General features: G+C 39.3%; 2 protein-coding genes across 7 annotated transcripts; both read right to left on the bottom strand.

Moving 5' to 3' along the window:
- Window positions 1–11659: 11659 nt before the first annotated feature.
- On the bottom strand, window positions 11660–23588 carry LOC136398574 (large ribosomal subunit protein eL42-like). Its single transcript, XM_066372751.1, has 2 exons — window positions 23453–23588; window positions 11660–12076 (listed from the first exon to the last, which is right to left on the bottom strand). Exons 1-2 carry the CDS (start codon window positions 23586–23588, stop codon window positions 11724–11726), a joined length of 489 nt encoding a protein of 162 aa, XP_066228848.1. The 3' UTR covers window positions 11660–11723.
- Window positions 23589–30233: 6645 nt separating this feature from the next.
- FZD6 (frizzled class receptor 6) lies at window positions 30234–64594 on the bottom strand. 6 transcript variants are annotated; one of them, XM_066379282.1, is made up of 8 exons: window positions 64119–64295; window positions 63187–63233; window positions 62902–63029; window positions 42581–42777; window positions 39306–40323; window positions 35173–35321; window positions 33575–34003; window positions 30234–31712 (listed from the first exon to the last, which is right to left on the bottom strand). In XM_066379282.1, the coding sequence occupies exons 3-8, from the start codon at window positions 62980–62982 to the stop codon at window positions 31544–31546; spliced, it is 2043 nt and encodes a 680-aa protein (XP_066235379.1). In that variant the 5' UTR covers window positions 62983–63029; window positions 63187–63233; window positions 64119–64295; the 3' UTR covers window positions 30234–31543. The 6 variants fall into 6 exon arrangements, with proteins under 6 accessions (XP_066235379.1, XP_066235380.1, XP_066235378.1 ...); XM_066379283.1 differs by having other exon boundaries at window positions 64160–64277; XM_066379281.1 differs by lacking the exon at window positions 64119–64295 and adding an exon at window positions 64517–64594 and having other exon boundaries at window positions 62902–63233.
- Between the last annotated feature and the right edge of the window lie 7495 nt (window positions 64595–72089).

Here is a 72089-nt window from a genome sequence, read left to right as displayed (position 1 = left end):
TGGGCAGACCACACCTCTGGGTCTCAGGGGCCACAACCACTGGACTCATGGGGCCACATCCTACTGAGATTTGTGAAAAAAGTCTGGACAGACTGACACCTGGGGACAGGGGGCAGAGCCACACCCACCACCCTTCCTAGTAACAAACTATAGAAATGATCCCTGAAAGTATAGTCTTACCCACCACCATTCCTGATCCCTGAATTGCCGCAGGTTCTAGACTCTAGCAGAGGTTTTTTCAGCGGCTGAGCCCAACAAGCAGCCAGCACACAGGCTGCAGGAGGTGAGACTCAGGTAAACTTGCCCATTTGAGTGGACTTTCCCCCAGGACCAGTGTGGGTAAAAGCCAGCCTAGGAATGCAGCTCGGTATTTTCACGTACATCTGAGCCCAGCAGAGGCAGCCACAAACTCTGAATTGCTTGTAGCTCCAAGGTTGCTTAGGGCCAGTCACAGGCAGTGTCTCCCACTGGTCTGAGCCAGGTTCCTGCTTGGGAGGCCCAGGGATGCCACATCCAGGGGCCAGCTGTGGAAAGCATTGGCTTAGGATATAACAACCCTTACCAGAAGGTTATCCTAAGCAAAAGCTCCTCACACCAGGCCCAGTTGAGGCTAGTTCCACTCTGTCTGATCAGCACCAGCACAGCGGCTCATGTGCATTGGATAGAGTGGAGCTTCACAGTCAGCCGGCCTGGGTACTGGATATTCTGTCCTGCTAGGCTAGATTCCACAGGTGGAAGGGAGAGAGGCTTGGGGCATGGACATTTAAAGTGTGGGTTCCTGTGAGTCTATTGTTGGATCTGGTCAAGGGGCTTAGCCACCTTCAGGAGGGGCACAGTCAGCCCCAGGAGCGGACTCTCTCAATCTTCTTCCCTGTGACTAGGGTCTCAACAGCTGAAAGAACTTCTGCATAGGGGACTGTCAGTCACATTCAGTCTGAACCTGCTGCTCACCTTGTTGGGGAGAAATAAAATTTGAGTATCCAGCAGTGGCTGAGGGATCAAGCTCTGAAGTATGGACCACATTCCTTATACTGAGCTCCTGACCAGAGACTCCTGAAGTAGGGGGTCCCACAAATGTTGTATTCACAACACCAGCTGCCCTAACCCACCAAGTGTGCAACCTGTAGAAAGGTTGGTTGGGTGAGTTCAATCTGAGCCCACACTACAGTCTTACTACAGAAGACTCTGTGGGAAGACCAGGAAGCTGCAAGAGGAGGAGGAGCAGCTGAAAAGTAGAGACAAATCTTATAGAGCTTGGAGCTTTTATGGAACTCTTGTCATCTCTAAGCAGGAGGAAGCTGATCCTTATACAAAGGTTGGCCCCACCCACAGTACCCAGACACAGAAAACACAGACACAAACAGTGAAAAGTGCAGCAGCTGTAGACCAGTAGCCCACAAAGGGTTACAAACAACAACTAATGCAAACCCAAGAAGAACTAGAGCCAACACTACTGGTACTGGGTGGCAGATAGCACCAACCCTAGACTCAACTACCTATACAAGCAACACACTCAAAGGTGGAGTATAGCAGGCACCAGACACTGTGGAGAATAAGTACTCCCAACAGGACAGATATTGCACAATGTGTAATACACATAATCAAGGTTGACACTTAGAGCCAGTCAGCCTGAAGGGATAAATGTACCCACAAAAAGACCAACTGCATCTAATACTCACATACAACAAGAGGGAAAATAATACCCTCAAGAAGCATTCCTAAAACAAGGAAAACAAGTGGCCTGGAGGACAGTACCACTGAGCCCATCTTTCTCATAAAGACCACACACAAAAATTTCAAAGTCAGACAGTGCTATGTAATACATAGACAAAATGGGCAGACAGAGAAATGTGACCCAAATGAATCAACAAGAGAAATCCCCAGAAAAAGAACTGAATGAGATGGAAGTAACCAAAATACCAGATGTAGAGTTTAAAACACTGATTTTAGGATGCTCAAGTATCTTTGAGCAAGAATGGATGGACATAATGAGCACCTAAATAAAGAGATAGCAATCATCAAAAAGGATATTGAAATCATAAAAAAGAACTAGTCAGAAATGACAAATACAATATCAGAAATGAAAACTTCACTAGAAGGAATTAATAGCAGGCTGGATGAAGCAGAGGATCAGATCAGTGATTTAGAGGACAAGATAAATGAAAGCACAGAAGCAGAGCAGCAAAAAGAAAAGAGGCTCAAAAAGTCCAAAGTCTGAGGAAACTCTAAGATAGCTCTGTGACAACATGAAGAGAAACAACATCTGCATCATAGGGGTTCCTGAAGGAGAAGAGAACGAACAAGGATAGAGAACCTATTTAAATAAATCATAGCTGAAAATTTCCCTAAACTGATGAAGAAAAAAGTCACACAATTTCAAGAAGCATAGAAAGTTCCATTAAAGAGGAACCCAAGGAGGCCTACAGCAAGACACATCATAATTAAAGTGTCAAAGTTAAAAGAAAAAGAAAGAATACTAAAAGCTGCAAGAGAAAAGCAGTTAATTTCCTACAGAGGAGACCCCATAAAGATGACATCTGACTTCTCAATGGAAACACTTGAAGTCAGAAGAGATTGGCAAGAAATACTCAAAGTGATGCAAAGCAAGAACCTACAACCAAGACTTCTTTATCCAGCAAGGCTATCATTTAAAATTGAAGGAGAAATAAAAAGCTTTCCAGACAAAACAACAGCAATAACAACAAAAAACCTGCAAGGAATTCATTACAAACAAACCAGTACTACAAGAAATGTTAAGGGATCTGCTGTAAAAAGAGCAAAAGAAAAAAATTGAGAAAAAGAGGATTGTAGATTTAGAGAATAAAATGGCAATAAACAACTATATATCAATAATAACCTTAAATATAAATGGATTAAATGCTCCAATGAAAAGACAAGGGTAGCTGTGTGGATAAGAAACAGGACCTGTACATATGTTGTCTACAAGAGACACACCTCAGAACAAAAGATACACATAGATTAAAAGTAAAGGGATGAAAAAAAATATTTCACGCAAATGGAAATGAGAAAAATGCTGGGGTAGCAATACTTATATCTGACAAAATAGACTTTAAAACAAAAACTATAGTACGAGATAAAGAATGTTACTACATAATGATAAAGGGAGCAATCCAGCAGGAGGATATAACCATTATAAATCTCTATGTTCCTAATATAGGAGCACCTAAATATATAAAGCAGCTTTTGATGGACATAAAGAGTGAGATCAACAGCAATACTATAATAGTAGGGGATTTTAATACCCCACTAACATCAATAGATAGATCCTCAAGAAAGAAAATTAACAAAGAAACAGTGGCCTTAAATGACACACTAGATCAACTGGATTTAATAGATATCTTCAGAACCTTTCACCACAAAGCAGCAGAATATACTTTCTTTTCAAGTTCTCATGGTACATTCTCTAGGATAGACCACATGTTAGGACACAAAATGAGTCTCTATAAATTTAAGAAGATTGAAATCATATCAAGCATCTTCTCTAATCAAATAGCATGAAACTAGAAATCAACTACAATAGAAAAACTGAAAAACATTCAAACACTTGGAAGCTAAATAGCATGTTATTAAATAATGAATGGGTTAACAACAAGATGAAGGAAGAAATAAAAAATTTCCTTGGACAAGTGAAAATGAGCAGACAACAACTCAAAATTTATGGGACACAGAAAAAGCAGTCCTGAATGGGAAGTTCATAGCATTACAGGCATTCCTTAAGAAGCAAGAAAAAGCTCAAATAAACAACTTGACCCTGCACCTAAAAGAACCAGGAAAAAAAACAGCAAGTAAAGCCCAGAGGAAGTGGAAGGAAGGAAATAATAAAGATCAGAGCAGAAATAAATGACATAGAGGCTAAAAAAAAAAAAAAAATACAGAAAATCAATGAAACCAAGAGCTGGTTTTTCTTTTTTTTTAATTTACTCATTTTAGAGAGGAGAGAGACAGAGAAACAGAGAGAGAGAGGAGAGATAGATGGGGGGAGGAGCTGGAAGCATCAACTCCCATATGTGCCTTGACCAGGCAAGCCCAGGGTTTTGAACCGGTGACCTCAGCATTTCCAAGTTGACGCTTTATCCACTGCGCCACCACAGGTCAGGCAAGAGCTGGCTTTTTGAAGAGGTAAACAAGATTGATGAACCTTTAACCAGACTCATCAAGAAAAAAAGAGAGAGGACTCAAGTAAATAAAATTAGAAATGAAAGTAGAGAAGTAACAACTGACACCTCAGAAATACAAAGGATTGTAAGAAAATACTATGAAAATCTGTATGCCAAAAAATTGGACAACCTAGGCAAAATGGATAAATTCCTAGAAACATATAATCTTCCAAAACTTAATCTGGAAGGATCAGAAAACCTAACCAGACCTATTACAAAAATAAAATAGAAACAGTTATCAAAAACTCCCAGCAAACAAAAGTCCTGGACCAGATGGCTTCACAGGCAAATTTTACCAAATATTCAAAGAAGAACTAACACCTATCCTTCTCAAGCTATTTCAAAAAATTCAAGAGGAGGAAAGACTTCCAAGCTCCTTTTATAAGGCAAGCATAATCCTAATTCCAAAACCAGGCAAAGACACTACAAAGAAAAAAAATTATAGGCCAATATTCCTGATGAATTTAGATGCTAAAATTCTCAACAAAATATTAGCAAAATGGATCCAGCAATACATGAAAAAAATCATACATCACGATCAAGTGGATTTATTCTGGGTAGGGAAGCCTGGTACAATATTCGCAAATCAATCAATGTGATTCATCACATAAACAAAAGGAAGGAGAAAAACCACATGATAATAACAATAGATGCAGAAATAGCATTTGATAAAATGCAGCACCCATTTATGATCAAAACTCTCAGCAAAGTGGGAATACAGGGAACATACATCAACATGATAAAGGCCATCTGTGACAAATCCATGGCCAACATCATATTCAATGGGCAAAAATTAAAAGCAATCCCCTTAAGATCAGGAACAAGTCAGGGGTGTCCCCTTTCACCACTCCTATTCAACATAGTTCTGGAAGGCCTAGCCATAGCAATCAGACAAGAAGAAGAAATACAAGGCATCCAAATTGGAAAAGAAGAAGTAAAACTATCATTATTTGCTAATGATATGATACTGTACATAGAAAACCCTAAAGTCTCAGTCAAAAAACTACTAGACCTTATAAATGAATTCAGCAAGGTGGCAGGATATAAAATTAATATTCAGAAATTAGTGGCATTTTTATACATCAACAATAAGCTTTCTGAAAGAGAAATTAAGAAAACAATCTCTTTCACTATTGTAACAAAAAAATAAAGTACCTAGGAGTATATTTAACCAAGGAGGTAAAGGACTTGTACTTGGAAAATTATAAAACATTGAGAAAAAAAATCAAGGAAGATACAAACAAGTGGAAGCATATACTGTGTTCATGGATAGGAAGAATAAACATCATTATAATGTCTATATTACCCAAAGCAATCTATAAATTCAATGCAATACCAATTAAAATACCAATGGCATACTTCAAAGATACAGAAAAAATTGTTCCAAAAATTTATATGGAACCAACCCCCCCCCCCAAAACCACAAACAGCCTCAGCAATATTGAAAATGAAGAATAAAGTGGGAGGTATCACACTTCCTGATATCAAGTTATACTACAAGGCCATTGTACTCAAAACAGGTTGGTTCAGGCATAAATATCAATGCAACAGAACAGAGAACCGAAAAATAAACCCACACCTTTACGTTAATTGATATTTGACAAAGGAGGTAAGAGCATACAATGGAGTAAAGATAGTCTTTTTAACAAATGGTGTTGGGAAAATTGGACAGGTACATGCAAAAAAAATGAAACTAGACCACCAGCTTACACCATTCACAAAAATAAACTCAAAATGGATAAAAGACTTAAATGTAAGCCATGAAACCATAAACATCTTGGAATAAAACAGAGGCAGTAAGCTCTCCAATATCTCTCATAGCAATATTTTTGCTGATTTTTCTCCACAGGCAAGGGAAATAAAGAACAGGATGAACAAATGGGACTATATCAAACTGAAAAGCTTTTGCACAGCAAAAGACACCATGAACAAAATAAAAAGACAACCCACATAATGGGAGAACATATTCGCCAATACATCTGATAAGGGGTTAATAACCAAAATTCATAAAGAACTTCTAAAACTCAACAAACAATCCAATTAAAATATGGACAAAAGAACTGAATAGATACTTCTACAAAGAGGACATATGAATGGCCAATAGGCATATGAAAAAACGTTCAACGTCACTAATCATCAGAGAAATGCAAATTAAAAACACAATGAGATACCACCTCACACCTGTCAGAATGGTGTTCATTAACAAAACACACAATAAGTGCTGGCGAGGGTGTGGAGAAAAGGGAACCCTCCTGCACTGCTGGTGGGAATGCAGACTTGTGCAGCCACTGTGGAGAACTGTATGGGGTTTCCTCAAGAAATTAAAAATGGAACTGTCTTATGACCCAGCTATCCCACTTTTAGAAATATATCCTAAGAATACCAAATCACTCACTCAAAAGAAGATATGCACCCCCCATGTTTATTGCAGCATTGTTTACAATAGCCAAGATCTGGGAACAGCTCAAGTGTCCATCAGTGGAAAGTGGATTAAAAAGCTGTGGTACATATACACAATGGAATACTACACTGCTGTGAAAATGAAGGAAATCTTACCTTTTGAGATGGCATGGATGGACCTGGAGATTACTATGCTAAGTGAAATAAGCCAGGCAGAGAAAGAAAAATATCATATGATCTCACATATATGTGGAATCTAATGAACAAAGTGAACTGAGGAAATGAATAGAGGCAGAGGCAGGGTCACAGGGAGCAGAGGGACAGCTGTCAGAGGGAAGGGGGATGAGGGGACGAGATCAGAGAAGGTAAAGGGATTAGTGAGATTATGTATATACATAACACAGAGATATACATAACAGGACAGAAAATCCTAGAGGGAAGGGGGAGAGAGTTGGGGGAGGGGAGCAAAGGGGGTATAAAAAGGGACACAGGGGTGGGGGGTGAGGGAGTTATATTCAGTGGGACACTTGAATCCATGTAAACACAATAAATTAAAAATTAATTTAAAAAAAAGACCTTGTAAAGAAAAAAAAATAATAAATACATTCACTTCACAGTTACACCTAAGTTTGGAACTTCTTGGCCATTTGGGAGCTGTTGATCAAATCGGGTGGTCCCTGAGAATACCTAGCTATGACTGCTAGGACAAAGCTCCCTATAAACAGCCACCTTCCTTCTGAGATCCGTGGGCCCCTATACCTCGCCCAGAATCAGGAGGCAGAGCCAGCTGCCCCACTGTAAGTGGTGAGGGTGAGTGCACCGGGGACACTAGAGAGGAGCAGGGGTCTGCCTTCTGCAGATAGCCACACATGCCTTAGACCAGGGGTCAGGAACCTATGGCTCTCAAGCCAGATGTGGCTCTTTTGATGGCTGTATCTGGCTCGCAGACAAATCTTTAATAATAAAAAAAAACTTTAAAAATATAAAACATTCTCATGTATTACAATCCATTCATTTCCTACTGCTCAGGTTCATGGCTGCGGGTGGCTGGAGCCAATCACAGCTCTCTTCCGGGACAACACCAAATTTTTATTGGATAATGCATAACGTACACGGGTCGTTGTATGGCTCTCATGGAATTACATTTTAAAATATGTGGCGTTCATGGCTCTCTCAGCCAAAAAGTTTCCCGACTCCTGCCTTAGACTCTCCCTGAACATGAAACCTCAGACTCCTTGCATGTACTTTAGACCAGTTTCTCAACCTGAAGTTGATGAACATGGAAGCAAATTGTATTGACAAATTACCCACTGCTGGGGGCACTTCAGGTGGCAATATTCTGTGTGTGTTCCAGGGGAGGTGGTAGGGCTGGTGAATAGGAAGAATTTGCCATCCTGAGTATTCTGATAATATTGGCCTACCAGAAGCCTCTCTTCCTTCCCTATATAACACCCTGGGGCAGGGGTCCCCAAACTACGGCCCGAGGGCCGCATGCGGCCCCCCGAGGCCATTTATCCGGCCCTTGCCACACTTCCAGAAGGGGCACCTCTTTCATTGGTGGTGAGAGGAGCATAGTTCCCATTGAAATACTGGTCAGTTTGTTGATTTAAATTTACTTGTTCTTTATTTTAAATATTGTATTTGTTCCCGTTTTGTTTTTTTACTTTAAAATAAGATATGTGCAGTGTGCATAGGAATTTGTTCATAGTTTTTTTTATAGTCTGGCCCTCCAATGGTCTGAGGGACAGTGAACTGGCCCCCTGTGTAAAAAGTTTGGGGACCCCTGCCCTGGGGGATGCTGGGATCAAACCAACAGGTGTAGGCTTTATTTGTGGGGATGGAAGTAGACTCTGGGGAAGGGACTGAAGAGAAAGTAGTAGGCACAGAGGTTCTCAGAACACATGCGGTGACTCTCAACTAAAGAGAAATGGTTTGGGGGACGGAGAAGCACAAGACGGAAGGAACAAAGGGAGTTTGAACTGGTGGTCTTTCTGGATCTCAGTGTTGCAGGCTGCCCCTCCCTGCAGGTGTGTGGTTTATATCAGTGAAGCAATAACTACATTTAGCCCAGACCTACTCAGATATGGCTGGACCTGTAGGGAATCACCCATCTAATCTTGGATCCTCTATGACCTGGATTAAGGAACTTTAGTTTAAAAGCCCTGAGTGTGAATGGTAATAAATAGGTTTCTTGGATGCAAACACCAAGAAGCTGTGTGAGTGAGTGACCTTTGTGCAGACACAAAGGAATGCATGTGAACAGGCTTTAGGAAAATTAGCCTAGATGTTATTGATTGCCTCTCCCTTTGTGCTTGTTTATCCCCTTATCACCTGATCTCCCTCCCCTGTAATCCTTTCTGCTTCTGATCAATTAAAGCTCTGGGAGCAGGCAACTCAGGAGGTCAGTCTCTTTTGACTGCCTCTCCCTCTTCTCTTGACAATAGTTTGTGTCTTGAGCAAGTTTTTCCATGTGACACTGGTAGTTCCCAGCAGCATGGAGAACTACATGGACCCACTGAGTCATCACTAGCTAGATATGTGCTTAGTAGATTTTTTTTTTAATTATTGGCCTCATCAGTGGTGGCGCAGGGAGTAACATGTGGACCTGAAATGCTGAGGTCGCCAGTTCGAAACCCCAGGCTTACCTGGTCAAGGCACTTATGAAAGTTGATGCTTCCTGCTCCTCCTCCCTGCCCCTTCTCTCTCTTTCTCTCTCTCTCTCATCTTTCAAAAATGATTAAATAGAATAAAATTTAAAAAACTGTTACCAGAACAATTCAAGGTTCAAGTCACCTATCACCGCAGAGCCAATCACAGAGATGAGATCTGAGTGGTATTAAGATTGTCTTTAATCAAATCGCCAGCAACCTAAGAAGGCAGGGGGCTCGCTGCATCCCGCCTTAACAGTTTCTGCTGACTGGTGAGTTTATACATCTTTTGGGAGACTAGTAAATTATTCTAGTTAGTCATGTAGCAGTGCCCGGGAGATGGGAATCTGGTTTGTAGGGATGCCTACCTAAAATGTCCTTCAGATGCTAGCACTGGTGTCCTTGATGTTATCTCTGGAATGGCTGGGGTCTGGAGCTTCTGGGAGTCGTCTGTGCTTCTGAGAACCATCCTCAAAAGAGATTTCTTACATCTGCAAAAGCAACTTTCTGCATTTCTTAGGCAACAAAGTAAAGATTAAAGTTTGTGAAATAAGCTTCTAGCAATCTACAGTGCCTTAACTACTTACAGGAAATTCTGTGACTGAGCCCTTACAAGAAATTACTGTAATTTAACCCCTTAAAAAATGAGTTCTTTACTCATGGACATGGATAAGAGAGCAATGGTTACCAGGGGAGGGGAAAGAAGGAAAGGGAGGGGGTGGGGGCAGAGGAGGGGCATAAAGAAAACCAAATAAAAGGTGACAGAGGACAATTTGACTTTGTGTGATGGGTATACAACATAATCAAATGTCAAAATGATCTGGAGATGTTTTCTCTGAATCTATGTACTCTAATTGATCAATGTCACCCCATTAAAATTAATTGTCTAAATAAAACTTAAAAAAAATGAGTTCTTTATATACATCATGTGATATATTAATAGCTTCTCCTTATAAAAATTTAAACATTACATATCAGACGAAAGTCTGCTTTGTTCATCACCTACAATGTTGATTCCCACCACAGAGATAAGCCATTTCACCACATTTTCCAGAGCCTTTTCCTATGCATTTACATATATCTATATGCAACTATAGAAAATAAACAGCATGCTTCTGTGGGGTGGGAGGTTGTTGACACACATGCTATTGTTCTGTAAATATAGTTTTACAACTTGCTCTTTTGTTCCTAACAATGCCTTGTCCATACCACGTCAGTATATTTTAGATTTCGTTCCTTTGAACTGCTAATTGTTTAGATGTTCTTGCCTCTTGCACGCGTGAGTTCAGTGTCCTCCTTCGCTCTGCACATTTTTGAGTGGAGAGAACAGGTGGTTATATTGTTCTTGGTCTCTTCCAGGTGTCCCGAGCAGCCAGCCTCTGTCCTGCCTCCGACGTGCCTGAGCAGCCTCCTCCTGGTTTGGATAGGTGGTACGCCCCTTTCCTGATCATTGCTTTCGTAAAGAAAATGTTTGGACTGCTCTGTGTGTTCAGGCTTGCAAAGCCCTGTCCAGAGTCTGGGGTCTAGCGACAAAGAGGCAGTGATGCCTATCAGCGGAGGAAACACAGTCCTCCTGTTTTGTTTTACTGTACTTTTTATTTGCCCACAGCCTGCCAACCAGGCCAGCTCTGGGAACACAGAGCACCATTCTTCTTCATTCGGAGCCGCACTAGTAGAGGTGGCCAGACAGGGCTTTGCCAGCGGTCAACTTTGTTTACAGACAGGCTCTGCAGGGTTTTTTAATGAAAGGTTTCAGGGAGCCACTGGACTGGCCATTCGAAGACCAACACCACGAGGGGCTCATACTTTGCTGGCAAACTATTTCAGATAGTCTTGAGGCTACGTACTCAGATTTGTATCTCTCTTGATAGTGAAACTAATTAGATGCCAGAATGAACCCCAAAGGAAATAAACCCACGAACTAGACAGTTTTGCTTTAGTTAGCCATCTGGAAAGCAACAGGGAGAAGATACTGATATTTTACTTTCTTTTGAGTTTTAGGAAAATCTTTTTCTTGACTTCTGTTGATTTTGTTCCTCTTTTCTCAATGCTGTTTAAATGTAACTGTATTCCTATAAACAGGCATTAAACACAGGGTTCAATAGAGTCTTTGTACTTACTTATGTTAAAACCCAGGGTGAATGAAACCAAATAAGTAGAAAATAAAGTGTTTAATGTAAATGACGATGAATGATAGCATGCATTTGGAAAATCATTTATTTGTTAAACTTTTTCTAAGAAGTTTCTATTAAAAGTTAAGTAGATTTGCCCTCTCTCCATCCCTCCTCTTGTGATGGAAAACTAGAAAACCTATTCTTAGAAGTTTTTCCCGATTTTCCATTTTTCCTCCTAAAGATGGAAAATAAAAACGAAAGATTTGGCTGCTAAAATTTGTTCCTTTTAGCAAACATTTTCTTATTTATTTATTTATTTATTTATTTTAATTTTTTTATATTCTCAAGATTTTATTGCCACATGATAAAACAAAATATGACGCTTAGAACTGGATCACTTGGCCCTTTCGCTTCTTATCTCCTCCCAGTTCAAAATCTTTGCATCTCTTAATAGCCAGCATTCTCTTGGACCTGCAGTTGGGCTCAACACATTCAAGCCTCAGCACAATCTTCTTTGTAGTTTTAGCCTTTTTGCGGAAAATGGGCTTCGTCTGCCCCCCGTATCCACTCTGCTTCCTGTCATAACGCCGCTTTCCCTGTGCATACAGAGAATCCTTGCCCTTCTTGTACTGTGTTACTTTGTGGGGTTGATGCTTGACACACTTCTTACAGAAAGTCCAGCGGGTTTTAGGAACGTTCACTATGTTTGCGAGAGCGCTAGCAGCACGAAAAGGAACTCATTTATTTATTTTTTATTTTTTAATGTTTATTTTATTAATTTTATTTTTATTTATTTATTTTTTTTTCATTTTTCTGAAGCTGGAAACGGGGAGAGACAGTCAGACAGACTCCCGCATGCGCCCGACCGGGATCCACCCGGCACGCCCACCAGGGGGCGACGCTCTGCCCACCAGGGGGCGATGCTCTGCCCATCCTGGGCATCGCCATGTTGCGACCAGAGCCACTCTAGCGCCTGAGGCAGAGGCCACAGAGCCATCCCCAGCGCCCGGGCCATCTTTGCTCCAATGGAGCCTTGGCTGCGGGAGGGGAAGAGAGAGACAGAGAGGAAAGCGCGGCAGAGGGGTGGAGAAGCAAATGGGCGCTTCTCCTGTGTGCCCTGGCCGGGAATCGAACCCGGGTCCTCCGCACGCTAGGCCGACGCTCTACCGCTGAGCCAACCGGCCAGGGCCATTTTATTAATTTTAGAGAGAGGAAGGGAGAGAGTGAGAGAGAAGCAGAAACATTGATCGGCTCCTGTATGTGCCCTCACCGGGAATCAAACTGGTGACCTCTGCGCTTCGGGACTACGCTCTAACAAGCCAAGCTGTCTGGCCAGGGTCTTCTCACTTATTTTTATTTCTTATTAGTATTTACCACTTCTAGTCCTTCCTTCTTTTCATTTTCGCCTACTTTTCTTCTCAGTCTTTTGTTTCTACTCCTCCAGTAATGGCCATAACAAACTTGACTGTCACTTTGTACTACTGTTTTTAGCTCTGAGTTCCAATGTCTTTGGATAATTTGGATTAGCCTTTTAATCTTTTCTTCTCCATTCTCTTTGTTGACACACTGCTATCATGAGTTAATGAAATTTGATTCTTTTGCACATGATGGATCACTGTGGCTTCTGTTAAAACCTTCAGCCTCTGTAATTTTAAGTCTGATTTGTGCTGTGGGCAGTGAGGCATTAACGATTATGCTTTCAGCGCAGAAAAGAAACAGCAGGGCTTCTTGTGGTTATTAAAAATTATATCTTTCATTTTTTGAGAGTAGCTGTGCCTGCCTTGGCAATATTAAAACTCTCCAGCAGTGGTTACTGGAAGCACCCGCCAGTGGTACACTTCTGAGAAGGAGAGTAAGGAAGCACTAAAACTGACTTTCATGATGGGTGGCAATTACAAGGTGTTTTTGGTCTAGTTTTTTGAGGAAAATCTAGGGAAGATTTCTTTGGCACCATGAATAGCATAGCAGTAATGGATCCCAATAGATGTACTCAGTCTTTTTGAAAGACAGTATTCCATAAAATTCTGTTGAGGGTTTGTGGCCAACTTCCAAATTGAAATGCTGCTTTGTCACGTTTTTTCTGCTGTTGAGTTTAGCTGCACAGTGGTGATGCCAGCCTTGTTATTATAGATGTAAATATGTTATGTAATTTAGGTCAAATTTCTTGGTTAAAAATTGCTATTTAAATATAAATGTCACTGCCTCTGAAATAGCAGATTCTTTTTGCATCGAAGATTCTGGTCCCATGAAATAGAAGAATGCTGTTTTCTTTTGAATTTGATGGTATTTTTAAAGTTTGTTATTAAAAACAAATACTTTTAGCCTGACCAGGTGGTGGCGGTGTGTATAGAGCATTGTACTGGGACACAGAGGACCCAGGTTCAAAACCCCAAAGTCGCTGGCTTGAGCGCGGGGTCATCCAGCTTGAGTGTAGGGTCGCTGGCTTGAACATGGGATCATAGACCTGACCCCATGGTTGCTAGCTTGAGCCCAAAGGTTGCTGGCTTGAAGCCCAAGGTCATTGGCTTCATCAAGGGGTCACTGGTTCTGCTGTAGCCCACATATAAGAGGGTAATCAATGCACAACTAAGGTGCCTCAATGAAAAATTGATGCTTCTCATCTCTCTCCCTTCCTGTCTGTCTGTCCCTATCTATCCCTCTCTCTGACGCTCTGTTCCTGCAAAAAAATAAAAAAATAAAATTCAAGCTTACTAATTACAAATATTATGGCCATGGTTGAGATGCAAATTTTTATTCTAAGTAAATAACAAATCAAATCAATCAATATATTAAATGATACAGCATGATCAATTTGAGTTATTAAAAGAATTAAAAATGGCCTGACCAAGCGGTGGCATAATGGATAGAGCATCGGACTGGTATGCTGAGGACCCAGGTTCAAGAGCCCGAGGTCACCAGCTTGAGCATGGGCTCATCTGGTTTGAGCAAAAGCTCACCAGCTTGGACCCAAGGTCACTGGCTCGAGCAAGGAGTTACTCAGTTCTGCTGAAGGCCCGCATTCAAGGCACATATGAGAAAGCAATCAATGAACAACTAAGGTGTTGCAATGTGCAACGAAAAACTAATAATTGATGCTTCTCATCTGTCCATTCTTGTCTGTCTGTCCTTATCTAGTTCTCTCTCTGACTCTCTGTCTCTGTAAAAAAAAAAAAGAAAAAAAGAAAAATTAAAAATGACATTAGGTTAGAAAATTTATTTATTACATCACATTTGTAGATGAAAACATTGCTGACCAGTTGCTCACTAAGCTCATTTCTTCTCCTTCCCTGGCACATACCCAGACTACATTTCTCAGCCTCCCTTGCAGTTAGGTATGGATCTATGCTTGAACTGGGGCAGATGGAATGTAGCTGGAAATGATGTGTGCCACTTCTCTCTCTGACCCATAAAATTTTTCTTATGCAATTGTTTACTGTCTCTTCTTCCACCTGCTGGCTGACTGCAGAGAATCCTGCAGAAGAATCTCAAGTCCTAACAATGGCAGAGTCACAAAATGGATGTGGTGGGTCCTTGAAATAATCACTTGAAAGTCTACCTCAAGAACACTTACACCTCAAGTGACCATGAGGACTGTTTGTTATAGCAATTAGCCTACCGTGGCAAATACCAATAGCAAAAAGTTGATAAAATTCAGCAATGGTTGCTAACTTTAAAAAATTATAAATTGCAATAGGATTCTTTATTAACTTGTTAAATGTCTAGCTCATATCAAATGTCAAAATTGTTCTTAATGATGATGTACTATAAGCATTTTCATTAAAATAAAGAAACAGGAGGATGCAAGATGGTGATAGGATAAGTGGCTGTTACACTCACCTCCTCCCAGGACCAAACTGTAATAACAACCAAAGTATAGAACAATCATCCTGAATAACCAGCTGATCAGAAGTCTAATAACCAAGAAGAAGCCACATTGAGACTGGTAGAAAAGACAGAGATGCAGAAAAGTTGCCCTGCTCCCACTGGTAGTGGCTGAGATTCTGGAGGGATATTTCAGCTGGAAAGGTCCTCCTGAGGAGCTGGAGTCTCAATCCCATGCCAGGCTCCCCAGCCCGAGCACCAGAACCAGGAAAAGGAACCCATAAAACATCTGGTTGTGAAAATCAGTGGAGATTCTGTCTTCCAAGGAGAGATGGGAGTCTGCTAGAGAGACAGGTGCCCTCTTAAAAAGCTAATACACAAATTTTGTTCACAGCCTTTCACTCTGGGCTCTGGTGGAGGGAGGGTAGGGCAGACTAGAGTTGTGTAAGGAGAGATGGGTTTGTGGGACTTGTGAGAAAGCTGGAGAGACAGCTGCCTGGAATGCTTTGTTGAGCCAACTTTCCCACAATGAAGGTACCATCTTTCTTGTGTGGTACACTCCCCTTCTTATGGCATCAGCCTGGGGGAGCACAATAGCCCCACCCCTTGGACTCCCTGTTGCCTCAGCCCGCAGAGTTTATGCCCTGCTGAAGAGTGAGCTGCCTGGGCTGGGATGTAGAGGTCTGGGAAAACTCAGGAGTCAGTGACTGAGTGGTATGGCTTTGGAATGGGGCAATTCACCCCACTTTCCATGAACCTGTCTGATGCCTTCTTCCCACAAGAGATCCACTAGCCCCACCCTCCCATCTCCCAGTGCCCCCAGCCTGCTGAGCTCAGCCTCCCAGATGAACCTTGGGCAGATTGAGTTGTATGGTTCTACAACTCCCTTCACGTTGCCAAATCTTGGTCTGTTTGGGCCTGATAAACTCTACTGGCCTCACCCTGACCACTCCCTGAGACCCTGCTCCAACACAAAGGTCTATTGGCACCCAGAAGGGATTGGATAGACTTGGTATTCCCTGAGACATTTGCTGAGTAGCCTCAGACCCAGCACTGGCACTGAGTTTGAACCTGTATCAATCTGGTGAACACCACTTACCTGGTAACTCACTGAGAACCTACCTCATGCAACTTGAGTACCTCCAGTGACTAATTCAGTGACTGAGCCTAACAGGCCACTGGCAGGCAGAGGTAGGCAAAAGCAGAGGTTTCCTTGGGACATTTGCTGACCTGTCCTGGAACCTGGTGCTGGTAAAAGCTGACCTTAATATACAGCTTGGTCATTTCTGCACACCCAGGCCCAGCAGAGGTAGGCAAACTGTGGGTTGTTTTGTAGTTCCAAACAGGTTGCCCGGGGCCAGTCACAGGCAGTGTCTGACATCTGCTTGCACCAGATTTCCCCCTCCCCCAAGAGGCCCCAGAACCAACATATTCAGTGGCCAGCTCCAGACAACATCAGAGCAGGACCAATTAGCTCACAGGTAGCATATAAAAATGGAAATTTCTGCAGGTTCTAGACCCTACTGAGGCAAATTCTGATTCTGTGGTCAGCACCTGCATAGTAACTTGTACAGTGTGGTATGGACTGACCCTCACAGTCAGCCATTCTGAGGGTCAACCCCATTCACGAATGGGCCAAAAGAAGTTAAGACTCAGTTACAATGGGAGGGCCTACATAACCCACACAAAGAACATTCCTGGAGCACCCAGTTCAGATGATCAAGGAAGTTGCATTACTGGGTCCACAGGACACCACTACATTAAGCCACACTACCAAAACTTGAAGTCATAGAAGATCTGTCTACCCAATACACAGAAACAAACACAAAAAGGCAACCAAAATAGGGAGACAAAGAAACATGACTCAAGTGAAAGAACAGGATAACTAAATGAAGGCAAGCAATTTACCAGATAAAGAATTCAAAAAAATGGTTATATGGCTTGACCAGGCAGTGGTGCAGTGGATAGAGTGTCAAACTGGGATGTGGGGGACCCAGGTTCAAGACCCTGAGGTTGCCAGCTTGAGCGTGGGCTCCTCTGGTTTCAGCAAAGCTCACCAGCTTGGACCCAAGGTCACTGGCTCGAGCAAGGGGTTACTCACTCTGCTGAAGGCCCACGGTCACGGCACATATGAGAGGGCAGTCAATGAACAACGAAGGTGTTGCAACAAAAAACTGATGATTGATGCTTCTTATCTCTCTCCGTTCCTGTCTGTCTGTCCCTATCTATCCCTCTCTCTGTCTCTGTAAAAAAAAAAAAAAAAAAGGTTATATGGATACTTAAAGAACTTAGTGAGATCTTCAACAAAAAGATAGCAAGCATAAAAAAGGACACAGAAACCATAAAAAGGAACCAGTCAGAAGTAAAGAATACAATGTCTGAAAGAATACACTAGAAGGAATAAAAAGTAGTTTGGATAAAGCAGAGGACTGAATAATGATTTGGAAGACAAAGTAGCTGAAAACACCCAATCAGAGCAGCAAAAAGAAAAAAGAACTAAAAATAAACAAATAAAATAGTTTAAGGGTCTTTAGGCAAATGAAACATAAAAATATTCACAATATAGGGGTAGCAGAAGGAGAAAGACAGCCACGATTAGAGAAGCTATTTGAAGAGATAATGACTAAAAAATTCCTTAACCTGGTGAAAGAAAATGATACACAACTTCAGAAAGTGCAGAGATTTCCGAACAAGATGAACCCAAAGAAGCCCACATCAAGACATATCACAGTTAAAATGGCAAAGGTTAAAGACAAAGCAAGAATCTTAAAAGCAAAAAGAAAAAGATAGTTTGTTACCTACAAGGGAGCTCTCAGAACACTGTCAGCTGATTTCTCAGCAGAAATATTTCAGGCCCAAATATTAAAGTACTATAATATTTAAATTGATGAAAAGTAAGACCTACAACAAAGACTACTTGACCCAGCTACTATCATTTAAATTAATCCTTTAAAAAAATTTATTTTTATTTTTATTTTTTTACAGTGACAGAGAGAGAGTCAGAGAGAGGGATAGATAGGGACAGACAGGAATGGAGAGAGATGAGAAGCATCAATCTTTAGTTTTTCGTTGCAATACCTTAGTTGTTCATTGATTGCTTTCTCATATGTGCCTTGATCATGGGGCTGCAGCAGACTGAGTAACCCCTTGCTCGAGCCAGCAACCTTGGGTCCAAGCTGGTGAGCTTTGCTCAAACCAGATGAGCCCACGCTCAAGCTGGTGACCTTGAGGTCTCAAACCTGGGTCCTCCGCATCCCAGTCTGATGCTCTATCCACTGCACCACCACCCAGTCAGGCCTATCATTTAAATTAGAAGAGAAATAAAGAGCTTCTCAGATAAGAAAAAGCTGAAAGAGTTCATTACTACCAAACCAGTATTGCAAGAATGTTAAAGGAATTTCTTTTTTGAAAGAAGAATAGCAGCAGCAGACACAGAGGAATATAATTAAAAGAATAAAATGTCATTAAATATATACCTATCAACAATAACTCTAAATGTAAATGACTTAAATGCTGCAATCAAAAGACATAGGGTACCTGAGTAGATAGGAAAACAAAGTCCATATATGTACTGACCGAAAGAGACCCACTTCAGGATAAAAGATACACACAGACTAAAAGTAAAGAGATGCAAAAAGATACCTCATGCATGGAAAGGGAAAAAAAACCTAGGATAGCAATACTTATATCTGACAAAATAAACTTCAGAATGAAGGCCATAACACGAGACAAAGAAAGTCATTACATATCACTAAAGAAATCAATCCAATACGAGGATATAACCCTTGTAAATATTTAGCATCTAACATAGGAGCACCTAAATATGTAAAGAAAATCTTCATGGACATAAAGGGAGAGTTTGATAGTAGTACAGTTATAATAGGGGATTTTAACACCCATTGACATCGATGGATAGATCTCCCAAACAGAAAATCAACAAGAAAACAGCAGCTTTACTAACCCACTAGATCAGATGGATTTAATTGATATTTCAGAGCATTTCACCCCAAAGCAGCAGAATATACCTTCTTTTCCAGTGTACATGGAACATTTTCTAGGATAGACCACATTAGGACACAAAACATGTCTCAATAAATTTAAGATTGAAATCATATCAAGTATCTTCTCTGACTGTAATAGTAATGAAATGAAACTAGAAATCAATCACAAGAATAAAACTAAAAAGCACACAAAGACGTGGAGGCTAAATAACATGTTACTAAACAATGAATGAGTTAACAATGAGATCAAGGAAGAAATCAAGATACTTTGAGACAAATGAAAATGAGAACATAACAACCTAAAATCTATGGGACACAGCATAAGCTGTCTTAAGGAAATTCATAACATTACAGGGCTACCTCAAGAAACAAGAAAAATCTCTAATAAACAATACATTACACTTGAACTAGAAAACAAAAAACAAAGCCCAAAGTGAGTAGAATAAGGGAGTAATAAAGATAAGAGCAGAAATAAATAGAATCTAACAAAGGTCAATACAAAGAGCTGGCTCTTTGAAAAGATAAACAAGATTGACAAATCCTTAATGAGACTCATCAAAAAACAAAAAAGAGGAAAAAAAGAGAAAACCAAAATTTTAAATAAAATGAAAAATGAAAAAGGATAAATAACAACTCACTCTACAGGAATACAAAGACTGTAAGAATGAACAACTGCATGCAAACAAATTGGATAATCTGAATGAAATGCAGTAATTCCTGGAAACAGACAATCTGCCAAATGGAATCAAGAAGAATAAAAAATCTGGATAGACAGATAATAAGTAATGAAATGAAGCAATAATAAAAAAACTCCCAGTAAAAAAAAGAACTGGAGATGGCTTCACAGGTGATTTTTACCAAACATTCAAAGAACTAACACCTATCGTTCTCAAACTATTTTTAAAAATTCAAGAGGAGGGAAGACTCCCAATTTCATTTTACAAGGCCAGTATTATCTTAATTACAAACCAGATAAAGATACTAACTACAAAGAGAGAAAATTGTAGGCCAACGTCCTTGATAAACATAGCTGCTAAAATACTCAACAGAATATTAGCAAACCAGATCCAGTAACACAATAAATAGGTCATGCACCATGATCAAATAAGATTTATTTTGGGGTGCAAGGTTGGCACAATATCTGCAAATCAATAAACATGATACAACACAAAAACAAAATGGAGGATAAAAATCACATGATCATATCAATAGATGCACAAAAAGCATTTGATAAAATCTAGTACCCATTTATGATAAAAAGTCTCAGCAAAGTGAGATTAGACAGAACATGCCCTCAATGTAATAATAAGACCATATATGACAAACCCACAGCCAGTATCATACTCAATAAGCAAAAACTAAGTGTTTGCCTTAAGATTGGAATTAAGACAGGGATGAACACTTTCACTACTCTCATTCAACATAGTAGTGGAAGTTGTAGCTATAGCAATCAGAATAGAAGAGGAAATAAAAGACAACCAAATTGGAAAGGAAAAAGTACAACTGTCATTGTTTGCAGGTGAGATGCTACTGTATACAGAGAACCTTAGTCTATCAAAAAACTACTAGAACTGATAAATGAGTTCAGTAAGTAGCATGATACAAAATAAATATCCAGAAAGCAGTTGCATTTTTATACACCAATAATGAACTAGTAGAAACTAAAAAAACAATCCCATTCACAATCACTTCAAAAAAAATACTTAAAAACAAATTTAATCAAATATGTAAAAGACCTGGACTCAGAAAATTATAAGGCACAGAAGAAAAAAACTGAAGATGATACAAATAAGTGTAAGCATATACAGTGTTCATGGATAGGCAGAATTAACATCATTAAAATGTCCATACTACCCACAGCAATCTATAGATTCAATACAATTCCTATCAAGATACCAATGGCATATTTACAGAACTAGAAAAAATATTCCAAAGGTTACATGGAACTTTATAAGACCCTGAATAGCCATAATAATCTTGAGAAGGAAGAACATAGTTGGAGGAAGTACTTGATATGAAAGTATACCACACAGTTGGAGGTACTTGATACGAAAGTATATACCACAAGGTCATAGTAACCAAAACAGCATGATATGGACATAAAAACAAACATATAGATCAATAGACTAGAATAGAATGTTCAGAAATTAATCTATACCTTTATAGTCAATATTTGACAAAGGAAGCAAAACATACAATACAGAAAAGATAGCACTTTCAATAAATGGTGTTGGGAAAATGGACAGATATATAGAAAAAATATGAAACTAGAGCACCTTCTTACAGCATACACAAGATGTATTAAAGACTTAAATTTTAGACTCGAAACCATAAACATCCTAGATACAAATATAGGCAGTAAAATTTTGGAAATTTCTTGTAGCAGTATCTTTTCTGATGTTATCACTTCAGGCAAGGGAAACAAACAAAAAAATAAACCAATGGGACTACATCAAACTATAAAGTTTTGCATAGCAAAGGAAACCAATGACAAAATAAAAAGACCACTCACTGAAAGGGAGAACATAGTCACCAATGATATATGTGGTAAGAGGTTAATATCCAAAACTTATAAGGAACTTACAAAACCCAACACCCCAAAAACAAAGAATCCAATTAAAAAAATGGGCAAAGGATCTAAATAGACACTTTTAAAGGACATACAGGTGGCAAATAGACATAAAAATATCACTAATCATCACAGAAATGCAAGTTAAAACCACAATGAGCTATCAGCTCACACTTGTCAGAATGGCACTCATCAATAAATCAACAAATAGCAACTCTTGGCAAGGATGTGGTGAAAAGGGAACCCTCATGCAGTGTTGGTGGGAATGCAGACAGGTGCAGCCACTGTGGAAAACAATGTAGAGTTACCTCAAAGAATTAAAAATTAAAATGATTTATGAGCCAGCAATCCGAAACACTGATTTGAAAGACTATATGCATCCCTATGTTCACTGCAGCATTATTTACAATAGCCAAGATTTGGAAGCAGCCCAAGTGCCCATCAGTAGATGAATGGATAAAAAAAAGTTCTGTACATTTACACAATGAATACTACCTAAGCTGTAAAGAAGAAAATCTTACATTTTGTGACACTATGGATGGACCTGGAGATTGTTATGCTAAGTGAAACAAAATAGAGAAAAACAAATACCATATGATTTCACTTTTATATGGAATTTAATGAACAAAATAAACAAAATAGAATGATACTCATAGATACAGAGAACAGACTGATGGCTGTTAGAGGGTAGAGGACTGGGGGGGGGGTTGGGTGAGAAAGGTAAAGGGGTTAAGCAAAAAATTTTTACAAGCACAGACAACAGTATGGGGATTACCAGAGGGAAAGAGGGGTGAGGGGAGGTAGAGGAGAGTACAGAGGGGTAAACTGTGACTGAAGGAGGCTTGACGTGGGTGACGAACCCTCAATACAATATACAGATGCTGTATTATAGAATTGTACACCTGAAACCTATATAATTTTAATAACCAATGTCATCCCAATAAATTCAACAAAAATTAAAGAAGAAAAGGAGTAAGACAAAGATGTCTGCTGCTATCACTATTAATGATTGCTGGCTCCAAGTTCTAGCTAACAAATAAGAAAATACACTTTCATTATTTGAGATTTGAAGCTCATCCACCTAGAAAATCCAGGGGGTGTGGGGGAATGGGTGAAAAGGTGAAGGGATTAAGAAATACAGATTAGTAGCTATGCAATAGTCATGGGGGTGTCAAGTACAGCACAGGGAATACGGTCAATGATAATGTAAGAACTATAAAGGATGCCAGATGGGTCCTGTAAGGTTGGTGGATAATGAGGGATGGTCATGTGGGGAACCTAGGCCCGAGAACTTTGGCTAGGACTGCCCACAGCCAAGCGTGCCAAAAGAAACTTCCTAGGAGTCCTTGGGAAAAAAGCGACTGACTGTCAGCCAGTGAGATTTCTCTACATCATATTAGCCCGACTTCCCTAGAGGGACCCCTTTTTTAAATTTACCCACGCGGTCTCTCCATGTGCAATTTTCCTGACCTCCATCTTCCAGGCCAGTGAATCTTGTCCAAGGAATGCTCTGTACTGAATAATGCTTTTACTATTCCACACTTGGTGGCTACGCCCCTTCCTTCCTTCTTGGGGGGGAAAAATACCTTACATTTTGGTGCCAAAAACCCGGGAGGAGTTAGAAGTCTGCAAGGACTGCTCCTCTCCCCTTCCCTCCGAGAAAGAACCAGGATCTCCAACCTTCCACCCACTTTGGCTCAGAGTGTGGTAAGTTCCCCACCTTCAGCCTCCCCCCACCTCAGTTCTTTCCTCCGAGAATCCCTGTCCAAAACCGCAGCTGTGTCAGGGACTTCTTTTCTGACCGAGTGCGTGTGCTTTCGGAGACGTCCAGAGCACATCCACTTTACCTTTTCCATCCGTGGCCAGACCTTGAGATTTAGGATGCTAATACTCAAATCTGACCACTCCGAGAACTGAGGGTGACCATGGGGGCAAAGGGATCCAAACCTGACTCTAAAACACCCCTGGGGTGCCTAATCCGGAATCTCTCAAACATTGATCGTTCCCTGAAAAAGAAGAAACTAATCTTCTTCTGTTGCCTAGCCTGGCCACAATACCCGCTGGATAACCAGACCAGGTGGCCTCAGGAAGGGACTTTCGATTTTAACATCCTTACTGATTTACGGAATTATTGCCAGGAGGCTGGAAAGTGGTCAGAAGTCCCTTATATTCAGGGGTTTTGGCATCTGTGTTCTCGTCCTAAACTCTGTGCCGGTTGCTCTACAACGCACGTCCTTTTGGCCAGAGAAACCTCAGCTAAACCCTCCGCTCCAGATCTCTCCTCCTTTGCCGACTCCCCCCGAGGAATTCTCTTCCCCTCCTGCAAGACTCCCTCGGCTCCCTCGGTCCCATCGGACTCCTCCCCCCTCTTCGCTAGATCCTGCTTCCCCATCTGCAAATGCTGCTCTCTCTCTCTCCTCTCCAGTCAGCGCTCACACCCGATCTCACTCCAGGCCACAAGAGGAAGCCAACCTCCTATGCCCTCTCTGCGAGGTGGCCAGAGCAGAAGGAGTTGTTCGGGTTCATGTGCCTTTCTCCCTCTCTGATCTGTCTGCAATCGAAAAGAGCTTGGGCTCTTACTCTTCTAATCCTACCAACTATACCAAGGAATTCCAATATCTCACTCAGGCATATGACCTCACTTGGCATGATCTCTATGTTATTATGTCTTCTACCCTTACCCCCGATGAACGGGACCGAATCCGGATGGCGGCGGGAGCTCATGCAGATAAGGTCCACGCCTCAAACCCTCAAATACTGGTGGGCCCAGAGGCAGTCCCTGACACGGACCCCAACTGGAATTACCAGGCGGAACAAACAGGTAGGAGACGACAAGACCAAATGATAGAATGTCTTGTAGCTGGCATGCAGGATGCAGCACAAAAGGTAGTTAACTATGACAAGTTAAGGGAAATTACTCAAGGACCTGAGGAAAATCCGGCTCTCTTCTTAAATCGCCTCACTGACGCTATGGTCCTCCACACTCGTTTAGACCCTGCCTCCAATGCCGGGGCCACTGTATTAGCCACCCACTTTATTTCTCAATTGGCTCCGGACATTCGGAGGAAACTTAAAAAGGCAGAAGAGGGCCCCCAGCCCCCTATCCGAGACCTGATAAACATGGCATTTAAGGTTTTTAACAGGCGAGAGGAACAGGCCGAGGCTGAACGCCAGGCCCGCATGCAGCAGAAGGTGACACTCCAAACCCAGGCTCTTGTGGCAGCCCTGAGGCCGGAAGAGCAACAAGGGCAAGGCACAGAGGGTGCTCGACCTAGGTCCGGGCCACCAAGAGGATCCCCACCAGGAGCTTGCTTTAAGTGTGGCAAGGAGGGTCATTGGTCCCGGCAGTGCCCCTGCCCGAGGCCGCCCACTAAGCCCTGCCCTAAGTGCAAGCAGCCCGGTCACTGGCGGGGTGATTGTCCACTTTAGGCAGCAGGCTCATCCTCGATGTCTCGACGTGGAGGACAGGACATTCAGATGGGAGGCCAAGCCAGCCAGGCGGGGCCATCATTTGAATTCCTAGGCCTCGCAGACGACTGATGCAGCCCGGACTCGGAGACCCCCATTACTCTCTCTGAGCCAAGGGTGATGCTACAGGTAGCGGGTAAGTCCATCTCATTTCTTGTGGACACAGGGGATACCTTCTCTGTTTTGCCTTCATACTCTGGACTTCTAGTTCCCTCACAGGTCTCGGTTATGGGAGTGGATGGGACCCCTACTTCTCCTCTTCGCACACCACCTCTGACATGCAGTTTGGACGGAATCCCCTTTTCACACTCATTCTTAGTCATGCCATTGTGCCCTGTACCCCTTCTGGGTCGGGACATTCTACACAGTCTTGGAGCCACTATCCAGCTGACAACATCTTCCCACCTATTCCTACCACTCCTGACTAAAGACTCTCCCATTACCACAGAACACCCTAACCTGGTCACACCTCCTATTCCACCGGATGTTGTCAACCCTCAGGTCTGGGACACTTCTACCCCTGTGGTAGCAACCCACCACCCACCTGTACACATCTGCTTAAAGAATCCCTCCCAATTCCCATCTAGACCCCAATTCCCTATTTCAGCAAGTCACCGCCAGGGCCTTAAACCAATAATTACCCGCCTCTTAAACCAAGGCTTACTCATCCCCACGGACTCTCCCTGCAATACCCCCGTCCTTCCTGTTCGAAAACCTTCAGGAGCCTATCGCCTCGTACAAGACTTACACCTAATCAATGAGGCGGTAGTTCCCCTCCATCCAGTAATCCCTAATCCTACACATTACTGTCACACATTCCCTCAGACACTTCACGGTCCTAGATCTCAAGGATGCCTTCTTTACCATTCCTCAGTCTACACCCTGACTCTTACTTTCTGTTTGCCTTTACTTGGACTGATCCGGACACTAATGCAGCCCAGCAGCTTACATGGACTGTCCTGCCCCAGGGGTTCAGAGATAGCCCACACCTGTTTGGACAGGCGCTGGCTTGGGATCTAGCTGCATGTGATCTCGAGACTGGTACTCTCTTACAATATGTAGATGACCTACTTCTCTGCAGTCCCACCCTGTCTGCCTCAAGAAGACACACAGCTACCCTTCTTAACTTTCTTTCCATGAAGGGATATTGTGTCTCCCCTACTAAGGTTCAACTTCACTCTCAGTCTGTAGTCTATCTGGGCATCGCCTTGACTCCCACCACCCGAGGTCTCACCCTAGATCGAACTCAGACCATCCGCAGTCTCCAACCACCTACCACCGCTGATGAGATTCTTTCTTTCCTTGGTCTAATAGGCTTTTTTAGACACTGGATTCCCAATTTTGCTCTCTTAGCCAAACCCCTCTACGAGGCTGCAAAAGAGACTCCTACGGGACCTCTCACATCCCCCAACACCGTCAGAAGGGCTTTCTGTACCCTTCGAGATGCCCTCATCTCCTCTCCCCCTCTCGCTTTACCTGACCCCAGACGCCCCTTCCATCTTTTCACTGATGAAAAGCACGGTAATGCTGTTGGCGTGTTAACTCAACCTGTGGGGCCTACATACCACCCCGTGGCATATCTCTCTAAACAACTGGACACCACCGTCAAAGGCTGGCAGCCCTGCCTCCGGGCACTGGGCGCAGCAGCTGAACTCACCAAGGAGGCTACTAAGCTCACCCTTTCCCAACCCATGACTGTCTTCTCCTCCCACAGGCTCACTGACCTCCTTTCACACAAATCTCTTTCTCTATTAAGTCCTTCCTGCCTACAAGAATTTCACCTCCTGTTCATCGTAAACCCTTCAGTCACTCTTTTACCCTCTCCCAGACTCAACCCAGCCACTCTACTGCCAGCTCCAGCGACACTTCCGGAACCCACCCACTCCTGTACGGAACTAATAGATTTCCTCAACAGGCCTCGAGATGGATTATCAGATTCTCCTTTAAAAGATACAGATCTAATACTCTTTGTAGATGGGAGCTCTGTACAGGGACCTGACAGACGATGACGGGCAGCCTACGCGGTGGTCACCACCTCCTCCACCCTAGAAGCTCAACAGCTGCCAGAGGGCACCACCTCCCAGAAGGCAGAGCTGATTACCCTCACGCGGGCACTCACTCTGGCCCAGGGAAAATGCGTAACTATATATACTGACTCTAAATATGCTTTTCTTATCACCCACAGCCACTCTGTCCTCTGGAAGGAAAGGGGCTTCCTCACTACCAGGGGCTCCCACATAATCAATGCTACCCTCATTTCTAAACTTTTGCAGGCATTACAGCTTCCCGCTGAGGTGGCTGTGGTACATCGTAGGGGCCATCAAACCTCTCAGGACCCGGTGGCCTTGGGAAATGCTCAGGCTGACGCCGCAGCTCGAAACCTCACCCTGGGAGCCTCCCCCTCTCCTCTCATGTTTCTCTCCACCTCCTTGAAACCTTCCTACACTCCTGAGGAAGAACAGGCCCTCCTCAGAAAGGGTGGGGACATATGCAACCAGGGATGGATATTTCTCAGAGATAGAATTGCCTTACCAAAAGGACAGGCTGAAACTCTCCTTTCTGATATCCACTATTCCTTACACATAGGGCCAAAAGCTATCGGTTCTTACAACCACTCTTTTTCTTCCCAGGCCTCCAGCAGACTATCGAAAAGGTACACGCAGCATGCACTATCTGTTACAAAGCTTCTACACAAGGGGGACTCCACCCCCGCTTCCCTACTCATCAGTTGAGGGGGCACGTGTCAGGCCAGGATTGGCAGATTGACTTCACTCATCTGGCCCCTCACAAAAACTCCGTTATCTCTTAACTTTTGTTGACACCTTTTCAGGATGGATAGAAGCCTTTCCAACTTCTCAAGAGACAGCAGACACCATTGCCTCCATTCTCGTTGAAAACATCATCCGGCGATTTGGACTGTCGACTACCATCCAGTCAAACAACGACCCGGCCTTCACTGCCCAAATAGTCCAGCAGGTTTCCCTCTCTCTCAACATCACCTGGAAACTCCATATACCCTATCACCCTCAATCATCGGGTAAGGTGGAAAGGGCCCATGGCATCCTGAAGAGTCAGCTAACTAAATTCTCCATTGAGACCAGGCTCTCCTGGCCAAACCTCCTCCCCTGGCACTCACCAGAATCAGGGCAACCCCGCAAAACCCCACTGGACTTAGCCCCTTTGAGCTGGTTTACGGTAGACCATTCCTAATCACAGCTTACCTGTGAACCCCCCTCCTCTTGCCACGTACCTCCCCTTTCTGTCTTTACTTCGCCATCTTCTCAGGGAACACGTGGACCGGACCCTTCCTCCCATAGGGGGTCCAGATGAAACACAGCCAGCGGTCCCCCTCCAACCAGGAGACAGTGTTCTAAGGGAGCTCCAGCCGGGCTCCCTGCAGCCCAGATGGACGGGACCCCATACAGTAATACTGACTACTCCTACTGCAGCTAAGCTTCTAGGGCAAACACCTTGGTATCATGTCTCTCGCCTCAAACTTGCTCCCATACAGGATTGCTGGGAGTCAGAACCACTGGGCCTTGCTCGTCTGCGGCTCACCAAAAAATTGGGCCATGCAGACCCTCCTGTTGCTCCTGTCCCTCCCACCAGGAGCCTGCCACCAGAGTGAGCTGAAGCAGGAGCAGTGCTGTTCAGTAAGACTGCCTGATAAAAGAAGCTTCAATCTGAACTGTCTGCAAGAAAAAATTAAGCAAAAATCTCTCCTCTTACAACCTGCTTAACTCCTAATAGCAGCCACCTATTCTTTTTTTTTTTTTTTTTTTTTCCATTTTTCTGAAGCTGGAAACAGGGAGAGACAGTCAGACAGACTCCCGCATGCGCCCGACTGGGATCCACCCGGCACGCCCACCAGGGGCGGTGCTCTGCCCCTCAGGGGGCAGATGCTCTGTCCATCCTGGGCGTCACCATATTGCGACCAGAGCCACTCTAGCGCCTGAGGCAGAGGCCACAGAGCCATGCCCAGCGCCTGGGCCATCTTTGCTCCAATGGAGCCTTGGCTGCGGGAGGGGAAGAGAGAGACAGAGAGGAAAGTGCGGCGGAGGGGTGGAGAAGCAAATGGGCGCTTCTCCTGTGTGCCCTGGCCGGGAATCGAACCCGGGTCCTCCGCACGCTAGGCCGACGCTCTACCGCTGAGCCAACCGGCCAGGGCCGCAGCCACCTATTCTTACCTGGGCTGCCCCTATCCTACCTAAATCTTCTTCTAATTATCAGCCTATAACTCATATTTGCCTCTCTTTTTTTAAAAAAAATTCTTACAGAACCGCACCAGCGAAGTTTCTCAATTCATGGCCAAACGGATGTTCCTCCTGACACCCCTCAAAACCACCACCCTCCGATCTCCCCCTCCCCACGACGCCCCTATTCAGCAGGAAGTAGCCAGACGAATAACGGCGCCCCTTGTTAACAAAAAAAGATCGGAATGTAAGGTTGGTGGATAATGAGGGATGGTCACGTGGGGAACCTAGGCCCGAAAACTTTGGCTAGGACCACCCACAGCCAAGCGCACCAAAAGAAACTTCCTAGGAGTCCTTGGGAAAAAAGCGACTGACTGTCAGCCAGTGAGATTTCTCTACGTCATATTAGCCCGACTTCCCTAGAGGGACCCCCTTTTTTAAATTTACCCACGAGGTCTCTCCATGTGCGATTTTCCTGACCTCCATCTTCCAGGCCAGTGAATCTAATCCAAGCAACGCTCTGTACTGAATAATGCTTTTACTATTCCACACTTGGTGGCTACACCCCTTCCTTCCTTCTTGGCAGGGAAAAATACCTTACAGGTACTAGATTTTTGGGGATGATCACCTCGTAAGATATATAAATGTGTAATCACTATGTTGTACACTTAAAACTAATATAATACTGTATATGAACTGTAAATGAAAAATAAAAGATTAAAAATAAAAGTAAAATAAAATAAAAAGCTTCTGGCTTACTAGTCATTGAGACACTGATCTGAAAAGTTATACTACTTCCTGGGCGAAGACCACAGTACATAAACAGAACACTCCACAATCTCTTATATAAAGAAAATTTTATTACTGAAAAGATCACATAAAGCAAAGCTTTTGTATACAAAGTTAACAAATGTGGGAAAGTTAATATTTACAACATTTTCCATACAGTACATGATAATTTTCTTTTTATGCTTTAACAGAATGCTAGAGAAAAAACTAAAAGCATCAGAAAACTTGGTCAAGGAATAATATTTAACAAGAAACAAAATTAAGAAAATTCTTTAGTATTTTAAGGTATGTTATTTGAAAGACATTTTATCAGGACTACAACTTTTTTCAATTTGATTGGCACTAATATTGCTACCAGCCTTTTCAATATTCAGCAAAATCCTATTTAGCTGCAGAAATGAATTTTACATAATATCTGAGAAAGATACTGCACCAAGTACAAAGAATCTGTAGTATTTATTCTAAATGCTAAAAAACAAAAGTATAAGCACTGTAAGTGGTCACAATAATATAATCTTGGGTGATCATGAAACATTAAAGAAAATCAATTGCACTTGGCTTAATTTATAAAAGAGTAACATTTCATCTACTAATCCTTCAGGACATTTTATTTTTAAAATGAAAAAGGATCAGCACGCAACTTAATACAGTAACATTAGACACTCTTCTTAAAAAGCACCTTATTTCAGTTGCTTAATACAGCTGTGAAATTCCTAAAATAACGAGGCTTGATAAAATTCACACATTGAAGATGATAAGGTAGAGTTAGTGGATTTTTTAGATGAATTCCCATTTTAACACTTTCTGATGTGCTATTTCTTATACTACAAAAGAATATTGTTCTTCAACTTTCTTAGAAATTCAGTGTAAAAGCTACCAAAGTAGTGTATCAGAATAACATAATAAAATATCTAAAATTTTCAAAGATTTCTAAAAAAGTTCAAATACATATAAACTTATTTTCAATTATATATACATAAAAAGATACAAGAATAAGTTTTAAATACCTCAGCAAAGAAAAAATATATCATAAAAATGAAATAGCATTGTACACCTTAAAATATTTTTAAAAAGAGTAGAATCTTTATAAAAAACAAAAACGGAAGATTCCTCAAACTCCTCCTTCCACATAATTAAAAAAACATTATTAACCTGCACATTTCTGTTTTTCAGTATGTTGTTATTAACCTCTGTATGAAATGAATCATCTTATTCTCAGCATCTATTGTTTCTAGTGTAACAGCAGGCAATGTAGCTTTAAGTACAAAAGACTACAATACAACAGTGTTCTTGTGAGACAGTGAGCTGGTCTCGTCCAGTGTAACACGTATTCACTTCTAGGTAGTGGAATAACCTGGTTTTCAAGTATCTGAGTGCCCGCCAGCGCCCTGCTCTTTTCTCGCTCCTGCAGCAGAGTGGACGAGCAGGGATGTGGAGCCTTTCGGGCTGCTTGGCTCTGAAGAACTGGGGACCTGCAAGCTGCTGCTCGGAGCCAGGCCCATTTCAGTAACATCACCTTTTGGAGTCGCCCTAGGTAAGAGAATGAACGTGGACATACATAAATACCACGCACAAATGTGATGCCAGATGTCTTTATCACAGTTACCCACTTTTCATGAGTTTTATTTTCAACCAGTGTCCACTTTTATCAGGGGACAATTACCGTATTTATGTATAAATACCGTATTTATGTATAAATGCACCTATTTTGGACAAATTTGGGATCTAAAAACTGGGTACGTCTTATCCAGTGGTTGTAGAAGTGTGGCATTTCAAATGCCATAGATGGAATTGAGGACGAGGCAATATATAAAGACAGTGATCAGACACAGATGAGGACAAGCTAATTAATGGATGGGAGTTTTGACAGTGATGAGGAGTTGTATAAATTTTATGATGAATAAAACTTGAATTCAATAACTTTATGAAATATATCCCCCCCCCCCAAATTTCAGGCTCCAAAATTAAGGTGCATCTTATACATGGGAGCATCTTCATGGGAAATATGGTAACTAAAACTCCTTATGTCTACTCTAACACCTCAAAATACAAATACTTTATTCTCAAATAATTTTTGCTAACTGTCAAGCATCTCCCATGCATGGGATGGGCATGGTGTCCCATGAGATATACAATTAGTAAGACAGGATCCCTACCTACAGGTTAGCAAACATTTTATTGACTTCCCATCATGGACCAGACACTATGTAAGTGATTGGGAATACAAAGATAAACAAGACCATAAATAAGAGCTCAGCTCTGCCTTTAGGAGTTTACAAACCTGGTGGAGGGTAAAAGCATGTATCTAATTACAATTCAGGTCTGCAAAAGCTGTTAGAGTAACACAGAGAAGATGCATTTGGCCTAGATTGGGAGGGTCCGGTAAGACGACCTTGAGACCTTCAAGTAGTTGTCAGCATTCTGGTTAATTTTATGTTTACCTGTGTTTTGGATCACCCACGACTATATGGAAACACTCATTAAAGATAATGTCAATAGCCTTTTGTACTCATAAAATAAAAATATCTTATAATCCTCATTGTCTAAACTGACAAATACCTTTTAGACACTATCGTAATGCAGTATTACTTAAAACTTAGCCTGAAGACGGTGGTGGAGTAAGTGGAAGTTACACTCACCTTCTCTCAGGACCAAACTGGGATTACAACTAAAATATAGATCAACCTTAATAAAACTTAGCCTGCATTGCCGATGAATTTTTTTTTGTAGCAAGGGGGAAGGTGGGGGTGGACAGACAGGAAAGGAGAGAGATTAGAAGCATCAATTCATAGTGGCAGCACCTTAGTTGTTCATTGATTGCTTTCTCGTACGTGCCTTGACCAGGGGGCTCCAGTCAAGCCAGCAACCTTGGGCTCAAGCCAGTGACCTTTGGGCTCAAACCAGCAACCTTTGGGCTCAAGCCAGTGACCCTGAGGTCATGTCTATGATCCCACGCTCAAGCCAGTGACCCTGTGCTCAAGCTGGTGAGACCGTGCTCAAGCTAGATGAGCTGGCGCTCAGGCTGGTGACCTTGGGGTTTTGAACCTGGATCCTCAGCATCTCAAACCAATGCTCTATACACCGCACCACTGCCTGGTCAGGCTATTTCTGGTGAATCTTAAACATTTACCTACATAAATATGCAACTCTTAAAAATTAACATAGAAATGAACGTTACTGTTCTACTTGAACAACGTACATGAAGGCTCTTCTCAAAGCTAAGTATATTTTTGGCTGAACTTCAACTCCTTAAACCCAAACTTCCTTGGGTCAGGTATATAAACATGTCATCTCGTAGAATGCTTTCTTTGCAAACCTGTTATGCTTTAACAAAAAATGTACACTACGCTATTCAGAACAGTCATGATTTAAGATAACAAATCAAAGCTCACCTTCCTTCACTCCGCACACTCTCAGACACACTGCTCTTCTCGTTCCCATTGCCTGCCCGGCCTTTGCCGTCGGCCTGCTCGCAACAGAGTTTAGAGCTGGATGCCGCTGGGGAGGCAGGTTCCCCACAGTCCTGTTCTTTTGATTTGGGAGTGCTCACTCCTTCTTCTCTCACTTCCCTCACTGACGTTTCTGGAGAGGTTTGAATTTCTGTCACAGTTTCTTGTCCTAAGTAATCATGGTTAGTGATTGCTACTGCAGAAGTGCCATGATTTGCTGAAGCTCCTGTGCTGGTTCCCATGGATTTGGAAATGACCTTCAGCTTATGTGAACTTGGCTTGTAGTGCTTCTTTTTGTGTTTCACTTTAGAATTGTGCTTTAAAAAAAATTCACAGGACTCCTGTAGTACTCTTCTACTTTCACTGACTGGACTGGAAGAAAACCCAGAGAGAGGATTTGCTTATAAATGTTAAGTGTTATAGTAGAAGCCATAAAGCATATCACATAGCTCTGTGAAAAATTCCTATTACAGTTAAAAATTAGATGAGATTTATTTTATTTACAAAATCTGGGATCATAAACACTATGAGATATAAGTAGATTGCCATGAACTGGAATCTTTTATATATTACTAGCTGCTTTTGTCAGCAAAAATAGTGACTGGTAAGGAACAGACAAAATAAAAAAATGAGGGCAAGAAACTGCAAACCAGCCGAAAGTAGAGGACTAATTGTATGCATATCATATGTAAGTACACACAGTATATAAGTAACCAGAAGAGAAAAGACACAGAATACGGTAAGTGGTCTTTGCTTAAATTCAACTGTTTTCTTCCTAACATTAAAGTTAGCAAGTTATCCTGAAGATAGTGTGAATATATAAATATGGAATAGGCATAAATAATAGTGCAAAATTTAAAGTCCAGTTAAATGCAATTCTTCAGCTTTTAAAAATTTATTTATGACAAAGTATACAGTTCTGAAATTTTTACCACAAAAAGTTCATTAAAAAACTCTATAGACACTTTTGATAGTACATAGTAGATAATGTATGTAAATAACTGAAGGGAACTATTTACTTATAAAAGTAAATATACTATATTGTTACAGAATATTCCTTAAGTTTGAATGTTTAACAGCCATTTTAGGCAAGGTAAATAAGTGACATTTTAAGTCAATACTGTGTGTAATAAAATTTAAAGGTAACTAATGCTCATAAAACATCACTTTTGGATCATACTTTATAGATTTCTATACATATATTTGATTCCATTTAATCTTTTATCATTGATAAAAAGGATAAAATTATTAAAAGTGCTATACCCAAAATAAGTCCATGAAAGCAGTAATAATATTGGTTATATTATAAGCCAAGAAAAGACATTGCAAGTTTTATAAGTCTTTGGTTCATATTTCAATAGAATAGTGTATGTCAAAGACTAGTATAATAAATGCCAAAGTAAAGCATCTCTCTCCATGAAAACTTCAAAATTTGGAACAGTTGATATAAAAAGTTCCAGGAAAATGATGAGTTAAAATAGTTGCTTGGTATTTGAGCTATTTATTTTTAAACAATGTCAGATAATTCAATAGGTTCTTACTCTCTCTTGCGATTTCGCTTAAAAAACCCCGCCCATTCTGTGCATGTCTTTTTGCTTCCAACCCAGAAGACAGCAGAGATGCCAACAATTAATGTCATCAGATATTTTATCATAAACAAAGCCAATTCTGGCCGAGTTTCTGTTTTTGCCTGTAAAAAAATAGCGAATAAAAATTTCAGTGACAGATTTAAAATGGAGATACACATACAGTCAATGTAAAACTTGAAAAATATAAATCTTCACTTTGTTTTATTATAAAAGACTTGATATTATTTAACATTATTTAATGAATAGCACTTTAAGTGTAAGACATTCTTTACCTAAGTTCTGAACAAATAACCTTTATGTGTGCCAAAATATATAGCTAGGAAGGAAAAAAATATTTAAATATATTCAGGAAGAATGTCCTTCCTAATAATCTAGGCTTGATTTTCTGACCTTTTATCCCCTAGAAGTATAACTGCCAAATATTTGCCTCAAAATATTTACCTTTTTTCTTCACTTTAATCTACCACAAAAAAGGAACACATTTAAACTCACTTTAACAATATACTCTTTTAGTCTTTATACATTATTGATGTTTATGTTATAAAAACTTGATTTGTTAAAGCAAAATAAATATGTGAATATGTGGAAATTTCATTAAAATTACTTCATACTTTTTTCAAGAATATACTTTCAAATATTTTTTAAATTGTACTTAAGTATCAAAATACTATATACTTAGTATTATATCTTGCTTTTTTTCACTCACTAGTATTTCTTGAAGACCTCTATATCCATACAAATAGAGTTCTCTATCTATCTATATTATTTTTTTTAGTGAGAGACAGAGACAGAGAGAGGGATACACAGACAGGAAGGGAGAGATGAGAAGCATCAATTCTTCATTGTGGCACCTTAACTGTTTATTGATTGCTTTCTCATCTGTGCCTTGACCTGGGAGCTACAGCCAAGCTAGTGACCATTTCCTCAAGCCAGCGACCTTGGATTCAAGCCAGTGACCATGGGGTCATAACTATGATCCCACGCTCAAGCCAGCAACCCTGTGCTCAAGCTGGTGAGCCTGAGCTCAAACTGGTCACCTTGGGTTTCAAACCTGGGTCATCTGCGTCCCAGGCTGATGCTCTATCTACTGTGCCACTGCCTGGTCAGGCTCTTGATTTATTTTTGAAGGCTGTTCCATTATGTGGATGAATCAAAATTTATTCAAGCACCCTTATTAATGGATATTTATTTAGGTTATTTTCAACCAACTGCCATTGCAAATCATATTGCAGTGACTATCTTTGTTGTATATATACAATCACTTGCATTTGTGAGATTTGTCAATAAATTTCCAGAAAGGCAGGATCAAAGAGTATATGCATTTAATTTAATTTAACTATTGTTATTATTATTATTTGAGAGAGATAGAGGTAGAGAGACAGACAGGGAGAGAGATGAGAAGCATCCACTTATAGTTACATCACTTAGCTGTTCACTGACTGTTTCTCATATGTGCCTTGACTGGGGGGCTCCAGCTGAGCCAGTGACCCTTTGGTCAAGCCCCCAACCTTGGGATCATGTCAATAATCCCATGTTCAAGCCAGCAACCTCAGGGTTTTTTTTTTTGTTTTTTGTTTTGGTAACCTCAGGGTTTTGAACCTGGGTTCTCAGCATCCCAGGTCATGTTCTATCCACTGTGCCACTACTGGTCAGGTGAATATGTGCATTTTTTTTTTTGTATTTTTCAGAAGTTGGAAATGGGGAGGCAGTCAGACAGACTCCCACATGCGCCCGACCAGGATCCACCCGGCAGGCCCACCAGGGGGCGATGCTCTGCCCATCTGGGGCGTTGCTCTGTTGCAACCAGAGCCATTCTAGCGCCTGAGGCAGAGGCCACGGAGCCATCCTCAGCACCAGGGCCAAACTTTCTCCAATGGAGCCTTGGCTGTGGGACGGGAAGAGAGAGACAGAGAGGAAGGAGGGGGGAGGGGTGAAGAAACAGATGGACGCTTCTCCTGTGTGCCCTGGCTGGGAATGGAACCCGGGACTCCTGCACGCCAGGCTGACGCTCTACCAGAATATGTGCATTTTAAATGACACTGTCAAACTTCTTTCAAAAGAAGGTTGAATTAATTAAATAGCAAAGTCTGAGTATATGTTTTGCCACAGTTTTGTCAACACAGTGGCTATAAAACCTTCAGATGTTTGCCTTGTCATAAGTAGGCATATAATTTTATTATAATTGATTTGCATTTCTCTTTTAATATTTTTTTAAAGTGACAGGAGACAGACTTCTGTATACACACCAACTGGGATCCACCTCGCAACCCCCATCTGGAACTGATGCGCAAATCAACTGAGTTATCCTCAGCACCCAGGGCCAACGCTTGGACTAACCAAGCTATCTTCAGTGCCTGGGGTAATGCTCAAGCCAATCAAGCCACTGGCTGTGAGAGAGAGGGAGAGAGAGAGAAGGGGAGAGGGAAGGGAAGGGAAGTAGATGGTTGCTTTTCATGAGTGCCCTGACCAAGAACCCACACTGGGATGTCTGCACACTGAGCTGATGTTCTTCTATCCACTGAGCCAACCAGTTAGGGCAACATTTTTCACATGTGAACAGGGTTCCTTTTCTGTGAACCCTCTTCATATTTTTCTTTCATTTTCGTATCAAGTTGTTGGTTTTTTCTTATTGCTCTGTAGAAACTCTTTATAAATAAAGGAAATTAACCCTACAAGTATGATGTGATGAGTGAATAAATTTTCTAAGCTGGCTTTCTGACTTTGATTATAGTGTTGTTGTTTTTATGCCATGCAGAACCTTAATTTTTTTTTTTTTTGCCTGACCTGTGGTGGCACAGTGGATGGAGTGTTGACCTGGAATTCTGAGGTTGCCAGTTCAAAGCCCTGGACCTGCCCAGTCAAGGTACATACATGGAGCAACTACTATGAGTTGATGCTTTCTGCTTCTCCCCACTCTTTCTCTCTAAAAATCAATACATAAAATCTAAAAAAAAAAAAAAAAAAATTCTTATTTTGTAAAATTTAGTAATCTATTCTTTCATAGTTCCTAACTTTTATAACATACTTATAAAGTCCTTCTCCACTTTAAGTTTAGAATTTTCTCATTTTATCTTCTAATACTTTATAGTTCTTTCTTTATATGAAACATAACTTTTAAAAATCATAGATCTTAAATTTTTTTGGCAGTATGTAATAGTTGTATTTTCCTCCTAGTTTGCCCAAAATACTAAAGAATATAGGAAACATTTAATACATTACAGTCACTTTAAGACAAAGCTCCCTTAAAGTGAGATATATTATAAAAACAGACTATTGATAACAGACCAGGAACAGTATATAAGGCAAGTAAAACTATTATTCCCACACATCAATATATAAAATAGATTCCATTATGTTAAAATGTAACTTTCTAAATTATTATGTAAAACAATCCAGCACACATTGCTTGATTTAATACATTATGATAGTAATAACAATCAATATAATTTATATAATACCATATATAAATACAAAGAAAAATGTATAAAATCTTTTTAAAACAAGAAATTTTCTATCAAATAACCTCAATTAAAATGCTTTAAAAAAGCTTCTATTTTCACAAATTTACTTTTTTAATCTTAAAACACCACCTTTATACTAATCATAAACATCGGGAACATATGAAACATATTTTGTTTCAATTGTACTTTTTTCAGTTAAAAAATGGCAGGATGATTTAGGCAAAAATTAATTTCTTTCTTTATAAGCAAATACACTGCAAAAAATTACAATCTGATCAAATTAAATATATCCAAATAAACTTTTCCCTTATTAACTGAAGAATTCTCTTTTTCTCCTTATGCCAAGACCTGTTCTTCTAATTCTTTTCTGCATTACTATTAATCTCCCTTTCCAACTCCATGTAATTTTTAAAATAGCTAAAGGATGCACTTTACTATTGTAACAAACTAAAAAACCTTGACACTTATCCCAGTTTCAACTGATGCATAAGGAATCAATCCTATATCTACTGGAATTCTCACCTGAAATACTAATTTATGTCCATAACTAATTCAAGAATATTTCCAGGAAACATTTTCATTGTTAAAATTAAATCATGAAACATTACAAGTGACAATTTTTACCTGATAAGGACAAGGGATATGGTAGTGACGACAGTGGTCAGAGACCCAAGTTATCTCCCAGGTAATCCTGTTAACTTGCTCATAGATGTAACATCCAAGAAGTGTCACTAATGGCACGAGATACAGGCCACTGAAGACTCCAATTCGAATCATAAATTTCTTTAGTTTCTCTTGGTTACGGCCATCGTGTTGTATAACTTGTCGAACGTGATTTAAGGAAATAATGCCAGCTAAAAGAAGAGACAGCCCAACAAACACACAGAGGCACAGTGGCAAGAGTACGAAGTAGCGAGAAGCATCCAGGTCATACAGTCCGACAAAACAAACTCCACTAATGTTGTCTCCCTCAACCTTGTTCATAGCCAGAAGCATGACAGTCAGAAAACCAGGTATCCCCCATGCAACAGCATGGAACCACACTGCTTTTTGTTCAATGGCTTCACAACTCCATTTTCTTCCTGCAGCTAAGAACCAAGTGATAGTAAGAATCACCCACCACACAGTGCCAGCCATTGTGAAAAAATACAAAAACATAAACAAAACGGTGCAAGCCTTATTTTGCGAGCCTAAAACAACTGTATCACCAACGTCTAGCTTCTCATCTGCTTTATTGCAGGCTGTGCTATTGCCTAGCAAGAATCCAATGAAATATATAAGAGATACAATGCTGTAACAGACAGAGTAATATATAATTGGTCTCTCTGGGTATCTGAATCTTTTAACATCAATTAAAAAAGTAAGGAATGTGAACAGAGTTGCACAAAGACAAAATATTGAAACTATTCCGATAAAACTTTTTGCAAACTCCAGCTCATCACTTTTAAAATACATGTTGGGGCATGGAGGTGCACATTGGTCAATTCCCAGAAACTTATAGCCTTGTCCCCCAGAAGTTTTAAGATGCCTTGGACACCAAATTCCAATGTCTCTTTGGATTTGTTCGGTTTTCTTCTGAGGACCAAGAAACTCTGTGTGTGGATCAAGAGTTACAGGAACAGTCTCATCACAATACTGTAATCTGTAAAGATGATAAAAATTCAATATACAAAGTCAACATTTTAATTATTGAGTCACTATTTTAATGCTATGCTTTCCAACTATAAAATATTCCCTTATGCATTCATAACTGATGGGAAGACATACAGACCTATATAGATTACAGGATAGAGTTGGGTAGAAAGTTTTGAAGTTGACTAAAAATTTGTGGTTGTTAATGAGGTTCTAATACACTAATATATTGTATATTAAATACAAGACAAATGAACATAGAAATTCCCTTACTTGGAAAACAATCAATAATTTAAAAATAATGTCTGCTCTCATGACTAAATATTTAAGAAAAAATTATCTTGCTTGGTAATCTCTAGAAAAAAAGTACTGGCTTGTCTGTTTATAAGTATATAATATTTAAGTCTTGGGGAAATTAACTTTTATTATTTAATGCCCACAAGCAAAGGAGATAAACCACATAAAAGTAAGGTGAGGACTGAAATACCCTGGATTGGTAGGGAAAAGTTCAATAGACCTCTAAGTTATTAAAAAGCGGAAAAAGAACTCTGAGGGGGAGGCTGAGGGCCAGCTTAGTTTGCATCATCATCCTCTTTTGGTTTGGCTATTTGCCTCCCATGTTTACAGGCATACCTGAGTATCTGTTTGTACAGAACTTTATCACTAAGTTGAATTTCAATACACCAGTATTATTTTGAAATATCTGTATGATTTTAAAAATAGTGGGGGTTTTAACAAGAAAACATTTAAAATATACTTTAGATAAGAATAGAAAATAATAAAAGGTATGCCCATAAAAAGAACACTTAGTATCTACTAGCTTTTTCAAAACTTAACATTCTGTCAGTTTTGCTTATATCATTTAAAATAAAGCACTATAACATTACAGATAAAGTTGGGACCCCTTTCTGGTTCTATTCTTCTTTCTTTCCCCAGAAATATTCATTGCCACAACTTTGCTTTTTATTCTCATGTATTTTTCAGTCTTCTTACTATGTTATTTTCTAACTAGAATGTTACATAGTTGGTCCACAGGTATTGAACTTTATATAAATGACATATATAGTACATGATGTTTATATTCATACTATAACTTTCTTTTTTTACTTACTGTAATTTTTAGGTTTATCCATATTGACAGATGTGGGTCAAATGCCTTCATTTTATCAACTGTATGGTAGTATGCTAAGTATATTGCAATTTACTAATCATTTCTACAACAAACTTTAAGACATTTTCCCATTTGAAAAAATTAGGAATAATGCTACAATCAATGTTTTTGTACGATTCCATGTAAAAGTCTATGAAAGGAGATTTCCTACGATGGAGGGCATAAGCATCTTTATTATGTACAGCTGACCCCGGAACAACATGGGTTTGAACTGCACAGGTCCCTTATACACAGGTATTTTTCAATAAATAGTTTAAATGTATTTTCTCTTCCTTATGATTTTCTTAATAACATCTTTTATTTGCTGTATTGTAAGACTATAGTATATAATACATACAACATACAGAATATCTGTTAACTGAGTGTTTATATCATATTATAGGTAGGTTTCTGGTCAACAGTAGGCTGTTAGTAATTAAGTTTTCGGGGAGTCAAAAGTTATGTATGGATTTCTGACTGCATGGGAGCTCAGCATTCCTAACCCTTACATTGTTCAGGGATCAGTTTTATTACTCAATTATTCTTGGAAATTATTATGAATCTACCAGAAATATATGAGTTCCAAGAAGTTTCTTCAGTTTACAGATAAATAAAAAGATAGCCAGGTTCCTTTCCAGATTTAATACATGAGCTCTCATTTTATCAATAGAATATTTCAAAGTATAAGCTCCCAAGCATAAGAGACAAAAGTAATTAATCAAGATTGATGTGCAAAAAGGTCAGTGAATTGATAATAAGGTTAACTTACCCCCAGAGTTAAGGTCAAAGGCACCATTACATGTACTTATAGAACTACACACCTTTCTCCTCTCCTCTGCTATATCTAGCAAAACTGTAAATTTGCATGTCTTTGTATAATTATTTAATTACTCTCCATTCCTTCCACCCCATTGTAAGTTCCCTGAGAATAAGAACTAAGTCTTTTTTTGCTCACCACTGTGTCTGCAACAATTATAACCACAATGCTTATCATATATTAAGGTATAATAAACATTTGTTGGGTCAAATAATGAAAGCCTGTCACTAACATTCTGAAAAGCTAATACTAATATTAAAATATTATCATTAGTAGTTTTCAGTTGAAAATATAATTTACCTGTCACATTTTAGTTCCTCAGGCCACTGGATCCCAAAAGTGTCAATTAATTTTTTGCAATCAGAATATACTTTCTCACAAAATTTACGACAAGGTGGAACCACATGAATTTTCTCTGTGCAGGTTGGTACAAAAGCTTTGCAAAGGAAAGTCTCAACATTTGGTGAACATTCCAGATTTGCAAGAGGTAGAAAGGGCTATTAAGAAAAACAGCAAGATAAAATCAGAAAACATTTTAATAACAAATGGAAGAAATTAATTCATTTACTGTGTAAAGTATATACATTTTCACTTATACTCCAAAATAATCTTTAAATATCACTCTCATCAGCTGACTTATCAACAGAAACATTTCAGGCCAGAAAGGACTGTCATGGAGTATTCAAAGTGATGAAAAGCAAGGACCTACAACCAAGACTATACTATCCAGCAAGGCTACCGTTTGAAATTGAAGAAGAAATAAAAAGCACCCAAGACAAAAAACGCTAAAGGAGTCTGTTATCACCAAATTAGTATTACAAGAAATGTTAAAGGGAAAAATAAAAGAAATAAGTAAAAAGATAAAGATGAAGAAGAAGAAAAGAAAAAGAAGAAGGAGGAGGAAGGAGAAGAATGAGAAGGAAAAGAAGGAGAAGGAGGAGGAAGAGGAAGAGAAGAAGAAGAGGAGGAGGAAGAGGAGGAGGAGAAAGGAAGGAAGGAAGGAAGGAAGGAAGGAAGGAAGGAAGGGAGGGAGGGAGGGAGGGAGGGAGGGAGGAAGGAAGGAAGGAAGGAAGGAAGGAAGGAAGGAAGGAAGGAGAGGAGGAAGAGGAGAATAGGGAGAAAGAGGAAGGAAGGAGGAAGAAGAGGAAGAGGAGAACAACAAGAAGATAAAAACAGAGGAAAATAGTTAAAAGAATAAAATGGAAATAAATACATACCTATCAATAATCACTTTAAATGTAAATGATTTAAATGCTCCAGTCAAAAGATACAGAGTAGCAGAGTAGATTAAAAAAAAACAAAAAACAAAAAACAAGACCCATATATATATGCTGTCTACCAGAGACTCACCTCAGAATGACAGTTACATACAGATTAAAGTCAAGGGATGATAAATATATTTTATGCTAATAAAAAATAAAAGCCAGGGTAGCAATACTTATATCTGACAAAATAAACTTCAAAACAAAGGACACTGCATAATGATAAAAGAAGCAATCCAATAGGAGGATATAAACATTGTAAAAATTTATTCATCCAACATTGGAGCAACTAAATATGTGAAGCAAATCTTCATGGACATAAAGGGAGAGTTTGAGAGTAATACAATCATAGTAGGGGATTTTAACACCCCATTGACATAACGGATAGATCTTCCAGACAGAAAATCAACAAGAAAATGGTGGCCTTAATTAACACACTAGATCGGATGGATTTAATTGATATTTCAGAGGATTTCACCCCAAAGCAGCAGAATATACATTCTTTTCAAGTGTACATAGAACATTTTCTAGGGTAGACCACATGTTAAAACATAAAACAAGTCTCAATAAATTTAAGAAGACTGAAATCATATCAAGCGTCCTCTTTGACTATAATGATATAAAACTAGAAATTAATCACAAGAAAATAAACTGAAAACACACAAAGACATGAAAGCTAAATAACATGACTAAATAGTGCATGGGTTAACAATGAGATCAAGGAAGAAAATAAAAGATTATCCTGAAACAAACAAAAATGAGAACACAACAACCCCAAATCTATGGGACACAGTGAAAGCAGTCCTATGAAAGTAATTCATAGCATTACAGGCTTGCCTGATGAAGCAAAAAGAAATTTCAAATAAATAACCTAACTATACAGTTAAAGAAATTTGAAAGGAATATAAAAAAGAAAAAGAAACAAAGCCCAAAGTAAGTAGAAGAAAGGAAATAATAAAGATCAGAGCAGAAATAAATGAAATAAAGTCTAGAAAAAACAATACTAAAGATCAATGAAACCAAGAGCTGGTTCTTTGAAAAGATAAATGAGACCGACAAATCTTTAATGAGACTCATCAAGAAAAAAAGAGAAAGGACCCAAATGAATAAAATCAGAAATAAAAGAGGATAAGTAACAACTGACACCAAAGAAATACAAAGGATTGTAAGAAAATACATACATATGAACAATACATACCAATGAATTGGGCAATCTGGACAAAATGTAAAATTATAAAACATAAAATCTGCCAAAATAGAATCAAGAAGAATCAGAGAATCTAAGATAGATTACAACTAATGAAATTGAGGCACTAATAAAAAAAAACTCCCAACAAACAAAAGTCCTGAACTTGACGGCTTCACAGGTGAATTTTACCAAACATTCAAAGACTATTCCAAACTATTCTGAAAAATTCTAGAGGAGGGAAGACTTCCAAGCATCTCTTTATGAGACCAGCATTACCTAATTCCAAAATCAGATAAAGACACTACAAAGACAGAATATTATAGGCCAATATCCCTGATGGACATATCCTCAACAAAACTTAAGAAACCAGATAACAGCAACACATTAAAAAGCTCATACACCACGATCAAGTGGGATTTCTTCTGGGGATGCAAGGTTGGTACACAATATCCACAAATCAATAAATGTGATATGCCACATGAAAGATAAAAATCACATGACCATATCAATAGATGAACAAAAAGCATTTGATAAACTCTAACACCCATTTATGATAAAAACTCTCAGCAAAGTGGGAGTAAATGGAACATACCCCCTCAATGTAATAAAGACCATATATGACGAACCCACAATCAACATCATACTCAATGGGCAAAAACTACAAGCATTTCCTTACTATTGGGAACAAGACAGGGATGTATGCTTTCACTATTCTTATTCAATATAGTCCTGGAAGTCCTAGTCACAGCAATCAGACAAGAAGAAATAAATGGCAACTTAATTGAAAAGGAAGAAGTAAAACTGTCATTATTTATAGATGACATCATACTGTATACAGAGAAGGCTAAAAATTTCATAATAGCTACTAGAACTAATAAATGAATTCAGTCAAGTAGCAGGATACAAAAATAAATATCCAGAACTCAGTTGCATTTTTATATAGCAATAATGAACTATCAGAAAGGAAAACTAGTAAAATAATCCCAGTCACAAGTGCTTCAGAAAAAATACCTAGGAATTGAACCTAGGATGTAAAAGATTTGTATTCAGAAAACTGTAAGACACTAAAGAAGATACAAATAAGTGGAAGCATATATCAAATTCATGGATAGAAAGCATTAACATCATTAAAATGTCCATACTACCTACAGCAATATATATATATTCAATAAAATACCTATCAAGATATTAATGGCATGTTTCACAGAACTAGAACAAATATTCCAAAAGTTTATATGGAACCAGAAAAGGCCCTGAATAGCTAAAATAAGCTTGAAAAAGAGAACAAAGTGGGAGAAATCAGTCTACCTGACATCAAACTATACTACAAAGCCATAGTGATTAAAACAGCATGGTATTGGCATAAAAACAGACATATTCTGTAGATCAATGAAACAGAATAGAGTCCAGAAATTAACCCACACCTTTATAGTCAATTAATATTTGATGAAGAAAGCAAAAACATACAATGAGGTAAAGATAGTCTATTCAATAAAGTGTTGGGAAAATTGGATATATGCAAAAAAATGAAACTAGAGCACCTTCTTACAGCATACACAAGAATAAACTCAAAGTGTATTAAAGACTTAAATGTTAAACCATAAAATCCTAGAAAATTTGGCAGTAAAATCTTAGAAATTACTTGTAGCAATATTTTTTCTGATATGGAACCAGGAAACAAAGGGAAAAATGAACCAATGGGATTACATCAAACTAAAAAGTTTTTGCACAGCAAAGGAAAGCATCAACAAAATGAAAAGATCACCCAGTGAATGGGAGAATATATTCACCAGTGATACATCTGATAAGGGCTAAATATCCAAAAATTTTAAGGAACTTATAAAACTCAACACCAAAAATATAAATATAATCCAATTAAAGAATGAACGAAATATCTGAATAGATGCTTTTCCAAAAAGGACATGGAAGATAGCCAACAGATATATGAAAAGATGCTGAACATCACTAATCATGAGAGAAATATAATTAAAACCACGACTTATCACTTCATACCTGTCAGAATGGCTGTCATTAATAAATCAACAAACAACTGTTGGTGAGAATGTACAGAAAAAGGAACCGTCATGCACTGGTGGTGGGAATGAGACTGCTGCAGCCACTGTGGAAAGCAGTATGCAGTTACCTCTAAAAATTAAAAATGGAACTGCCTTATGATCCAGCGATTCCATTTCTGGGAATAGATCCAAAGAAAACCAAAACACTACTTCAAAAGAATATATGCACCCTTGTGTTCAGTGCAGCATTATTTACAGTAGCCAAGATTTGGAAGCAGCCCAAGTGTCTATCAGTAGATGAGTGAATGAAAAAACTGTGGAACATTTACATAATAGAATACTACTCAGCAATAAAAAGAAGGAAATCTTACCTTTTGTGACAGCATGCATAGACCTAGAGAGTATTATGCTAAGTAAAATCGGTCAGAGAGAGACACTTTATAATTTCACTTATGTGTGAAATCTAACGAACAAAATAAACTAACAAACAAAACAGAGATAGACTCATAAATACAGAGAACAGACTGACAATTGCCAGACAGGAGGGTTATTGGAAGGCTGGGTGAAAAAGGTGAAGGGATTAAGCAAAAGAAAAACAAAAGCCTCGTAGACACAGACCATAGCGTGGTAATTACTGGCAGCGGCGTAGGGAGGAAGGAGAAGAGGGTGAAAGGTGGATAAATGGTGATGCAAGGAGACTTGACTTGGGGTGGTCTCTCAATATACAGGCCTACAATACACAAATGATGTATTATTATAGAATTGTTCACCTGAAACCTATCAATTACCATAATATAAAAGAATAAACAGATACTGTGTATATGAAGTTCTGAACTGATGACTAAATAACTAAGCATATTAGTTGGAGTACAGTAAGTCCTCAATTAATGTTGTCTAGGTCTGTGAAATGATGTAAAATCAATTTTTACCACATGCTAATTGATATAAACAAGAATCAGGTGACTACAGCATCTCATCAATGTTATAACAAAATGATGTTGAATGAAATATGTTATTCAAAAAATTAATATTTCTTGCTACATAGCGTGCATTCAAAGTAGCTTCCTTTGGGGGGAAGACTGCAGCGGTGAGAAGGGCAAAGGGTGGGCAGGCACTGCTGTTCTTCTGTTAAAAACCTTTAATATTGAGGGGTTTGTTCAGCTTTATCCAGGTAAAAATGATATCCAATAAACTGAACATGTATAAAGTGTAGAAGCTGATGGGTTCTGAAGCATTATCACAACCAAGGTCATAAATAAATCCGTCGTCACCAAGAGCTTCTTCTTGCCCTTTTATCTCTCCCTTTTATCTCTCCTCTTACATCCCCCCTACCCCAGGAACCTCCTACCCTTGGCAATCACTGGCTTTTCTGTCATTATGGAGTGGTATTTCCTAGAATTTTAGCATAAATAGAATCACACAGTATGTAATTCTTTTTTTGTCTGGAATTCTTTCATATAGCATCATTATTTTGAGATTCATTCATGTTGATCCATGTATCAAGAGTTCATTCTTTTTGGCTGCTGAGTACTATCCATTATTTGGCTAAACCATAACTTGTTTATCCATTCACCTATTGATGGACAATTTAAAGTGGCCATGGGACATTTGAGTGTGGATAGCTACTAGTAGGCAGTTAAAAATAAAGAGAGCTATGCAGGTGAAAGATTTAGGTTAAGGATATATACTGCTCATAAAAATTAGGGGATATTTCAAAATGAATATGAAGCGATAAAAAAAGCATTTGGTTTTATTAAACAAGAACATCAGAAAAGCAAATAACATGTAAAAGAAAGTTGTTCAATTATGCAAATGAATGCAAAACCAACTTTTATTTCATTGGTGAAAATGTACTATACAAAAGGCTGAAAGTACTAGAGTATCTGCATGTTCCCTGATCCCCTAATTTTTGTGAGAAGATTTGAAAGTCATCATTTTAAAAACGGTCATTAAAAGAATTAAATTACCTGAAGAGAACATATATAGAGAAAGAGAAGATGTAAATTATGATTCAAGATAAATGCAGTGAGCTTAATGCTAACATCTCCTTCCTCTCCAAATACCACTGAAATGAAAAAGTTTATAGAAAAAACAAAAATCTACAGCTACAGAAAAAAAAAACCACAACAGGTCTTAACAATGAACTATAAACTTGAAATTTTTTTTGAAAGATTAAAAAGAAAGAATAAGGACTTCCACATTTAGCAATTTAACCTACTATTCTCCTGCCATAAAACATTCAGATTTTGAATAAACTGCCACAAATTTACTTTAAAATGCATTGCTGAACACTGTATGAAACTAATAAAATATATAAAGTAAAAAGCAATAAAACTACAAGGAGGAATGGATAAATCCATTATCGGAATGAGGAATGTCAATGCATATTTCTTACTAAATGTAAGGTCAAACAGACCAAAAAAAAAAAAAACCCCCATAAAAAAACAAAAAACAAACCATGAGATGTGACGACACTAAAATTAGTAAGTCTGATTTAAAGGAAACATACAGAACTCACATCTAACTATTGGAGGTCACCAACTTTACAGGACATTGACCCAGTGGAGAGTTCACCTTGTTCTGATGGGGCAAAGTGACTGAGCAAAGACCCGGCTGCCACAGTTGGTATACGCTCTTCTCCTTTACTTGAACGATGTTGAGACCTGACCCTTTGCCTCCCAATAGCTTGTTGGAGAGCAGAGAGCAGAGTACCTTCTCAATTTTCTCTCTCCTGAGTGGGGGTGGGGGGATTCCCAGGCTGTGTGAGCATCCTCCCCCGGGACAGAGGTGGAGAAGAGGAGGCTTGGGCAACTGGTAGTATTTACTTCTTTGTTTGCTGTCCCAAATAAGCCTAGTTCCTAAATTTTTTGAGTGTCTAGTAATTAGAACCTATGGTAGAAAGAATTAAAACACACTGTGCTTAATATCCTTTTAACTCAGAAGCGTTTGCAATAGCTATGATAAACTGATGGTCAGCACTTAAGAACTATTACTGTCCAGCTTAAGGGCAGTCAAATATAAGGAACACGTGTAGTTTTTCTGTATTAAAATAATTTTCTTACAGGGCAAACATGGCAAGTCACATCCTTTGTCTAATTCTTCCAAAGTGCTGACATTGGTTGATTCAATGTTATAATATTCACCTAGACTGCAGAGAATAAATCAGATGTTGAAAGATAAATAACTTCCGAGTCTAGGCAGGTAAATTCAAGGGGTACAAGACAACAGGGAGCAAGCAGTTGGGAAGCAGCTGCTACTCAATCAACTCTATCAGATGTTATTTGGGAATGTGGGCCCAGAACTGTCAGATGTATCAATTTTCAAAGAAAACAAAATCTGTATTTCTATGTGAAATCTCCAAAATTCTTAATTTTGTCACTTTAATTTCGTTTTTTCCAAATCACAACATTTATATTTTATTTCGTCATCCTGTGAAATGCCCAGATAAACTTATACCAGGGAAAAATCTGTGGGTAACGAGACTTATTTCATTCTTTATCCTAAGCAACTGAATTTTTTTTTTAAGACAGGAAGCTCAAGACATGTTGTCAAACAGAAATCTTATCACTAATGTAAAGATTTTAAATACTCTTAAACAAAATGTCTTCAGGTCAGATCCACTGTGGGCCATGAACTTGCAAGGTCTGTAGCAAACTAATAGACATGAAGAATTTTAGACTTGGGAAGGATCTGGGGGGATTTTAAAGTCTATCATTTTCAGAGAGAGAGGTAGAGAGTTGCCAAGGGATATTTATTTTATTTTATTGAATTTATTGGGGTGGCACTGGTTAACATAATTATAGGTTTCGGGTACCCAATTCTACAACACATCTTTGTATTCTATACTGTGTGTTCACCAGGGATATTCTCTTTAAAAAGAGGTTAAAAGAGTCTGATATATTTAATAAATGAAAGCACAGCTGCTCCGGCTGAAGAGGAAGCCCTTGCTCTCACACACCTCTTGTTGCTCTCCTTCCCTACCAGTGACCTCAAAGCACCTCTGGAGATCAGGGTTTGAAACTGATGACCTCGTTTAAACCCTCCAATTACAGTGAGAAAAGGCAATTCAATTTCTTACTGAAATTCCTAAATCTAGTCTGAATTAGAATTTAAGTGCCCTGATCTAATGCTACTTTTACCACTTCCATAACTACTGATAATAAATCAGAGCTTTGGGTTTTTTTTAGCACTTACCATCAGCTAGGCACTGTGCCTTTTCATACCAACTCTTTGTACAACAATCCTGTGAGACAGGTGTTCTTAGCCTCATCTTGCAGACGAGGAAACTGAGACTCTAACAGGTAAAGAGTCACATGTATAGTAAGTGGCAATCAGGATGTGAACCTGGGTCCTTATAACTCCAGAGTATGTCCTCTTTAACCCTGACACAATGCTGTCACCCATCATTCCCTGAAAATTACCCTTCCCCAAAGCACAAGACAGTTATGATGCCAACAAGAATGAATGGGGGTAAAGATACCATAAGAGGCTTGGGAATCTTCTATATGAAACAAAACTCTTCATTTTGAAAAAACAACAAATATTCATAATAGGACACATACTCAAAGACTCTAAAACCAGAAGTTATATTTAGAACATTCCAAGATGATGTATGTACCTCCTGGAGTGGGTAATTTCGGAACAAATAATTTTAGAACAGATAGCACTTTAAATAATGGGTAGTCAGTACATTATTGAGTACATCGCAACTGGTTAAAAACATACACCAAACGAGCCTATTTCCCTAAGCTTTTGAAGTAAAAATATCTTGATTGGAATCTTCATGCCCTTCCACAAAATGTCCTGAGTATCATTCTCAGGAGCCAAACTTTGAGATAAAAAGTCTACTCACTTGGCTCATTGTGGTATTTATGTCCTTAATCTTATATTCAGAATTCAATCAGATTGTTCAACTAGTACTTAGCAGAATAAGTACTGTGCAAACCCATAAACTGAACAGAGTGTAAATTCCTAGTCTCTTCATGAAGTCTGTTCTCCTTCCCCCCTTAGTGACACCTTCTTCAACTCTCAGTAACCCAGTGCCTTCATGGCCTTATTCGTGAATTTTTCCTTTTCAAATTCCATTCCCAAAGAAGGCTCAGGAACTCACCCAGTTAACTAACAACATAAGATATCAATAATGCTTTTGAGATTCTACCATTCAATAATTATTAAAATAGTCCTGTTGATTACAGTTCTAATGCTCAGAGAAATAAAAAGTAGGCTCCTTTAAAGACCTGTGGTAGTTAACCATTAGTACTAGGAGGGATGAAGAGGAACAGGACAATTAAGAAGACATTCTGACCTAGCCAGCACCAAACTATGATAAATAGACAATGAGAACCAAAATAAGTGGAACATTTTATATAATTCTCTATCAGAAATAATGCCAGCATTGTAATTCTGGTTCTAGCTCTGTCATTAAGTACCGGTGCCACTACTGGCAGATAATTTTCTGTCTTTGAGTCTCAGAGCATCCATTAGTAAAATGAGATACCCCAACAGATGTTCTCTAAGAACACTTTATGGCTCAAAAAGTTTATGAAGAAGATAACAAAGACTTGAGTAGCAAGGCTGGACATGTTTCAAAACAACTATAGATACTACAATGAAATTTTCTCCTTGATAAGTAACTCTGTCTTGTACTGCACTCTAGAGTGAACATCCATCATTTCTGTCCACCCAGCAGTCATTTTTGGGAAATCCAAAGTAGGTGGGATGCTACAGAAGCTAAAGGAGGGATAATGCAGGGAAGCAATCTGATAATGAAAGCAGCTTGGCCATTTGGATGCTCCAGGCATTGTAATATTTGAGGAGATGGTTGTACAAAAGAACAGATATAGTCAGATTACTTGAGGCAACTGCAATGGGGTCAATAATGCCCAGTGTAAAAATAAATGTCCAGGGACAATGGAATTGACATTGGGGACAGACTGATCCTATAACATGATCTTTGTGTCCTGGTTCCTTTTGCTCTTTCCTATATTCTGAACCTGGTTCTTCAGGCTACTCCCAATGATTTGACAAGCTATCCCATATCTATTCATTTGGGAATTCTAAAACTGGTTTTCTAGCCTAACTGGGGCTGAAAGCAGTGAATATTCTGTCAGTGCTGCTTAGAGACGAACTCTGGCAGCCCATAAAACAACTGACTGTTATCTTTGTAATCCTTTAGATTCCAGGAACGTCTGAGATTGACATGCCCAGGGAAAGCAAGGCTCAGTGGCTGCTGCCAGAAAAACAGAAAGCAGTATGAAGAGCACGAGCTTTCAAGGATCGTGGGCTGAGGTGAGTGCTCTAGTGGCACTGTCTGGCTCAGGAAGAGTGACAAACTGGCATTCCAAAAATCTTGGCTCAAGGTGTGGAGTGAAACATAAGGATTAAAATGACTTAATGCTTAAGAAGTTAAAAAAACCAAACGCAGCTTGATCCTGCAGATTGCCAAATTGTACCATAAGAAATCTAGCGATATTTTGATAAGGAAACAGTGGGATCCCAAGATCTGAAGTGGGGATACATGACAAGACTGTAGAATCCTCTCACAGTGCTCTGAACCCAAAGCTGTCAGAGCAGACACATATCCCATGTCTTACTGAGGCAAACATTCCTTATCTGAAAGATTTCCTTTGTAAGAAAAAAATAAATAGCCTCATACCCGATCCCCACCACTCTTCAACGTCTCAGCTTATAAGTACAGTTCTATCCCAGCATGCCCTGGAAGGGTCAAATCAAAATAAAATCTGGAACAAGGATTATATACATTACTTGTAAAACACTATTCATTGGTGTTGTATCAGAGGATGATGGATTAAGGAAGAAAGATCACAATTTTAGATGGGGTTTAGTTACAGTGACTTGGGTATATTAATTCTAGATCCAATGCACTAGCTTCAGGAATCAGGCTTTTTGGAAGTTAGATGATAAATGGGCTTTTGAGAGGGGCTGGTTGGGATCTCAAAACCATCCCACTGTAATTTCCCACGTCCCTTTGTGTCAATACCGAGTTTAGCAAGAGCACAATCACTACTGTGGATAAACACTGTGGTAGAAGGGGCCACACAAAAACCATGGGCGGTTTCCCTTTATCATGACAGAAAAGCAAAAACACCATTGCAGACCAAGGGACCTTTACAGATTAGTAACACCATCAAAACCATATTCAGGAGTAGTGACTCTTAGCACCTGCCCATTTTAATTCTCTAGTACAACTGGGTAAGTTATTAATAGATTGTCTTAATCCACCTTAATCAGATGGGTAAGGTGTTTTTTCAGATGTGATCTCTTTACTATAGTAAGTCAGTACAATCCTCATACGTCATATGCAGCTCTAAACTGACCAATGCTTTTTTTTCTCTAAAAGCCATTTCCTTTCATCTGCAGGGACAGCAGCACCTTTTTACCAACTTGCCCTAGAGCAGTGGCTCTTACAGGGTGAATCAGCAGCAGCAGACCCTGGGAACTTGCTGGAAATGCAAATGCTCCAGCCCACGCCAGATTCAGGAATCTGGGGGCAAGGCAATGATGTGCGCCTAACAAACCCTTCCTGTGATTCCGATGCACTTCAGAGTTGAGAAGCAAAGCCTTCTAGGAACAGCAGCTCTTCAGCTCTGGGCTTGTTTCATTGTCAGAGGCTCTAACCATGTCACTGTTTGACAGGACATTATACTGGCCCATTATATTTAGGACATAAAGCTGATGAGGTCATAGATACGTGCCAGTGAGAAGATTAACTTCCACCCTGGTTTTGCTAATATACATACTTCCTTGTACAGACTGGACCCAACTATGGATATCTAGAGTAATCAACCCAAGCTACCTCTCATGAATGGGGTGTTATTTTACTCAACCACTATGATACCAGGTGTATTCAAATAGCATTCCATCTTCAAGTAGCCTGAGCAGAATTAAAGGCATGGGAAAGAAGTGTGAGCACATTACTCACATGCTCAAAATGCCTATTTCTGCCATACTATCACCTTTTCCTTAAAACATACCAACTAGTTCTCCACGCTATCATGACATGGTAATAGAAGGAACCATAATATGGAGCTAGGGTTTGTGGCACTGTAAGATCCTATAGAGAAACTCTGGGTTAGAATTTTTATGGAGAGGGATCAAAAGAAGAAAGATATTTTGATGTTTTAATAATATATAAAGCTAAGCCTAAGCAGACTGGTTCTGCAGCAGTGTCCTGGCTATGCCTTGCCTCCTTCAGTGCTGAAGGCACAAGATACATAAACATTTGTCACTTTTCTGAGGCATGAATCAGTACTCCACTGGTATATGAAAGCACGCTACTTTATCAGAGAACAAGATCAAGTGAATGCAAAGCATTTAACTCTTACTTCAGAGTTGATGCTTTCTACTCATGGTGGCATATTCAGTAACTCTCACAGAAGCATTAAAAACTTTATTTCTTACTCTAAAATGACACCAAAAAGAGAAACTTCTAGTGATGACTATTAAAATAGAACGTTTGGTGAAAAGAAGTGACGAGCCTTAGCTGGACAACAGACTTGTTAATGGTCTAAAGGGGTCCATAAGAGTTCACACTCACAGAACATATACTGTAAAGAAATTACTAGGCTCTTAAAGTAAATCCTTTGAGAATATTAACAGGCTACCATATAATAAAGTGGTAAAAACTCTGCCACTTATTTTCATGAATGTGACCACTCTCAGGCAAGTCAGCTTCTTTAACAATGCAAAGTGGAGCCTGGAATACAAGAGAAGAATAGAAAGCAAAAATTTCCATTATTTCCATGTGGAAAAGCTACTGTTTTTAAATTATTTCTTACCAGAGAGCATTATAAATTTTTTATTATTTATCTAAAAGAGCTTTTCTTTGGAAATTAGACAAATATACACAGTAATTGGTTGGCATTACAAAAAAAAAGTATCTGTCTACCTAAGTGTCAGTTTTTTAATTTAAAATCTGTAACTTGAAACACTAACTCTGGAGAAGCTACACATTCAATAAACATTAATGAATACATGAAAAATATACAAACTAGGGTAAGAAGGCCTCATTATCTACGTGCCACAATCCGAAGGAAAGGAAATAAACACAACAGTCGCTCCACGGCCTGAGAGAGCCACGTCCCTTTGTGGTCAGGCTCTTCTGAGGGTGTAACTAATAATGCCCTGGACCCAGAATATCAGGGAATGGCTCTGTAGCAACCTGGTGCCTGTCAGCAGAGCCTCTCGGAATATTGTTCATTGTTCAGATACAGGTCTAATCTTGATTCTGCAGACTCAGAAATGGTCACTGTACTTTTCCTACTACTCCAACACAACATTACAAAGAAAGTATGCTTGTAGATTCTACAAAAAAAACCCAGCAGCCATTGCGCACACCACGGACTGAGAACACTTCAGTATCTATTTCATTTTAAATGACAATAGCTTACTTTCACAATAGTTACAGCTACCTCAGAAAGCCTTCCCTGAAAACTAAAGAGGTCACACTAAACATTCTCCTATCTGGGGGGGGGGGGGGGGGGGGTATACGAGTAGTAAAGGAGGAAAGGAAGGGGCCCACTAGACTCTTCTACAAGCAGAAAAATGAAAATGTTTAAAAACCACTGCCCAAAAGAAATAGATTTTTTTTTCTTAAGTTTGTTTATACAGTGTTTCTCCATCCCTTTATTTTTAATTGAATAGAGACATTTCGGTAGTGCATATGAACAGGTGGAAAGGAAAGGGCTTGTGTTTTTTTTCCCTTTGGCTCATTTCCCTTTAGACTTTTCAAAAGTGGAATGACCACATGCTGTTCCAAACATAATACATGACTCTGCTTTTGCCTAGACCTCAATGAAGGCAATTCAAAAAGAAAAATAAATATTCCTGTTTCCATTTTCCCCAAATCAGCCTCAGTTCTTTTTGGATAAAATCAGTCTCTCAAGGGACAGGAGCCTAACAATTTGAGAAACAATGCTCTAGATATGAAACAAAAAGGAACACAATGGAAAATCAGCAGCCCTTTGTTTTTCCACCTGGAGAATCAGACTGTACAACATTCTTTTTAAGAAGCCAAGTTACTCTTCAGAATTGTAAATTAACTCTAATACAAATGAATTTAGCTTCAGTTAATAAAATAAGGAAATAACCAAAGTCCCTGATTTCAAGTAAGTTTTGAAACAAAACTAAAAAACCAGGATATTCCAGTCAGATCCTTTTATCACAAATTTGACTTTTAAAAATTTCTGTGTAAAGTAAGTACCACATTACTCAGGTAACATTAATAAGAATATACAATAATCGTTATTTATACATGCTATACATGTATCATCCTTAAGAATACTTTCAAGTACTTTAAACCAGGGTTTAGCAAACTACAGAATGTGGGCCAAAAAAAGGTCCACCGCCTGTTTTTGTAAATAAAGTTTTATTGAAAGACAACTACACTCATTTGTTTACATATTGTCTACGGCTTCTTTTTGCTGCAATTGCAGTGTGACAGAGACTGCATGGTTTGCAAAGTCAAAACATTTATTTTTGCATTTTTATGGAAAAAGTTTGCATTCCCTGCTCTAAGACAGTGGGTTTCAAAATTTAACATTCCTAAGAAGCACCTGAACAGCTTGTAAAAATACAGTTTCCTGGGCTTTATCTTCATAGATCATGATTCAGTAGGTTGTGATGGGGTCCATGAGCTCGCATTTCTAACACGTTCACATGCTACTTTTTCTATGAACTAAACTTTGAGAACCACTGTTCTAAGTCATTTCATATAACCACAGACCCACCATGACCATAAATGTTATAAGGTCTATAAAACAGGGCAGCCATCATACAAAATGAAAACGAAGGCATAAAAGAAGACTAAGATTACAGCTTGGTATATTAGCATAAGAACAGGCATACAGATCAATGGAACAGAACAGAGAACCCAGAAATAAACCTACATCTTTATGATCAATTGATATCTGACAAAGGAGGTAAGAGTATACAATAGAGTAAACACAGTTTCTTTAATAAATGGTGTTGGGAAAATTGGACAGGTACATGCAAAAAAAATGAAACTAGACTATAAACTTACACCATTCACAAAAACACACTCAAAGTGGATAAAGGACATAAATGTAAGTCGCAAAACCATAAAAATCTTGGAAGAAAACAAAGGCAGTAAACTCTCCATTATCTCATGTAGAAATATTTTTGCCAATATATCTCCACAGACAAGAGAAATAAAGGACAAAATAAACAAATGAGACTATATCAAATTAAAAAGCTTCTGCAGAGAAAAAGACACCATTAACAAAATAAAAAGACAACCTACACAATGAGAGAACATACTTGCTGGTATGTCTGATCAGGGGTTAATAACCAAAATTTCTAAATAATTTCTAAATCTCAACACCAGGAAGGTAAAAAATGGGCAAAAGAACTGAATAGACACTTCTCCAAAGAGGACATACAGATGGCCAATAGGCATATGAAAAAATGCTCAACATCACTAATTATTAGAGAAATGCAAATTAAAACCACAATGAGATACCACCTCTCTCACCTGTCAGAATGGCTACCATTAATAAATCAACACACAACAAGTGCTGGTGAGGGTATAGAGAAAAGGGAACCCTCCTGCACTGCTGGTGGGAATGCAGACTGGTGCAACCACTGCGGGAAACAGTATGTTGTTTCCTCAAAAAATTAATTTTGAAACTGCCTTTTGACCCAACTATCCTCCTTTCAGGAATATATTCTAAGAATCCCTAAACACTAATTCAAAAGAAGATATGTATCCCTATGTTTACTGCAACACTGTTTACAATAGGAAACAGCCCAAGTGTCCAACAGTGGACGAGTGGATATAAAAAGCAGTGGTACATATACACAATGGAATACTATGCAGCCATGAAAAAGAAGGAAATCTTACCTTTTATGATGGCATGAATAGACCTAGAGATTATGCTAAATGAAATAAGCCAGGCAGAGAAAGACAAATATCATATGATCTCATTCATATGAGAATCTAATGAACATGGTATACTGAGGAAGAGAACAGAGACAGAGGTGGGGTCATGAGGAGCAGAGGGACAGCTGTCAGAGGCAAGGGGGGTGAGGGGAAGGGATCAAAGAAGGTAAAGGGATTAGTGAAATTATATATACATAACACACAGACAGAGATAACAGGACAGCAAATCCCAGAGCAAAGGGGGGGGGGGAGAGTTGGGGGGAAGGAATTGGGGGAAGGGAGGGAAAGGGGTGTAATGGGGGTACATTGTTGGGGGTGAGGGTGTTATATTGAATGGGACACTTGAATCCATTTTAACACAATAAATGTAAAAACTTAATAAAAAAAAAAGGAAGACAAAAAAAAAAAAAAGAAATGAGATTGATCTTGAATTATATGAAATTCCTGGAAGCTAAGAAAGTACATCAGACAATTCTTCAGCCCCTGATCCTAACACTGATTCATAGTGAACAACAGAAATTCAACAGGGATCAGCAGGAACCAAAGGCAGTTGGGTTGGAAATGTAAAACCCAATCTTCTTCAGAGAAGCTACAAAACAGTTTTTAAAAAGTAAAAGTCAAGATATAGGCAGTTAATAATTTAGTTGTTGTCTGGACTATAAACTTAGGTACTAAAATACAATATTTGAAAAAAATATGACACATAGTTTATAATACAATGGTCCAATCAAGATGAATTATTTCACTTCATATAAATAAATGCAAATGGTTAAAAATGAAATTCTTTAAACAAATTCTAACACACATGTCAAGCTAATACAGGAAAAAATATAGAGGATGTCAACCACTATATTTTATTAGAACTAGGCTCAGGCAGAAAGTGGATGATATATAAATCACCTAAAAAATTAGAATGTGCAAAAAAAAAAATTAGAATGTGTTTTACTTTGACACTGCCGAAGATAAAGGTAGATCGTCACGATTTGAGGGAAAATTCTTTTCGCTGATAGGAAAACACCACTGTTTTCTTTATTCAGCCTTCATTGCACATCTACCATGCTCAGAGGCACTGTACTGGGTGGGCAACAAGCTTGCAATCTAGTGAGAGAGCCGTGTAAATACTGGCAACTCAGCAGGATAACTATGAGAACAGTCGTATACGGTGTTAAGCACTGTTAGAATATAAAGAATGAGCTGAGTCAATAAGCTTGGAGTAAGGTGAAAGAAGGCTTCACTAAGCACAGAGTTGCTTTAATGGAGATCTGAAGAAACTAAGCAGGTGAAAAAGGGTAGGGAGAGAGCCCAGGAGGCAGTGGATACAACACTATGTGTACAGAAGTGAAGGAGAATAATATGGATTTGAATTCTACAAACAGACTGGTCTGGCTGAAGCAGAGTGTGTACACGAGAAGGGACAAGGTGGGAGGTGGAACAGGAAGGCAGGGTGCCACATGGAGAGTCACACGGGTGGCACACTCGAGTCAGGTCTTCACTCTTCCAGCTTTAGGAAAATAGTGAAGAATTTAATCCCAAAGTGGATTGCATGGATCTGCGTTTCAATAAAACCACTTTGGTACCACAGAGAGAAGCAATTGAAGGCTAAACATTTTATTTTTTACCTAAAAATTCTAACGAGACTTTGTATGCAAGGCACAGATGAGAGAGAAGAAAAGGTAGAGCCAAATAAAGGTAAAAAAAAAAAACACAAAAAAACCCTCCCAGTTTAATTTTTATCTAAATGAAATCTGCAAAGAAGCAGCAAAGACTAAATTAACACATTATATTCTGAATCTTAGGAAATATACATATTTTTTATCCCTTAAGGTCAAAGGTAAAAAAAAGTTAACAGATGTCATTATGGTCCATGTTGACAGAGAAGACTGTATCAGACAGTACTCAGACCTGGAACAATAAATTCTCTGGGCTTCAGTTTCTTCACCTATACAATAAAGGATTCAGTTGTTCCTAACCTGGGCTATAAAAAGTATACTGCTTACAAAAATTAGGGGACCAGGGGACATGCAGATACTCTAGTACTTTCAGCCTTTTGTATACTGCATTTTCACCAATGAAAAAAAAGTTCATCTTGCGTCTCATTTGCATAATCAAACAACTTTGTTTGATTTGTCGTTTGCTTTTCTGATGTTCTTGTTTAATAAAAAAAATCAAATGCGTCTTTTTTTTATTGCTTCATATTTGTTTTGAAATATCCTCTAATTTTTGTGAGCAGTATATACATATTTCAACAAAATTGGTTTCCTTTGCAATCCTACTCATTTTATTTAAATTTTAAAACATTCTCTTATTCTGTGAAGGGGTCAATGGCACAAAAGAGGTTAAGAAGCTCTACATATTTACAGTCACTTATAGCTCTCAAATTGTAGAATTTTGGACATTTAATACAGGTAATAAGAGAATGCCACTGGCTATGGACAAATAAGGATGGGGCAATAGAAAAGCACAAGACCAAGACCAAAAACAAAACAAAACAAAAAAACCGCACATACAGGGATTAAAAGTCTGACTCAGATTGGTATTTTGCCTGTCCATTTCCCTTTCTTCTCTGTACTTAAATTAATGCTGTATGGCTTTCTTCTTTTATATCCTTAAACCTACTAAAGTATGATTTATATAATAAAACTTAATGGTAAAGGCTGTAAGGAAGCTTAGTGTACAAACAAGATTATATAATGAAGATATCCTCAAATAAAGGAGGTAAGGACAGAAATTACTTCTTGATAATGCCCAGACACAAAATTACCTGGAAAAGAGCTCAGTACATACAAAAAAAACCCCAAAAACAAACAAACAAAAAAAAACCCCACAAAACTTTTTTTTTTACACAGAAACAATTGGTTTAAAAAAGACATGTGTAGGACCAAAGCTAGCTCTTATCATCTTACAATTTTAGGAATTTATTAGCAGATATATCTCTCCCCTAGGAACTCTAAATGATCTATACTTATAAGGTTGATGGTACTAGTCAAACTTAAAGTATATGTAGCTATAATACAGAAAGAGAACCAGATTTTTAAAAAATTTTAAGACCTCTGTAAAACATGAGTTATAAAACGTACTATCATCAGAGAAACTGTGAATGAGTAATTATTTCTTGAAGGTATCCCTACCACATAATTTATTTCAATCAGATTAAACCATCAAAATAGTTCTGATTAATCAGTGAAAGTACCATTGCATCATCTGTTCCGTGTTCAAAATCACATCTTGCACTGCTTTGAAAGACCACGGAAAGATTACAATAATCTGAACTGCCCTTTTAAAGTACACTGACTTAGTATATTAAAAGCCCTCCTGTTTTAGACATGAGTCTACAATGAGGTAGTCCAATAACTATTCACCTAAACAACAATGGAAGACATTTGAAGCTGCAAAATCAAGTCTAGTCAGTTTTTTCCCTTCTTACTGAATTTATTGGGGTGACACTAAGTCTAGTCAGTTTTTAAGGTAGTGGCTACACTAAAATTATAGGGGTTTCATCTCTTAGCAACAATCTAAGGGGGAAAAAAACCTTCAACATCCCTGAACACTGGAGAAAAACTACAGGAACACTTGTCTTCTTTCCTTCATGAGACTTATCAACCTAACCGATTTATACAGAAGGGCAGGGCCCTGCTTCTCCATAGGTAACTTCTTCCTACACCACCCTAGCAATCCGCATATCCTTAAACCAGAGACAGGTAACTGAGGCACCTAAGGCAACCTTTAGTGTCACTCTGCTACTCCCCTGACATGTGGTTTCTTTTAAAAAGTATTATAAAGAATATTTAAGTACCTAAAAAAAGTCATTTTTTTAGCAATGCACTACAATCCCAAATTCTTCCAATAGCTGATTTGCTTCAGAAAACTGCCAAGTGAACACTACAACTACCTATGAAAGTATATGTAGTTCAGACACTATTCAGAATTCACATTATTAAGGGAACTACCATAACTGATTCAGGAAAGCAAAGTATTTGCCAGCTGCAAGATATTTCAAAATCATTCATCACTATACGTTACATAAAACGATATTAAGCAAATCCGCTAAAGGGGACACAAATGTATAAATTCATAGCAGGATTTAAACTTCAAAAGGGTTAATTCCAAATATGACTTCTTGTACACAACTGAAAGAAGCCCTTTCTGTCTTAAAAAAAAAAAAAAAAGCCACATTTAAAGTTTATCCCAGAATAGAACATAGACAACTGTCTGTAAAGGTATATAGAACCACTCACCTCCATTTTTACAGAAGCAGTATTCTGGTCATAATGACCCATCAGATTAGGGAAAAATGTCATGTTGTAGGCCATTTTCATACATCTGGGAACAGTAATTGGTTCACAGGTGAAAAGACTGTGTCCTCCTATGAGGGGTAGAAAAACACACGTCCACAAAAATGTAAACATTTCCATTTTCTTCAAATTCCTGCTTTTACCGCATGGCTTGAATCAATCGCTCTTTTCATTCTCAGATTTCCATCCAAAGAGAAAACGTGCAAACTTCACATTTCATTATTTTACCATTTTGAAAGAAGCTCTTTTTCTGAAAATGAGTTCCGGGTCAATTACTGTAAAAACAACCAAGAGGAAGTATCAGCAACATTTATCATAAACTCAAATGCGGGCGTCCAAGTGCACAGCTAAGATTTTCACCGTGGGTAACTAACACCAGAAAAAGACGGAAAATTCCATCTTATCGAGAGATACTCTTTCTTCCCCCTGCCCTGGCCCAGACTATATCATTTACAGAGGAAATCTCATCTCTAGGGAATCGATGAGAGAAGGTTTGTGCCTTACGGAACAGAATGAGAAGGGGTCACTGGAAGAGTGAGATGGAAAAAAGTAACGCGGAGCGTCATGAGTACGTTAAAAAGGATTAATATAATGGCAAAATCTTAGGGACCCTGCTGGACATCTTATTACGTACAAGAAAACTGGTAAATACTTGGAAGACCTAAAGAGTTTTAAAATTATTTAGACTCTAAAAGAGCCAGTTCTTGTGGCAGACTTCCAGGTATTGAATACTGCTCTGTTTTTTAAAAGTAGGCTTCCATGATTTCCACCTGCGGAGGAGCGAAACTGGTTTTTATGAGCCGGGGGAGTAATGATGCCTCCGAAAGGGAGAACGGGCAGCTCTGTCCCTGGACGGCGACGGAGTCTCCGCGGGAGGGAGGCTGTGGGTCCTCGAATGGCCGACCGCGCCCCCGCCCCAAACACACACCGTGCCCAGGCTTCCAGCGCCGGGCGGGGTACCTCGCCCCGCACCCGAGCACCTGCCCGAGGCCTGGAGCCGGGCAGCAGCGTCCCTGGCGCCGCGGGGACCGGCATCGCCATTCGGGAGCTGGCCCCAACTTCCACGGAAACTTCGGCCGGCGCGGCCCGTCTGGCCGCGCCTTCCCCGCACCTGCGGCTCCGAGCGCGCCCCGGCCCGGCCCGATCGCCCCGGGACTCGCCTGCTGCGGCCGCCCGGCCAGCCGGGGCCGAGGAGCCTCACCTCGGGCGACGGACGAAGGCAGCTCTCCCTCTCCGTCCCCGTCCAGCCCACCATACCCGCGCGACCTGAGACGGCTCGCGGGAACGTCCGGGACTCCACCGCCTGGGAGCCGCGCGGGGAGCGAGAGCTGAGCGATCCCGCGAGACTGCGCCGCCAGGTCCGCGGGCAGGTCCGGGCTCGTGGCGGCGGCGGCGGCGGCGGCGGTCCCGGGCCTGGTCCTCCGCCCGAGCTCCGCCCGCGCAGCGCCGGCCTGGCTTGGCCCCGGGCCTGCCGAGCTGGGAGGGGGTGAACGGTGTTGGGTGGGGGTTAGTCTCAGGGACGGGGAAGTCCCCTCCACCTTGCCGTCTGTTACGGTACCTGAAGCACAGGGCTGCGTCCTGCCTCGCTGTCCCGCCCAGAGGGGTTCAGCCTAGAAGGATTTGTTGAAGTTCTTGGTAATACCCACCCACCCCCATAAAGCTTCCTTTAGTTTAAAGGGCCCACTTCATTGTGGATTTCAGGAGCCAACACCTTTTTTTTAAACGTTATTTTTTAATTACAGTTGACATTCTATATTATTTTGTATTAGTTTCAGGCATACAGCATTGTGGATAGACAATCATATATCATACTTTAAAGTGGTACCTCCAATATTTCCAGTAACCCACCTGGCACTCTACATAGTTATTACAATAATATTGACTATATTCCCTATGCTGTACTTTACATCTCCATGACTGTTATGTAACTACTAATTTCTACATCTATAATCCCAACACTTTTTTCACCCAGCTCCCCAAACCCCCTCCTCTCTGGCAAATCATCAATCAGTCTGTTCTCCGTGTCTGTTTCTGTTTTGTTTGTTATTTTGTTATTTAGATTACACATGTAAGTGAAATTATACGGTGTCTGACTTTTTCTCATTGACTTATTTCATTTAGCATAATACCACAAATGGTAAGATTTCATTCCTTTTTATGGCTGAGTAATATTTCATTCTATATACATACCATAACTTTTTTATCCACTCTGCAATTGATAGGCACTTGGGTTGCTTCTATATCTTAGCAGCCAAGACTTGAAGCAGGGCCGCCTGACCAGGCGGTGGCGCAGTAGATGGAGCATCGGACTGGGATACAGATGACCCAGGTTCGAGAGCCTGAGGTCGCCAGCTTGAGCGCGGGCTCCTCTGTTTGAGCAAAGCTCACCAGCTTGGACCCAAGGTGGCTGGCTCGAGCAAGGGGTTACTCGGTCTGCTGAAGGCCCTCGGTCAAGGCACATATGAGAAGGCAATCAATGAACAACTAAGGTGTCGTGCTTCTCATCTCTCTCCCTTCCTGTCTGTCTGTCCCTATCTATCCCTCTCTCTGACTCTCTCTCTGTCTCTGTCAAAAAAAAAAAAAAAAAAAAAAGAAAAAGAAAAAGAAAAAAAAGACATTAAACAGGGCCAATTTGCTCTGTAAAGTCAATTGCCCAAGGGACCTTAATTGGAAACTGAGTAACTTTTTGGATAACTGTACTAAAAAAGTTTTAGTACACATCTCTGATGTGTACTAAATTTGCACATCCCTGATGACAGCTGATGTATGTATTTATTTACCATCCTTTTATGTATTTATTTACCATCTGTATATCTTCTTTGATGAGGTGTCTGTTAATGGTCTTTGGCCTGTTTTTTAATCAGGTTGTTTGTTTTTTTGTTGGGTGTTTTTTTGTTGGGTGAGTTTCAAGAGTCCTTTATATATTTTGGATACAGTCTTTTATCAGATATATTTTCTGCAAATATTTTCTCTCAGTCTGTAGTTTATCTCCTAATTTTTTAACATTATTTTCTTTTAATAAAATTATTATTACATTTTAATGAAGTCCATCTTATCAATTGTTTCTTTCATTGATTGTGCCTCAAGTATTGTATTTAAGAAGATATCACCAAGGACTTCTAGATTTTCTCCTATTTTACTTTCCAGGAGTTTTATAGTTTTGTGTTTTACATTCAGGTCTATAATCCTATAATCAATTTTGAGTTAATTTTTATAAAGAGTATAATATTTATAACCAGATTTATTTTTTTGCATGTGGATGCCCAGTTGTTCCAGCACGGTTTGTTGAAAAGGCAATATTGCCTTTGCTCCTTTGTCAAAGATGAGTTTGCTGTTTTATATGGGTCTATCTCTGGGCTCTCTATGCTGTTCCATTGATCTATTTGTCTTTTTTTTTTTTTTTGCCAATAACACAGTGACTTGATTACTGTAGCTTTATAGTGAGTTTTGAAATAGGGTAGTATCAGTCTCTAACTTTGTCTTCAGTATTGTGTTGGGTATTCTGTAGTGGGATTCAGCTGGTTCACACCAGTTTGGCAGAACCAATATCTAATTTTTGGTTGAGTTCGGAGAACCGGTTGTTAAAATGGCACTTGTAATCAGGGTTCTCTCTAAGGTGGGCACCTGGGCAGCTGCCCAATGTGGAAATCACAAATTTACATTCCTTACTCTTTTTAACATTTATCTGCACAGCAGTGTATTCTAAGTGCCTGTAGTAATGTTCATTCCACCCATAGGTGAAAAAAATTGCAAGTGAGGATGCCAATCAAGAAGCAATATGGAAATATCTTAAATAACAGTTTTATTGTTTCTGTCAGGTATTATTTAATATTTTTTCATTAATATTTTAAAACTCTTATAATCTAGTTTTGTGTACATCTTTTATTGTTATTTAAGTATTAAATGCATGAAGTAATAAACTACCTTTCAGTATATATATATTTTACTTAAAACAATCATTAGGGCAGAGAACCGGTTGTTAAATTATTTGAGTCCCACCATTGGTATTTTGGGTCTTTTTCTTCTCTAGACAAACATCGGCTTCAGTTTGTCAATATCTACAAATAACTTGCTGGGCTTTTGATTAGGATTGCATTGAATCTATACATCAAGTTAGGAAGCACTGAGATCTGGACAATATTGAGTCTTCCTAGCCTTGAAAATTGACAGTCTCACTATTTATTTAGTTCCTCTTCAATTTCTTTCAACAGAGTTTTGTATTTTTCCTCATGTAACTCTTACATACATTTTGTTTCGTTTATACCTAAGTAGTTCAGTTTAGAGGTGCATTAATGTAAATGGTACTGTGGGGGTGTTTTTTCCTCAATTGGTATTATGTTGTTAATTTCAAATTCCACTTGTTCATTACTGGAATATAAGAAAGTGATTGGCTTTTATGTTACCTTGTATTCTGCAACCTTGCTATAATCACATTAGTTCCAGGAGTTTTTTCTTTTTTTTTCAGTTGATTCTTTCAGATTTCCTTCATAGACAATTATGTCATCTGCAAACAAAAACAATTTTATTACTTCTTCTCCAATCTGTATACCTTCAATTTGCTTTTCTTGTCTTATTGCATTATCTAGGACTCTTTCCCTGGTCTTTCAGGAAAGTAAACTCACAATGGTATGGGGGTACCTGAAAACTGAGTTCCCATGGAGTTTTCAACTCTCAGACTTGCCCACAAAGTCCCAGCAATTCATCAGTTGCAGTTCAGATTTTCAATCCTCCTATTGGTTCCCCTGGAGGTTTCTGCTCATGGGTTTCTGTCCCAGCAAGTTGTGATTCTTTGTATTTTCTTCTGTCTGTATTAAAACATTTTGGAGCAGCAATTTTCTGCTTAAATCTCTGACAGATCTAAGAATTGTTGCCTTCTAGTTTGTTTAGCTTTTTACTTGTTAGCACGGAATGATGGCTTCTACGCTCTTTACATGTCATACCAGAAACCTCAATTCTTCATTTCCTAAAGTAAGAGTTATTCTAAGAATTTGATTGACATTTTCAGTTGACACTGTTTTAGCAAAACAAAGTTTCTCCAAGTTAAAATTAAGTTTAAAAATTTCAAGAGCTACAATAGCTGAGGAAAGTTATATAACACTGATTATATTAAAATCCTGATTATAACAACATTATTAAGTGATTTTGCTGAAACAAAAGGAAGAAAACAAATTTTATAGAGTAAATATATAATTTTTCAATTCTGTAAGTTTTAATTTCATTTCTTATCCAAATATCTTCAGCTTACCAACAGGCTATCTGACCATACAATAATAATTAAATTTATTCATCTTCAATTGTTTGCCCATACTCACTAAAATATAGCTTTATGCATCAAAATCTTTGTCTTAGGATAAAGATAAGAGAACAAAACATATCTTATTGAACTGTGTATTAGCTTGATTTATGACTTTTAACTATGAAGACATATGGTATGGTGTCCCCCTTTGTACTCTTGCCTAAATCTGCAGCATATGTGGGTAGACCTGCTTGTGACCACTGACCTATGGCTAGGCATTAGTGGCTCGGGGTGAAAACAGCTGGAAGAAACTGAGCTGAGCAGAGGCATACAAAAGGACAGAGGGAAAATGAGGCACTTGGGCTGCATGGGCTTCTCTCCCAGACTCTTCTTTGCCTGCCCTTGAAAGCTCAGCCCATGACTCTAGTCACTCCAAGTGACGTGTGTGAATTTTATGACTTATTGACTTAATTTAGGGGAATCTATGAATACAACATAGAAGATAGCCTTTATTTAAAAACTTTCACTTCATGTACATTACCTGTTGCTCCCTGCTCTAAATGCTAATTGCTGCCATGTTTGTAGCACAGCAATTAACTTTTGGCTGTGGTTGTATCCGTTATGGTTGTCCAAAAATAATACACCTTCTAATTACTATCTCCAGGATTGCTGGAAAATAAAAATTTCATTAGTAACATGACCCTGCAGGAAAAAGCCACATATTTTAATGACAGTTTGATGTATAAGATTGCTTCTCTGGAGCTCTGGTATTGTCATTTGCAAATAGATCCCTGACGCTAAAGAAAAACAGCTTTAGTTTTGCTAATGCTTTGAGTTACATTTTGTTCTGTGAGTTTACCCTTCTTGGTTTTGTTTTTAGTGGCCTCAATATCTACCATCTGGTCATCTTTAATATTTAATATCTTTTCCTTTTTTTCTAGCAGAGCAGTCATATTAAGTCAAATATTAGTAATGGTATTTTTTCTAAAGCTTTTAGCAACTAGAAAAAGGTTTCTGCCTTGAATTTAGTAGTTTAAATGATAACTAAATTAATGTCTTTTGATATGCAAAACCAACTTGACACCTAATTATACATCATAGGCTGCTAATGACTATATGTGATTTTATTAAATTGCCTTAAAAACAAATGAGACAGATATGTGTTATAGGGTAAAAGTGAAGGAAAATATGGAATTAAAATTTAGAGACCATGGAATTAAAGAAATATTACTATTTTATTTATTTATATATTTTTTATTTTTAGTGAGAGGAGGGGAGGCAGAGAGACAGACTCCCACATGCACCCCAACCGGGATCCACTTGACAAGCCCACTGGGGGGTGATGCTCTGCCCGTCTGGGGCCATTGCTCCAGGCTGAGGCATTTTTTTTAATGCCTGAAGTGGAAGCCACAGAGCCATCTTCAGTGCCTGAGGCCAATTCACTCTAACCAATTGAGCCATGGCTGTGAGAGGGGAAGAGAGAGAGAGAGAGAGAGAGAGAGAGAGAGAAGGGGAGGGTGAGGGGTGGAGAAGCAGATGGTCGCTTCTCCTGTGTGCTCTGACCAGGAATTGAACTTAGACATCCATTTGCTGGACCTAGGCTCTACCTCTGAGCCAATTGGCCAGGGCTGAAATATTATTATTTTTGTGGTTCAATAGAAAAAAATTTTATAGAGGAAGTGGGCTTTTGGGAACAACTTAAAATGTAAAATAATTGAGAAGTTTGGTGTTCCAGATGTGGTATGTGGATTGAGAGACAATTTGGAGAGATAATTTGGTACAATGTGTTTTGTATGGTTTCATTTGAAGACAGAGGTAGATTTACCATGAAGCTAATGTAGCTTAAACTTCAGGGACCTTTCCAAGTTCTAATTTTATTTTTGAATTCTTATATTCTTCTTCTTAAAAATAATCCCGGCCCTGGCCAGTTGGCTCAGTGGTAGAGCGTCGGCCTGGCGTGCAGAAGTCCCGGGTTCGATTCCTGGCCAGGGCACACAGGAGAGGCGCCCATCTGCTTCTCCACTCCTCCCCTCTCCTTTCTCTCTGTCTCTCTCTTCCCGTCCCGCAGCCGAGGCTCCATTGGAGCAAAAGATGGCCCGGGCACTGGGGATGTCTGCATGGCCTCTGCCTCAGGCGCTAGAGTGGCTCTGGTTGCAACAGAGCGATGCCCCGGATGGGCAGAACATCGCCCCCTGGTGGGCATGCTGGGTGGATCCCGGTCAGGTGCATGCGGGAGTCTGTCTGACTGCCTCCCTGTTTCCAGCTTCAGAAAAATACAAAAAAAAAAAAAAATCCCTAAAATTATGTAAATTCTAAGACCCTCCCTATCAGAATTCAGTTTTCTTGAAAGGATAGTGGTATAATAGAGACCAGGGAAATGGAGTAACTCTGGTGGATCCTGAAGCAGTTAGAAACTATTAAAAGAGTTGAATTGCACCTGACCAGGCAGTGGCACAGTGGATAGAATGTTGGCCTGAGACACTGAGGACCCAGGTTTGAAACCCTGAGGTCGCCAGCTTGAGCACAGTCTCATCCAGCTTGAGCGCGGGGTTGCTGGCTTGAGTGTAGGATCATAGACATGACCCCATGGTCACTAAAGATCACTGGTTTGAGTCTAAGGTCACTGCTTGAGCAAGGAGTCACTGGCTTGGCTAGAGCCCCCCACCCCCAGTCAAGGCACATATGAGAATGCAATCAATGAACAACTAAGGTGCCTTAACTACGAGTTGATGTTTCTCATCTCCCTTCCTATCTGTCTGTCTCTCTCTCCTTCTCTTGTTAAAAAAAAATAAGAAGAAGAGTTGAATTGATTTTCTCTAGGAAAAGGTGAATATTGGACAGGGAGGCTGCAGACCTATGTTCTTATTAATATCAATAAAACTTGTAGAGCAGGTTAACTTGTGTTTGTATAGGTTTGACAAAACTTTAAACATGTATTTGTTTATTTGAGGGTAAATGGAGCATTGGTCAGTACATAAACTTGCAAGTTCTTTATTGCAGAGATCTTCCAACCAGAGCAAGCCCTGCCAGTCTTTGTCCCTCTAATCTAGAGGCCCTCACTGCCAAAGGGAGAGGTCGTGGAAGAGGACAGTCTTTTCTTACATTGCTTTTTCTGGCCTTTCACCTCCTCTATTAATGATGAAGAATTTTTTTGTATTACCAGGGAGTTTTCTTCATCATTCTCTCCAATGGCCTGAAATCCCCCCCCTACACACACACACTTTCACATATAGAAATAGAATTTACCCTCAAGATGGATTCAGCTTTCAGATATATCTACTAATGAACAACTAAAACCACAATAAAAACTTGGGCCAATTTTGGTCTTTTTTAAAATATAATTTTGGACTATCACTTTCATTTTTAACATTAAGATATATCTTTACTTTTTTACTTATATCGCTTTACTTTTGTTCAAATTCAATGGCTTATAATCTTAAGCATTTTATCAGAAATTGAGATGATTTAAATAGGAATTTTATAAAGAAAATATTTCTATTTTATTAAAAACTCTGGATAAAATAAATATTGGTTTTAATTTGCTTCATAAATTCATTATAGCAAAAATAAAAATAAGAGAATTACATGGAAAGGTCAACAACTAGAGAGAGCTGCAACTGTAAAAGCAATTCTCTAGGCTTACTATAGTTATAAGACAAACGTGAAAGTTACAGAATGTTTTCCTGAATAAATTTTAATTGGGTAAAAAAAACAAACCACAATTGGCAGGTGTAGGCTTGAGTTGTGTGACACCAGGATATGGTAAGAGGGACAGAAGTGGAGAGAAGCAATACAAAGATGTATTTCCAAGGACGTAGGAGAACCTGTAACATTAGGTCCCTGTGACTGGTTGGAATAAGTAGTGTCTAAGGCAGAGGCTGATGTGCAAAGGAAA

The sequence above is a fragment of the Saccopteryx leptura genome, chromosome 3 (genome assembly GCF_036850995.1).
Source record: "Saccopteryx leptura isolate mSacLep1 chromosome 3, mSacLep1_pri_phased_curated, whole genome shotgun sequence".
Classification (NCBI taxonomy): Eukaryota; Metazoa; Chordata; class Mammalia; order Chiroptera; family Emballonuridae; genus Saccopteryx; species Saccopteryx leptura.
Note: the sequence above shows the minus strand (reverse complement) of the source record. Positions and strands in the feature narration are given on the sequence as shown.

Excerpts from the sequence above, each read along its gene's own strand:
- LOC136398574 (XM_066372751.1), bottom strand. The coding sequence starts at position 23,588 with ATGGAAAAGGTAAAGTGGATGTGCTCTGGACGTCTCCGAAAGCACACG. Across the intron at positions 12,077-23,452 it reads GAGGTGGGGGGAGGCTGAAG|TTCCTTTTCGTGCTGCTAGC; the intron begins GTGGGGAACTTA and ends TAAATAAATGAG.
- FZD6 (XM_066379281.1), bottom strand. The coding sequence starts at position 63,078 with ATGGAAATGTTTACATTTTTGTGGACGTGTGTTTTTCTACCCCTCATA. Across the intron at positions 40,324-42,580 it reads GAGGAACTAAAATGTGACAG|ATTACAGTATTGTGATGAGA; the intron begins GTAAATTATATT and ends TCATCTTTACAG. Across the intron at positions 31,713-33,574 it reads AGTGTGCGGAGTGAAGGAAG|GGCGACTCCAAAAGGTGATG; the intron begins GTGAGCTTTGAT and ends TCTCTTACCTAG.